This window comes from Lepus europaeus, chromosome 7 (genome assembly GCF_033115175.1).
Source record: "Lepus europaeus isolate LE1 chromosome 7, mLepTim1.pri, whole genome shotgun sequence".
In the NCBI taxonomy this organism is placed as follows: Eukaryota; Metazoa; Chordata; class Mammalia; order Lagomorpha; family Leporidae; genus Lepus; species Lepus europaeus.
In genome coordinates this window covers 106,460,662-106,529,372 of record NC_084833.1, presented here as the reverse complement: position 1 = coordinate 106,529,372, position 68,711 = coordinate 106,460,662, and the positions used below count along the sequence as shown (strand labels likewise).

Below are 68,711 nucleotides of genomic sequence, written 5' to 3'. Positions count from 1 at the left end.
AACCGGGATAGAATCCGGCGCCCCAACCAGGACTAGAACCCGGTGTGCCGGCGCTGCAAGGCGGAGGATTAGCCTGTTAAGCCACGGCGCTGGCCTGGTTTTTTATTTTTTAAGATTTATTTATTTGAAAGTCAGAGTTATGTAGAGAAGGAGAGGCAGAGAGAGACAGAGAATCTGGTATCTGCTGGTTCACTTCCCAAATGGCTGCAACGGGGAGCTGAGCCTATCTGAATCCAGGAGCCAGGAGCTTCTTCTGGGTCTCCCACGCGGGTGCAGGGGCCCAAGAACTTGGGCCATCCTCTACTGCTTCCCCAGGCCATAGCAGAGAGCTGGATTGGAAGTGGAGCAGCTGGGACTCGAAGGGGCGCCCTTATGGGTTGCCGGCACTATAGGCGGCGGCCTTACCCATTACACCACAGCGCCGGCCCCCTAGTATTTTCTTAGTAGGACATATGGGCAGAAACATCTAAGTACACAAATGCTTTAGTTGAGCCACCCTAAAAGCTAAATTATTTGTTTTCCTTGCTTCACAGCATGCTTGCTTCATCTTTAAAAAAAAAAAAAAAAAAGCAAAGCAAACATTTTGCCTCAGATGTTGAGAAAGGCAGATTTTATGGATACTGAAACAGGCCAGCTGGCCTTACGTCCTCTGAGCCCCTGGCCAAGGTCTGCAGAGCCACTAGAAATATTTTAGCAAAGTGTGTAGAGCTGGGGCAGGAGAGGCACTTGCAGAATTTCGGGGTGTCACACATTTTCGGGACAATGAGGATGTTTCTGCAGAAAATCTTGGGGAAGAGGCAGTGGCGCTGAGCACTTTGCTTCTTCCTGACCAACTGCAAGCTGAGCTCGGGTTTGATCAAAGTCCCGCTCTGGTGGCCCGGGGACAGACACGCCTCTTCTGTAGAGTTTTCTTCGTTCTAGGAGTTCCAATCTCAGCCTCTTTCTTCACCCAGCAGGGGAGCAGGGCGAGGAGGAGCCCCTCCTGCTAACTGGAAGGAATCAGGGCGTTGCTGGGCACTGAGCCAGGGACCTGAACTCTGCGGAGCAGTGGATCCGAGCCGGGCTGGCTGCCAGCTCTCAGGGTGTCTGGCTACCTTTGGAGAGGTTCTCCTGCGGCCACAACGGGAGGTTTGTTCCCCTTCTGCTGCCCCGATTCCTCGCCTGCTGTCTGCATTGTGCTCCTTGGCTCCCTGTAACTCTACCTCTCACCACATTCTGCACTTGGCTGTGGGCTCCAAAACCCCAGGCTCTCCCTCTTCGTCCTCTGCAGCTGCATGAAGTTGAAAGCCAACCCAGAAGACCAAGTTTACCTTTTTTTTTTGCTCAGGCTTCTGGGGCTGAACTTCAGTGTCCTATGTACAAGAAAGGCTGTCTCCCCTCCTCATCACCATTTTAAAGGTCCCCAGTGTTCTGTGCAGGTTGTTTGGTGTCATCTTTGACAAAGGCGGCAGCCACTCTGTTTTCAGATGGGCCCATCACAAGGCATTCTTGCTAGTGTGCTGGCTCGCAACTGAACTCCATCTGGGGTGGCCCCTGGGGTTCTCAGTTCTAACAATGAATTTTTGTTCTTGGCCACCTGCTTTTGCTCCAAGCCCAAGTCATCTTTCCCCTGTGCTCCTCTCCCCATCCTGCCCCTTCGCTTCTGTAACTTTCATTCTCTTTTGGTGCCATTTTCTTCTTTATGTTTTATTTTCCTACCCCGCCTGCTCCCTGCTTCCCCTCCGGGCAGCCCTCTGGGTCCCAGGGCTCAGCGGGAGAGTACATGAATCACTGCAGAGTGTTTAAAGGCTAATCCAGGGAGCAGGGCAATGCCTTCTCAGTTCAGTCACATTGCTGGCCAAGCCACCCTCTTAACAACGGGTGTAGTCTCCACCTGGCTCCCTTAGTCTGCAACAAGGACCCACCCTCTTTCCCAGCTAGGAGGCTGCTTGTCTCCTTGAATTCCCCAGACAGAGGGCCCCCCTGACCATGGCAGGGGAAATCTGATGCAGGAAAAGCTACTATGCAAATCTTTTCCTTGGGCATGCTCTCCCTAGGCGTCATTGTGTGGGAAGAGCCAGGAGAGCTCCAGTTTCGCCACCTATCTGCTGCGCCCCTCTGGGGGCCGATCACTTGCCCTTGCTGGGCTCAGATCAAATGGGAACACTTCTCTGGGGGTGCTGGGGAAGTGAAGTCCTCAGCCAAAAATCCTGTTGGAACTTGCACTGAGCCGGCAGGTGAATGAGCAGGAAGGGGTGGGGTGGGGTGGGGTGGGGTGGGGGTGGGTGGGAGGGGTGACGTCCTGGTTCTTTAATCCTGCAGAGATCAGGATCCTTAAACAATGAGGTTTGAGTTGGTCAGTTTATTTTCAGCTGAGTCTCAGGGAAAGCTACCGGTCAGACAGGTGCAGAAATCCCAGAGCTTACGTTGTTGGGCTAAAATGGAGGGGAGCAGTGGAAGGAGCTTGGGACCACGGAGGCTCCTAAGGAATTCTGACCCCAGAGTCGTGCGGCTCCAACCCCGGGCTAAAGTGGCCCCCGGGGCAATGCTCTGGGAAGTGCAGGTGGTTTCAACATTCACTTCCCAGGCAAGCCTAAAGCCTCCTTTAAAAAAGGGTGTGTGTGTGGGCCAGACCCGAAGCAGCCTGGGACATTTCAGTCTGGCACCACCTCCTCCGCTGTTTCCGAGGCCATTCAGAGGCCACAGCCCAGTCAGACGAGCTGAGAAGCTGGGAGAGAGAGGAGCTGCCGGGTTTGGGTGCTCGCGGTGCGGAGGGTGAGAGGGGGGAAGGGAGGAGGGCGCCGGGAGCTCAGGCCCCACCTTTCATTCCAGCCCCGAGCACCGGGCCAGCGGGATGACTCACGGGCGCTCAGATTCCCATAGGTGAGGAGCTCTCCGGCCGAAAACACTGCCTGCTCCTCCCCGAGCGGCCGCGAGAGTGTTGGCGCCCTTGGTCTGCCCAGGTCTGGTCTCCGGGGCCAGGCCTGGGTTTCCCTCATGTATGGCACGAGCCCCACGCGCGTGTTTCTGCTGCTCCTTGGCTTACAGCTCGCAGGTAAGAGCCGCCGGCTTCGCTCAGCGTTTCTTCCCTCCGCCCTAGCCCATTAAGTGAACTCATTGCCCGAGAAGTCGCGAGAGTTTTGTTTGGGAGTTTGGGCCACAGGTGCAGTTCGTCTTAGCTGGGACTTTACTGAAGCCGAAGGCGGTGGGCTGTTTTGGGGGAGCTGCTTTGGGACAAACAGGTTTAGGTGTGTTCCTGCACAGAAGACGGCTTTCTGATCTCAGGTTACATACCTTTTTTTTTTTTTTTTTTTTTTTTTTTTTTTTTTTGTGGCCACTCTCAGCTTCTCCCTGCTGGCAGGACTCAGCACGATTTTGGCACTTGGATTTCTAGGGGTGGGTCTTGTCTGGGCCTCTTGGGGCACTTGGAAAGCTGATTGTTAAAGAGAGAGGAAGGGACCCGCTGTGGGTTTTGAACGCATACGTTCTAAATGTACATATCGTGGCCAGAGTACCACGTGGGACGGCAGTGCCTGGGGTACAGGCGGGCTTCAGCCGTCTGGAGCTGACTAGTGCCATTTCTGTAGCAGGAAATCCACATAACAAGGACCCTTTCCGGAAAGCGACCTGCTGCATGCTGTCTTACATACCATACAGAACGTGGCTAATCAGGGTTAACGATTTGCACTTTATTTTTTTTGGCCAGTGTTGGCAGCTTGCTGTACCAGTTTGAAGTTGGTACCATGACACTGGGGCTGGGTGGTATTTTCAGTCGTGGGGTGGAATGGGAGAGCGAAGGCGGGTACAGGCAGAAGGATGCAGACTGAAAAGTTGGCGGGAGTTGTTGGCAGTGCCTCTGGGTGAAGTAAGAATGAGATGTCCTTCCTGGAAGTTTCTTTTCCAAGTGTGGGCTCCATCCCCTGTTAACCCTTCCTTTCCCTTCACTGCAGCTCACGGGCCCACAGCAGCTGTGGAAATTTACACCTCCCGGGTGCTGGAGGCTGTTAACGGGACAGATGCTCGTTTAAAATGCACTTTCTCCAGCTTTGCTCCCGTGGGCGATGCCCTCACGGTGACCTGGAATTTTCGTCCTCAAGATGGAGGGCCGGAGCAGTTTGTGAGTAGATTGTTGTCATTTTCCTGGGACCCTTGGTAAAGAAAGTGACAAGCCAGTTGGCTTCGCCTGCCTTTCCTGTGCTTTCCGAAGCAACAGGCACAGGGTTAAGCAGGGAAACAATTGCTGGCGCAGAGGCCTAGAGAGGGAGGCCGGGAAGGGGTAGCAGGAGATGGCTGGGAGGCGCTGCTGGCAGGGCAGTGCCTGCGCTGTTGTGTTCCTTCCGTTCCCACCATCTCAGCCTCCTTGCCGCAGTGCTGGAGACGCAAGACCCTATGCCATCTCTCTCCGCTAGGTATTCTACTACCATATGGATCCCTTCAAACCCATGAGTGGGCGGTTCAAGGACCGGGTGGCCTGGGACGGGAACCTTGAGCGGTACGATGTCTCCATCATGCTCTGGAAGCTGCAGTTCGACGACAACGGGACGTACACCTGCCAGGTGAAGAACCCACCCGATGTTGACGGGCTGATAGGGGAGATCCGGCTCAGCGTGGTGCACACTGGTAGGTTACGCAGGGACAGAGGTTCTGGGAAGTGTGAGAGCTGCTAGGGCGGAGAGGGGCAGTGTGCTGTGACGGCTGAAACGGTAGAGAGAGGGCCCAGTGCTTTGGAGCTTGGGACTTCCCAGGGTGACTGAACAGCCTCAGGCTGAAAAGAGAAAGGCTTTGTCCAGTTGCTGTGGAAAGAAACAGAAAGGAAGAAGGATTCCCGGGGCTCTTTTACAAAATTGCCATTGAAATCGGGGAAGGCAGAGGAAGCAGTGCCCTGATAAAGGACTCACAATGGGTCTGTTCGTTCACTCACTTATTCAAGATACTTACGGAGTACTCGGGACAAGTGTGATCTCATTTAATGCTTGCATCACCCTAGGAGGCGGGTCCCAGCAGTGGTAGCCAGTGGTTCACTGGGTACTTCCCACAGTTTAACCTTCACGCACCTCATCAGTTTATTATGCATTCAGTGCCTCCCATTACCCGCCCTCCCCCAGCCCCCCACCCCCGCCCCGTGAGGGAAATGAGGCTCCCAGAGGTCGAGTCGCTCGCCCAAAGTCATGTCAGCTGGCCAGTGGCAATGTAAAGGCTTCCCGAAGTGTGAATTGTACTAAGAATTGTCATAACTCCCACACATTGTTTATTATGGGCAGGTACAGCATGGAACAACTTACCTGAATTATTTTTGTAAGAACCCAAGGAATAGATATTGTTATCTCTATTTTATGCCTGAGAAAGCTGAGGCTCAAAGAAGTTAGTTACTCCAAATCCTGCATCTAGTAAATGGTACAGCTGGTATCCTCACCTAGCTCTAAGTGTATGCGCTTAACCAACATACAGTGTTTTCAAAGAAGATTTATTTATGAGGCAGAGTTACAGAGAGGCAGAGAGAGAGAGAGAGAGAGAGAGAGAGAGGTCTTCCATCTGCTGGTTCACTTCCCAGATGGCTGCAATGACCAGAGCTGTGCCAATCCGAAGCCAGGAGCCAGGAGCTTCCTCCGGGTTTCCCACGTGGGTACAGGGGCCCAAGGACTTGGGCCATCCTCTTTTGCTTTCCCAGGCCATAGCAGAGAGCTGGATTGGAAGTGGAGCAGCTGGGACTCAAACCAGGCCCACATGGGATGCCAGCACTGCAGGCAGCGGCCTTACCCGCTATGCCACAGCGTCCACCCCACCAACGTATAGTATTACTACCTTCAATGTATAAGCCTGCAAAGTGCTGAGCGTTCTCCTTTCATTCCTATCAACAGTTTATGGTTTTATTTATTTTTAAATTACTTTCCTTTTGAGAATTAGACCGAGGGAGAGAGACAGCAATGTTCCACCCACTGGTTCACTCCTCAAAAGCCTGAAAGAGCCAGGGCTGGAACTGGGAGTCAGGAGCACAGTCTGTGTCCCCCACATGGGTGGTGGAGACCCAGTCACTTGAGCTGTCACTGCTGCCACCCAGTGTCTGCATTAGCAGGAAGCTGGAGTCAGGCGTGGAGCTGCATAGTGAACCCCGGTGCTCCACTGTGGAATGTGGGCATCTTAACCGCTTGGCCCAGTGCCCACCCCTGTGGAGTTTACAATCATCCCTCAAGGCCCTCCCAGCAGAGAGCTGGTGACCTTGGAGCATTGCCAGAAGTATTCTCAGTTTCTTCATCCGCAAAATGAACGAGCTGAGCAAGAAAGCAAGGGTTTGCCGCTATATCAGGGTCGCTGCTCTCTGATAATCTAATGAAAGCTATGGGCCAGTTCCCACAGAGATGGAGACACACACACGAAATTTGGATTTTGTGGGCTTGTGGGCCTCTCCTCTCCCGCACCCTTCATCAGCTCCAGGCTGGAAACTCCTGGGGCTAGGCATTCTTTAAGGTCTTTTTTGGCTCTGGGCACTTTATTGAGATTTTAGTGAGAAATCAAGATAAAGGACAGGATAACTGGGCCTCAGAGACTCATTACCTCTTTCATCATTTACCCACTGAACTCTGGTTACTGACCCACCACAGTGCCTGGAACACAGTAGGCCCTTAATACATCTAAATAAATAAATGGCTGACTGACCGAGGCGAGCAGATGAGCAGACGGAGTCGGGGAGAAGTGGGTTGGGCACTAGGTCAGCAAGAACCTTACCCCACCTGGTAGTTGAACCCCTAGTTCTCAGAACTCCCGGCTTCTGCAGTTCCCTGGAGGACACATCAAAACACATCACTGGGGCCCCACCCGTAGCATTTCTCCTTCTTTAAGTCTGGGGTGGGGCCTGGGAATGTGCATTTCTAAGTTTTTAGGCGATACTGTGGCTGCCACTCCTAGGACCACACTTGGGGAAGTAGACTTTTCCGGTGCCCCTGGGCTTCCGAGGTGATCAGGTGATCCGTGGTGTTTTATACATAAAGGTAGGGGAAGGAAGGCCCTGCTTCAGGAAGAATGGCTACTACACACAGTCATCTTAGGAGCCTAACTTGGTCACTGCATGTGTTTCTCTTCAAAGTGCGCTTCTCTGAGATCTACTTCCTGGCGCTCGCCATCGGCTCTGCCTGTGCGCTGATGGTCATCATAGTCATTGGGGTGGTCCTCTTCCAGCATTTCCGGAAAAAGCGATGGGCCGAAGAAGCTCATAAAGTGGTGGAGATACAATCGTAAGCCTGGGGAGTTTTGGGAGAATCTTCTGACATTCTCTTCCCGTGACTCTTGGTGTTTTGCAAGTGGGCGAAAGAATTGTTAAACAGATGTTTTCTCCTTGGGTAAACCCTGTATGAGATAATTCAAGTTCAGAGGAAGGATAAATTAGGGTGTGAGCAGTGACTTTATAAAAGGTTTCTTAATTTTACAGAAGATTTCATCATAGGATTTCTTTACCATGTGAGACTTGATGTTATAAAAATCTGCTTACGTAAAGCTTTTCTAAAATAATCCCTTGCTTTTACAGTGAATCACACATTGGTAAGAACTGCTGGACTAGACAGGTAGCAGGCTTGCTATGAATCAAGGCTTAGGAAAGTGCTGTGTTGACAGTAGGTGCCCAACAATATATTTTAAAATTGAGATAAATTTACATACCATAAAATATACCCTTTTAGTATTCTCAAACTTGTGCAATAATCATCTGTTTCAGGACCTTTCCAACCCTCCCCCTACAAGAAATTCTATATCCTTTAGTCCCTACGTCCTATTCTTCCCTCTCACCAGCCCCTGTCTAAATGGATTGAACTATTGAACTATTGTAGACATTTAGGAACCATAAAATAGGTGGGCCCCCTCTTTTTTTTTTTACATGAAAGATTCATTCATTTATTTATTTGAAAGGTAGAGTGACAGAGAGAGAGAGAGACAGATCTTCCATCAGCTGGTTCACTCCCCAAATGCTTGCAACAGCCAGGTCTGAGCCAGGAACTCCATTTGGGTCTCCCATGTGAATGGCTGAGAAGTGTCTAAGTTCAAATACCCAGGGTCGAGAACACCTTCCCTGCAGCTTCCATAGGATTTGCCACCCTTGCTGCTGCTTCTTCTTCTTTTTTTTTTTTTTTAGTAAGGGAAAGGGTTTATTGGAGAGAGAGGAGGAGAGCAGAGAGAAGAGGAGATACCCTTGCTTCTTTCTTGTTCACCTGAAAATTGGTTTCTGATTCTTTGTTACAGAAAAGAAGAGGAAAAACTGAACCAAGAAAAAAAGGTCTCTGTTTATTTGGAAGATATAGATTAACATTCCTAGATGGTAAGGTTCACAGACCTCATCCTTCTGTCTGCTACATCTCTAATGTGAATATCCCACTTTACCTTTTATGGCTGTTAGGTGTTTCCTCTATGAAACTAGAGGAGTTCAGTTGGGAGATAAAAGTCTTCTATTAAAGTCTTGTGGGTGGCTCCCCTTCAAGCATATTTTGTGCAAAAGATTAAGAAGCGGCTGGCGCTGCGGCTCAATAGGCTAATCCTCCGCCTTGTGGTGCCAGCACACCGGGTTCTAGTCCCCGTCGGGGTGCCGGATTCTGTCCCGGTTGCCCCTCTTCCAGGCCAGCTCTCTGCTGTGGCCAGGGAGTGCAGTGGAGGATGGCCCAAGTCCTTGAGCCCTGCACCCACATGGGAGACCAGGAGAAGTACCTGGCGGCCATTGGAGGGTGAACCAACGGCAAAGGAAGACCTTTCTCTCTGTCTCTCTCTCACTGTCCATTCTGCCTGTCCAAAAAAAAAAAAAAAAAAAAAAAAATTAAGAAGCTAGACTTGACTGCCATTAAAACAGAGAGAATTCTGCAGTTATTTGAGGGCTTGGGATTATATTTACCATCATTGTCAATAGCAATAAACTTTGAACATGGATAAAGAAATCTCATTTTTTAAAGTGAAAAGATTAGTACTTGCTTGTTTGGGTTTTTAAAATTATAAGCCAATTTCTGTACTATTTGGAAATGATTTCAATGCCTCTCATTTAGTTATTGGGACTATGAATATAGTTCTAGCTATACACAATGTTGTTTTTTTTTTTTAAGTTTCCAGATTTATCAGGCTTAAAAAGTAGCATAATCTACTTTTCATATGCTCAGAATTTCTTCCATTCTCTAACGTAGGTCCACACATTTAGTTCCTAGATGTAAATCAAGGTGTGCAGGCTTGAATCTTGTACTCATAATAAAATTCTTGACATTTGTAACATCAGTCTGTAAAGATTCTTCTGGCTCTCCTACATGGGTGGAGACTTTTATAGACTATTATTAGTTGCAAAGAGAATCAACATTTTAATAGCAAAGCTCCAGTGAAAGACCTCAAGAACTTATAAATAGAATACAGAGAAAATGATTGTCTTGTAAAACCAGGAAACTCAAATTTGGTGGGGGGAAGTTTTTGCCAAATGCTGTTGTCTTTTTAAAATCAAGTGGATTCTCTATCAAGCCAAGGTCATAGGAAATACCCAGGAGGTTCATTTTAGATTAAATGGAAGAGATGAACACAATCAAGTATAACATGAAATCCTTGACTAGAAAATGCTAGTTTGAACAAACTGGTTGAAAAAGTAGTTGGAGGGGTAATTGGGAAAGTCTTAAATATGAACATTATGACTGTAGATAACATTAGGGAATTAGTATTGGTTTTTAATAGGTGTAATAATGATAATGTAGTTACTTAGAAAAAAAGTCCCTATTTTAAAAATTTATGCTAGGATATTTAGGGAAAAATGTCAATAATTTGCTTTAAACTTCAGCAGTTAAAAAAAAAAAGTAAGATTAACAAATGCTTTAAAATTAGGTAAATTCCATACTCTGTCTTCTCAACTTTTCTGTACCTTTGATTTTGTTTGCAGTGGGGTTGGGGATGATGTAGAATGCATGAGTGTGGGCCAGCATCCAAGCATCCATGCAGGGCACTTAGAAGCTAAGAATTAAGGACGCTGATTCTGAGAACTATTAATAAGGAACAAGAAACTTTAAAAAAAAAAATTAAACTGGGGAGTGGTTGCTGCTGTGACTCAGGTGACACTCACATCCCATAGCCAAGTGCAGGTCGAAGTCTCAGCTATTTTGCTTCCAATCCAAGTTGATCCAACCTCCTGCTGTGGCACCTAGGAAGGCAGCAGGTGATGGCCCAAGTACCTGGGTCCTTGCTATCCACGCAGGCGACTCAGGTGGGATTCTGGCTCCTGATCTCTGCTTGGCCCCATCCTGGCTGTTGCAGGTATCTAGGGAGTAAACCAGCAAATGGAAGACTGATTTCTCTGTGTCACTCTGCCCTTCAAATAAATCTTAAAAAAGAGAAAACACACTAGGGAGAGAAAAATATTAAAAATATTTTCCTTCAGAATGGAGAAGACATTTAATAATGTATATGTAATGCACAATGCTAGCGACTCATTGCACTCTTCCTAAATAAATTATCTGCTTAAATTTTGTTTTAGGTTTTAGGAAGCTGAAGATTTCCAAGAACAAGAACCCTGATAGCCCTTGAAGTTAATGGAAACTTGACTTTGGCTTTTCCCTTGTGACCTGAATTCCAACCAATTCTTCAGCAAAGACCCACCTAGATAAGCAACATCCGTCTGGAGCCTGCTTGGGCTCTTCTTGAGCAAACACTGCTAGATTCAGACAGTCTCACTGTGAAGGTTTGACTTGCCTTCAGAGTACACATACTGCTCATATCTCATTAGCTCTTGTAAACTGAGAAGCCCCATTTTTGCTCCTAAAACCCCCCTTAAGGATTATGACTTATGTACACAATGATTAACAGTAAACCCAAAACACAAACTGTCAAACAACATTTGGATTTTTATGGCTCACGGGATACAACCTCTTTATGGAATTTCAGTATCTCAGGTGACAGGTGTTTTGTTTTGTTTTGTTTTTGTCAATGCAAGGCTTACAGTATCACAAAGTCTAATTACACGGTAACTATGAAGCATTACATAATTGATAACAGACTGGCAAAAGCCACCTCAGGATGAATCACTTGTCACCTTTTAGCTGCATTGTAAAGGATAATCAACAGCATAGGTCTTTCATGCACAGTGACTGTTTGCCTTACTAGGTTTCCCGCCCCAATTTAATGATCTTTAATAGCAGATCAAAGTCTGTGATCACTGGCAAACTGGAATCATTAGGGAGTTTAATAGGATTCTGAAATATTATATTACAACTTTAAAAACAGGGCTGGAGAAAACAAAAACTACTCTAAATGATGATCTTGTATTTTACATAGCTCTGAGAACTGGAAAAGTTTATTTATTCTCTTTATAACAAAACTACTTTAACTGAAGGAAACTGATTTTCTTCTTTGTCCCCTTCGATTGGTAGATAAACCGGTCTTTGTAAGTGGACTGTTGAAAGGAGAGTGCCATTTAGAAAGTGTCTAGTTTCCCAGTGTCTTTCCAAACCTGAGCTACAGAAGCATTCATTCAAAGGATAGAAAACATCTAGAAGTGTAGGTGCATGAGCCACGTGACAGGTTGGTATTTTCAGTTTTCATTGGCTGGGCTGCCAATGTTATTTCTTTTAACAAAAGAAAAAATTTTAAATAGGATATCTGTATTTCAAGATGCTGGGCCTTGATATGTCTTCTAATAATGTTTTTAAAAAATCGATATAATTTATATTTTCTGAAACTTGTTACAGACATGTCTCTGCTTTTTATACTATCCAAAAAATTAAAGTTTCAATGCCCTGTTTTGGAACTAAAAATTAGATTTGAAGTCTGTACTAATTTCTATTCATATTTTGTTTTTCTTCATAATTCAACCTTTGAAAACATAACTGGATATTTCTTCAAGCAGATGGCCTGGATGATGTTCTGTAAGCACAAAGAAGCAAAAACTCATGGAGAGTCTTTCCAGCAAGAGGTGTAGCTCATGTCTTATTTAAACAACTCAATGGGTAGTGTGGCCCTGTTGTTTACTGTCTTCCTAAAGAGTACTTTTGTATTGTAATTTATTTTTTATTATACCTTAAACACTGTGTAAATAAACCTTTAGTAATAAAGAATTATCAATTACATAATTTGCTTATATACAAATCTTTAAAAATGTCTATAGCAGATAACAGAAAACAGAGGGGTATACATTTTAGCTTCATTAGAAGTATTCTTAGTAGAGACAACCTGGAAGTTAACAAGGGATAGAATTTGTTTCTAACATAACTTAATTCGGGGAGTCTTTTGAAGCAACATTCTATTTATTCTTGCATTACTCTATAGAGAAAACTACCAGTTTTTAAGTCTAGTGAAGGCGTGGGAGTTGGAAGTGACTAGTTATTAAATCTCCCCAAAGGCTGAGGCAGACTTTTGTTCTCCACCTGCATTGATTGAACGGGAAATTCCAGGGAATAAGATGACTCATGGCTGAGCCAGAGGGCTGTGCCACCTCCACCTCATGTCACCCCAACCCCTGTGTAACTTGGTGGCTTTTCCAACCAAGAGCTGCACTAGTCCCAGTTCCCAGTTTTCTCTAACATATGCCATAATGATTCGATCACAATTGTCACTGAATGGAAATTTAATAAACATCCAGTTCTAGATGCTGTAATAGAGACAAAAAAAGGACAGGGACCAGCGAGACTGGAGGCACACGTTGGTGACATGTTTGCTTTTGGCTGATCTGGTATGATCTCCTGGGTTTGTCTGAACTTAAATTGAAGGGAATCTAGTATGAGTTTCACTTAATCTCTAGAGGCAAAAAAATCACAACTGGAACACAAAAATCAAGATTTAGTTCTGCGGGATTCCATAAATATTAAATTGTAGTTTTCCCAGTCTTAAGCCGCTTCGTTTTTACTCAGAGAGGACTTAGCTCTCACTAGAGAGGTGAAGACCCGCCAGTCGGCGAAACCAGGTGTGCTTCTACAAAGAAGCTAAGTTCCTACGGCAACTCTTGACGCCATCTTCTCTTGCCGGCTGCCTCCCGCCCTGACGTCACTTCCGGTGTCACCTGGCTCGTTCCCGGGAGCCGTAAACAAGGTGTGCAAGCCGCTGGAGCGCTGTCGGGATGCAGCAGAGCGGAGCGCCCGGAGGCCGCGGCTGCGCGCTCTCCCCACTGCTGTGCGTTCTGTTCTTCCAGGGTGAGTGCCTGGGCCTGCCGCGCTCCACTTCCGGCCGGGGGGGTTAGGGTCGCTTTTCCGGTTCCGGGTGGGGGGTTCTCAGGAAACCCCCGCAGAGAGGAAGGAGGGGGAGGAGGGGAGGAGGGGAGGAGGGGAGGAGGGAGAGGAGGGGGAGGAGGGGGAGGAGGGGGAGGAGGGGGAGGAGGGGAGGATGGTCAGGATGGTCTCTGCCTGGTTCCACCGCCCTGCGGCGGGCTGCGCCGGAGCCCTCTCCGGAGGCTGCGGGAGCCCGACCACCTTGCGGGGTTCGGCGTCGTGTGGCCGTGACGCGGAGCTCTGGCTTTGGGGCGCTCGGGTTATCTTGTCATGAAGTCGGTGGCTGACTGCTGTGGTCTTGTGCGCTGTCTTGGTCAGAAAAAGGCAACTCCTGTAGCCAGTGGTTTGACCCAGTAATGTGTAGGAGAGGAAACATGAACGTTGGTGATTTTATTTTTTGGGGGGATAATCGGGGCTATGAAATAAAATGTTTATTGAAGGATTGTGATGTGATTTCATTGTAATAAAGAAACATATTGTTAAGGAAAACAACCAATTTAGCATTTTAATAAAGGACCTGTCAACTGTGTTAAATTTTATTTATTTATTTATTTTATTTTTATTTTTTTTTTAGGAAACATCTTTGCAGTCCAGAGGTCTTTCATTTATTTATTTTACATTAACTTATTATGCTATGAATTCATAAGGAATGGGTTCCAGCAGCTCAGTCTCCTTTGTGTTAAATTTTTAAATTTTAAACTAGTATCAGAAGTATAGTGTTTCCGTGGTGTCCTAATCTTAAAATTTGAATAAATTTTGCCTTAATGCAGTTTTCCAATTGTATCCATTTCAGTCCAACCTAATTACCTTCATTTTAGGATGTAATTTTTCCTGGGTCTTGCATGAGTATGTATCTTCTTGAGAAGTCAAGTATTAAAATAGCTAGCATTAAAGGGGGTTGTGAACTTCATACAGTTTCCCTGTGGTTAGTGGGGATTTCTGAAAGGGACTTAAATATTACATAAATGTAGACTTCAGATGTCCTAAATCTTCGCAGGTAAGACTGGGAAGTTTTTATTTATTTGGTGACTAATATTCTTGCTGCCAGCACCCTCCTTGATACCTACCAGCTACTTGTGTCGTAAGCGTCCAGTTTTTCTGCTAGGTTCTTTTTGCAATATAGTATTTAGGCTGGCTTATGTGTCACTCCAAATAAGAGTTCTCTCTCACACATACTTGGGAAATGTTAAAATCTTACCCTATAGGGAAAAAAAAAATCTAGAAATGGTGTTTTCTTCATTTCTCATTGACGACCACGTGTCAAATCTGCCAGAGCAAGTTATTCCATCAAACATTAAAAGTTGATTTTATGATCTCTGTGTGCTTGTTGAATAGATTTATCTTTCACCATTTAAGAAAGAATAGCTTTATTGAAATATAACTCACATGCTATACAAGTTACCCATTGTAAACCACTGTGTACGTTTCACTGGACATTAGTATTCACAGAGCTATGAAGTCATTACCACAATCAATTCTAAAACTTTCCTTTCATTGTATCTAAGAGAAATCCTGCACCCATTCCTACCTTCCCCCAGTAATTGCCAACTGGCATCCTCTTCCCATCTCTCTGGATGTGGCTGTTCTGTACATTTTATATAAATGGAATCATAGAACATGTACTTCTTTTTGCCTGACTGCTTTTACTTAATGTTCTCTCAAGGTTCATCCTTTTTTTTTTTTTGGTCTTTGTAAAAAGTATTATTTGAAAGGCAGAGAGAGAAAGATTTTCCATTCCCCAAATGTCCACAACAGCCAGGGCTCCAAAATCAGAGCCCGGAACCCAATCTGGGTCTCCTGTGTGGGTGGCAGAGACCCAAGTACTGAGCCGTCATCAGCACCCTCCCAGGGTGCATATTAGCGGGAAGCTAGTTGGGAAACAGAGTGGCAGGGGCTGGAAGCACGTGCTGTGATATGGGATCGGAGCATCCCAAGCAGCATCTTAGCCACCATGCTAAATGCTTGCCCCTGGTATTACTTCTGAATTTGTTAGGTAATCGACTTTGGTTTCATACTAGTATTTATGTGCCCTTCCTCTTCTTAAATTATTAGCTTGTCCGAATTCTCTGTAAGTTATAAGTCTGGACCTGCTGTATCAGATGCCTAATTGTGTAGAAATGATAGACTAGACTAGGAGTCTTGGATTCGTGCACTTTTTCATTTTTCATTTAAGTATATAATTACATGAGTCAAAGATTGGCAGTTTTTTTTTTTAAATGAGATCTTTCTTTTTTAAAGGATTTATTTGAAAGAGAGAGAGGGGGAGAGAGAAAAATGAGAGAGATTTTCATTCACTGATTAACTCTTCAAATGCCTGCAGCAGCTAAGACTGGGCCAGGCTACAGCCAGGAGCCAGGAGCTCCTGGTAGGTCTCCTGCAGGGGTGGCAGGAACTGTACTTGGACCATCATCTGCTGCCCTCTTAGGCACATTAGCAGGAAGCTGGATCAGAAGCAAAGAAGCCAGGACTCCAGTGTGGGGTGCAGGCATCCCACATGGCAGCTTAACCTGTACCACAACTCCTGCCCCCGGGCAGATTTATATTTTGGAAAATGGAGTATACAAAATTTGAATCTTTGTTTTGACACATTTAATTTCTTCCACGTGTTAACAGTTTCTTAGGTTAAACTGTTGTTTTAGATTAAAAAATTGTTAATTATGAATATTTCAATAGTCGGCTATTTTTGCTCAGCAGGTTTTTTTTTTTTTTTTCCCCCTCAGGTGGAAAGATATCTGTAAGGACCTTAGGCTAGGATGGAAGTTTCTGAATGAATTTAACATTATTTTGGTAATTTTTCCCCCATTCTATTTTTATGAGTAGAAGAGACAAACCAGCTATATCCATTGATCTTAAGAGACTTTTAATTTCAATATAGTCTGTATATGGGAAAATACACATATAACAAGTATATAGCCCAGTGAAATTCAGAAACTGGACATAGCTGAATAACCAGCACTCAACTCAGGATATAGAATGTTCTTGGCTCCCAGAAGCCTTCGCTGTGCTTCTCTCCAGCATCATCCCTGCTCCTTCAAAAGGAGCCAACCTCCAGATGTCTGACAGTATAAACTAGTTGGGTTCACCCATGGATCGTACTTGTCTGTAACTATGCATTTTTTTTTTAAATTAAAAAGCTTCTTAGAAAATTATTTTCAGGGCCAATGCTGTGGCTTATAAGGTTAAGCTTCTGCCTGCAGTGCCAGCATTGGATGCTGGTTCAAGTCTCGGTTGCTCCACTTCTGACCCAGCTGTCTGCTACTGTACCTGGGAAAGCAGTGGAAGATGGCCCAAGTGCTTGGCCCCTGCACTCGCATGGGAGACCCAGAAGAAGCTCCTGTGGCCACCTGGGGAGTAAACCAGTGGATGGAAGACCTCTCTCTTTCTGTGTCTCTCCCTCTCTCTGTAACTTTGCCTTTCAAATAAATAAATTAAAAAAATTTATTCGAGAGGTAGAGAGATAGAAATAGAGATTGTGACAGAGAAAGAGAGACAGAGAAAAGGAAAGAGAGGGAAGGGGACCAGTGCTGTGGTACAGCAGGTTAAAGGCCCAGCCTGCAGCACTGGCATCCCATGTGGGCGCTGGTTCGAGTCCTGACTGCTCCACTTCTGATTCAGCTCTCTGCTATGGCCTGGGAAAGCAGTAGAAGATGGCCCAAGTCCTTAGGTCCCTGCACTCACGTGGGAGACCCAGAAGAAGCTCCTGGCTCCTGGCTCCTGGCTTCAGATCAGCTCATCTCTGGCCATTATGATCATTTGGGGAGTGGACCAGTGGAATGGAAGACTTCTCTCTCTCTCTCTTTCTTTCTGGCTCTACCTCTCTCTGTAACTCTTTCAAATAAATAAAATAAATCTTTTTAAAAAAATCAAGAAAGAAAGAGAGAGAGGGAGAGCTCCTTTCTGGTGGTTCACTCTCCAAATGCCTGTGACAGCTGGAACCAGGACTGGGAAGTCAATCTAGGTCTCCCACACAGGTGGCAGGAACCCAATTACTTGAGCCCTCACCTCTGCCATTCAGGGTCTGCATTAGCAGGAAGCTGGAGTAGGAGCCAGAGTTGGGTATGGAACACAGGTACTCCTATTCGTGATGTGGACATCTTAAGTGGTGTCTAAACCTCTAGGCTAAATTCCTACCTCTGTAACTATACATTTTTCTTAGATTTGTTTTACTTGAAAGGCATAGTGACACCAGGAGGGAGGGAGTGAAAGAGCAGAGGGGAGGGAGAGAGACAAAGAGATCATCCAACAGCTGGTTCACTCCCCAGATGACTGCAACAGCCATGGAAGTGCCTGGGAAAGTGGCAGAAGATGGCTCAAGTGGTTGGACCCCTGCACTGACATGGGAGACTTGCAAGAAGCTCCTGACTCTTGGCTGCTGGCTTTGGACCAGCCCAGCTCTGGCCATTGTGGCCATCTGGGGAGTGAACCAGCAGATGGAAGATCTCTCTCTACCTGTGTCTCTGCCTCTCTCTCTCTCTCTCTCTCTCTAACTCTGTCTTTCAAATAAATAAATGAATCAGTCTTTAAGAAAGGGAGAAGTACATTAGAAACCAGAAACGTGCAGGGGGAGGTGTCCCTGACCTGCTGTGATGACAAAGGGAAGACTTCCTGAAGGCATCACCAAAGTTAATCTTGAAAGAGGACTAAGAGGAAGGGGGTGAGGAACATTCCAGACACAGAGAAGAACATAAATAAGGCATGGAGTCATTACATACGTTGCCAAGCATGCTTTCTGAAACCAGGTCATGTGTTGACCCCAAACCTACCAGGAGGATGGTGTGTGTGCAAGAGTGAGTTCCATGCATTGCTTCCTAATTCAGCGTGCAGGTACTTTCCTTTTGTAGCTTGAAATTAGCCATGGTTGGAGTATTTGCACCACAGAGATGGTAGAACCCTACGTGTCTGGGCTGTTTTGAGGAGTGGTGGGTGTGTGTGTAGGTTTTTTTTTTTTTTTTCTCTTATCTCTATCAGGAGAACACTGGCTGCAGTGATTGTTTTAGGTTACCCTGGGTCACCTGCAGAGCTGAGAGTAGGGGGAACTTGTCTTAGTTTACTCTTCTCCTACCATGTGGCCCCTGGGTCATGGTTTGCTGACCTCTGCCCTAAACCGTTTGCTTCCTGCCATTATCCCTTTGGTATCCCAAAGACACTTTAACTTCATCTAGAATCAAACTCATGTTCCCCTGCCAGGCCTGGTACATTCCCAGTCTTGTCTTAGTGAATGGCAAGAAACTTGGGAGTCATCCTTGACACCTCCTGTTCCCTAACATCGATTTCTTAATGGTGGCTGTCTGTGTAGTTGTGGGGTTTTTCTTCTTCAGAGGACACCAGTCCAGTCTAGGAGTGAAGCTCTCCCTGAATGGCTGCTGTAGAGAGGAACACAGGAAAGGGTGTTGAAAAAACTATTAAAAAAAAAAAAAAAGATAGTATTAGAAGAGAGTGGCTGACTAATGAACACGCTGTGTTCCTATACTAGAGTTTTTGGTGACCCGTCTCTCTTTCTCTGTCTTCCCTTGCTGCCTTCCCCTGAATGGAGGAAACAGTCTTATAAATGAGGTGCATTCAATGGCACATGTACTTGAACAGCTCTACTCTGCGTTACGAGGACATTGAAGACAGAGCAATGTCTGCATCGGGAATATAACCCAGGAGGCTGAGAATTTGAGCTGGGTTTTGAAGGTGTTGGGATGTGGTGTGGTGGGTGACAACACAGGCAGGATTGGTAGAGATGGGGAGAACCTTCCCCCGACATAGTCATGCACAGGGCATGAAGGGACACAGGGTACTTGCGAAATGCCAGGACATTGTGGATACGGTGAAGGGGATGGGATGGGCAGGTGATAGGGTGACAGAAGTTTGCAGCTAGATCATTATGTTGGAATTTTATTCCATAGTCCAGTAAGGAATTATGGAAGGTTTTTGAATATGTATGGTACTCATTTTGATAATAATAGTAACATTTCTGGAAAGTTTTATTCCAGGTGATGTGCTAAGCATTTCACATATTATCTTTTTTATTGTATTGGATCTTCATGGCGATCCAGGGAAGTAGGTCTTTATTAGTATTCCCATTTACCAAGTGAGGAAATTGAAGCTTGAGCAGGACAGGTAACTTTGACCCAAGATCTCACAGCTAGGAAGTAGCTGAGCTAGGACTCAAGTCTAGGTCTGGCTAAGTCTCAGCTCATAGTTTGAATCTCCATACTGTACCAATGTTATAAGATAGAAGAATGGGATGTGGGAAGATTATAGACTACCCCTCTGTTTGACCTTGCAGTTTTTAGGGCCAGGTCTTGGGTGATGACTTTTTATTTTAACCTTTGTGGATCAGCAGAGTGAGGACTGATGGATGGGGCTTTCCAGGCAGAGGAGCGGCATTGCAGAGGCGTGGGAGGAGTGGCAGGTTGAGCATGGCAAGCGCAGAAAGGATCCTGTGGACACACCAGGAGACCTCACTCTTTGGGCTGGGTCAGATTCCTAGTCCAGTGCTTGTTAATGAGCCCTGTCTTGGTCTCCTCCTTTTAAGAGGAATGTGAGCAGACTGGACGGTCTAGAAAGGAGCAAGAAAAATGGTTCAAAGCAGGCAGAAGGCCACGGAATCCATGACTCATAGCTGTCTGTGACGGGAAGGTGGAGAGTGTAGGCAGGGCTGGAGCGGTGACACTGGCCTGGTGACACCAGCTAATACACACCGCGTGCTGACTCCGGGCTGAGTGGCTTCTCAGAGTTGATTGTGTATGTGTCCTAACCCACGCAGTCTCACAGGGACCTGCTCAGGGAAACTCTGTTAGACATCGAGTGTCCAGAAAGGCTTCAGGTTTGGGATTTGTTTTCATTTTGAAAAATTTACATATACATACATAATTTGTATACTTAAAAGGCAGAGTGATGCACACACACACACAGATCTTCCATCTGTGGTTTACTCTCCCGCCTGCAGCAGCTGGGGCTGGGCCACGCCCAAGCCAGGAGCCAGGAACTCCATCTGAGTGTCCCACCTGGGTGGCAGGGGTCCAGGTACTTGGACCAATCACCTGCTGCCTCCCAGGTGCATTAGCAGGAAGCTGTATCCACAGCTTGGCATCTGGAACAGGCACGCCGATGTGGAGCAGGCACTCCAATATGAGGTACAGGCACGCCAGCATGAGGTACAAGTGTGGCTGCATTTTGACTGTAACTTGTCACATGAGGTCAGTGAATCGTTTTCCACTGGTGGTGTCATATCAGTTGCAAAGATTTTCAGGTTAGAGTTGCTCAGCCTGCATTGTCACTCCCAGGGGCAATGAAGACATAAAGATGTTTGCTAAGGCTACAGAGCCAGCAGGTGTTAGGGCTGGGGTTTAGGAATCTGTGTGCTCTGTCACTGCACCACCTTGCCTGGAACCAGAGGAGCTACTGGTTTTCAAGACTGGACTTGCTCTTTCCTGAAGTGCTGCTGCTCTGTTTGCCTTTGGCCACCAGAAGAATCATGGTCTATTGTGGTGGATAAGGAAGCCAGGGAAACAAAATGCTGGTGAATTAATTTCCTAAAACATGGCTCCCTAGTGAAGGGTGGATTTGTACTTACTGCTTTCTTTTACTTTTTTTTTTTTTAATTAAAAAAAATTTTTTTTTTATTTTTGACAGGCAGAGTGGACAGTCAGAGAGAGACAGAGAGAAAGGTCTTCCTTTGCCGTTGGTTCACCCTCCAATGGCTGCCGCAGCCGGTGCGCTGCGGCCGGCGCACCGCACTGATCCGATGGCAGGAGCCAGGTGCTTCTCCTGGTCTCCCATGCGGGTGCAGGGCCCAAGCACTTGGGCCATCCTCCACTGCACTCCCTGGCCACAGCAGAGAGCTGGACTGGAAGAGGGGCAACCAGGACAGAATCTGGAGCCCCGACTGGGACTAGAACCCGGTGTGCTGGCGCCCCAAGGCGGAGGATTAGCCTATTGAGCCACGGCACCGGCTTTACTGCTTTCTGAGAGCAGAGAGTACTGGTGAGAAAAAAGTGCCAACTCTGTGGGAGGAGATGAAGTATCAGAGTTGGATATATGAGTGGTTTTGGACAGAGAAAGTCTGCAGATTTAAGAATGATCCCCAGGGAAGGTATTTGGCCTGGCAGTTACAACCCCACTTGGGATGTGCCCTGCATCTCATATCCAAGTGTGTAGGTTTGAGTCCTGGCTCTGCTGTGGTCCCTGGCTTTCTGCTAATGGGCAGCCTGGGAGGCAGTGGTAAAAGCTCAAGTAGTTAGGTCCTTGCCACCCATAGGAGACCTGAATAGAGTTTCTGACTCCTGGATTCTTTCTGCTTGGCCCAGCCCCAGCTGTGGACATTAGGGAAGTGAATCAGCAGATGGGAGCTCTGTTGCTGCTTTTCAAATTAAAAAAAAAAAAAAAAAAAAAAGACTTGGCATTGCAGAATCCCTTCATTGTTCTGTTTTCCTTCCTATGATTTACTTTGAAAAAGCATATTTAAAATTTATTTATTTGAAAGCAGAGAGACAGAGAAAATGAGGAGAGAAAGAGAAAGAGAAAGAGAAAGAGAGAGAGAGAGAGAGATCTTCATTCTGCTGGTTCACTCCCCAAATGCCTGTAACAGGCAGGGCTGGGCCATGCCAAAGTCAAGTGCCTGGAACTCCATCTGGGTCTTCCACATGGGTGGCAGGGGCCCAAGTGCTTGAACCATCATCCGCAGCTTCCCAGGGTGCATTGGCCAGAAGCTGGATTGGAAGTAGAGCAGCTGGGGCCCAAACTGGGACAGATAAGGATGCCTGCATCTCAAGTGTCAACCGCTGTGCCGAACGCCCCATGATTTACTTTTTTAAAATGGGTGTGTGATTCATTAGCCAACTTCAAGAAAGGGGTGGAGGAGCTGGGTAAAACTCTGGTGCAGTTTTTGTTTTTTTAATATTTATTCATTTATTTAAAAATCAGAATTACACAGAGAGAGGAAAGGTTAAGAGAGAGAGAGAGAAAGAGAGAGTTCTTCCATCCGCTGGTTCACTCCCCAGTTGGCTGCAGTGGCCTGAGCTGTGCTGATCCGAAGCCAGGAGCCAGGAGCTTCTTCTGGATCTTCCATGTTGCAGGGGCCAAGGGACTTGGGCCATCTTCTACTGCTTTCCCAGGCCATAGCAGAGAGCTGAAATGGAAGTGGAGCAGCGAGGTCTCGAACCAGTACCCATATGGGATGCCGGCACTGCAGGCGGTGGTTTACCCACCATGCCACAGCGCTGGCCCCCTGATGCAGTTTTAAAACATTCTTTGAAAAAAGAAATCTTCTGTTCTTAGATCTCATTTTGCTGATGATTGAGGCAGTGGTAGTATATGTTGTAAGCATACTATACCTGGGGTGAGTCCCTTAGACCACAAAAGCTGCCATGTTCCTGGTGTGTGTGTGTGTGTGTGTGTGTCTGGGGGTTGTGGAAAGGAGCGGGAGATGTCGTGTTTTAGGGACAGCCCCACCTCTTTGTACTTCACTTAACCACAAGCCTGGATTTGGAAAAACGCTGATGTGATCAGGTTTAAACTTTTCACCTAAGCATCTCATCTATGACTTAAGATCACAAAATGATTAAAATGCTGTCTTTGATTAGTGCAGATGTCAGGGCCTTGTCCCTTGTGGGCTTGCCGGAGAAGATATTTTACGGCTCTGGCTCTTTGACAAGAGCTCTAAAAATGATCCATAGCGTATCTTTATTGCCGACGCCCCTCTGTGTATTCCACCCGAATGAATGCATTTTAAGCATTTGGGCTTGCTTTGATTAGGTGTTTATATCGTCCTTTCCTTGGAGATTAACGCAGATGCTCATGTCCGAGGTTATGTTGGAGAAAAGGTCAAGTTGAGATGCGCCTTCAAGTCAACTTCAGATGTCACCGACAAACTGACCATCGACTGGACGTACCGCCCTCCCGGCAGCAGCCGCACAGAATCAGTAAGTGTGCGTCTGCCCAGGAGCTTCCTGTGTGTGATGCTTTCCAAATCCTTTTATTGCAAGTCGCAGGCCTACATGAGGGTTTCTCTCCTTAGAGTAGCAGATGAGCCTCTATCCTGGATGACATTTGTTTGGTCACGGAGGGCTTTTTATTCTTCCACGGAAGAGTCTTGCAAATAAGCCATGGGGAAAAAATTGTCAGCAGCTCAGGGGGAATGTGGTTTGATTTTTGTTTCCTCTTTGTTGTTTCTTCCTGTCTGGTGGTATGGCCTCATTTTCAGATGTGATACGTTAGAAAGGGTACCTCCGGGACTGTTGGAGAGAAGCGATTCTGCAGGTCTCAAGCCCAGGCAGCCTTCCTCTGAAAGCTGCTGTTTCCTGCCTCGTGGGAGTTGACCCAGCGGGCGTGTCTGTGCATATCTGCAGGTTTATCTTGGCACTTCCTCCTGATGTGCAAACATCTGCACTGATTTATGCAGGCGCCTTTGAAGGACCCGGTGGCACTGCGTGTTAGTGACAGATGGTCTGACAGATGGCCTTGTAGTGTTAGGAGCAATATACTTTACTCACACATATAAAACATATTTATGGTTCAAATCCCATTGTGCATGTCTAATTGAAGGTTGCAATGCTATTTAAAAAAAAAAAAAAACCCTTCTAATAGGATCCTTAGCTCAGGATAGGTGGTATTCAGGAATATAAATATCATGGCTGTATATAAGAGTATATTTTTGAAAATGTCCTTAACTTATTTGTACTGTCTCCATCATTAAAAAATGTTCTGTTTGATTTTCTTTTTCTTTTCTTTTCTTTTTTTTTTGACGGGTAGAGTTAGTGAGAGAGAGAGAGACAGAGAGAAAGGTCTTCCTTTTTCTGTTGGTTCACCCCTCAAGTGGCCGCCACAGCCGGTGTGTTGCGGCTGAGGCACTGCGCCAATCCGAATCCGAAGCCAGGAACCAGGTGCTTCCTCCTGTTCTCCCATGCAGGTGCACAGGGCCCAAGCACTTGGGCCATCCTCCACGGCACTCCCAGGCCACAGCAGAGAGCTGGACTGGAAGAGGAGTAACCAGGACAGGATCTGGCGCCCCAACCGGGACTAGAACCCAGTGTGCCAGCGCCGCAGGTTGAGGATTAGCCTAGTGAGCCACGGCGCCGGCCATGTTTGATTTTCATATGTAATCTTTGAATTCTGTTTTAGGAGCTAGTATTTCAGGCCACATAGCTTGGAGCTGGGTAGGTGACTGTAGTGGAGGAAGCCAAGCTGTATTCGTGGCCCTTTGTTCTTTAGACTTAAATAGTTCACTTTGTTCTGAGTGATCAGGAAACTTTGGCTGGCCTTATTTGGCTCTGCCTTCTTGGCCAGAATAGATCAAAACCGGTGGTGGGGAGCTGCTTGTGTTAGAAACCTGACATGTACATGGTTTGCACAGTGCTGCTCTCTGCGAGGCTGGTCAGAAAACCAGCAAATGCACCATTAAAGTCCATGGTTACAGGGTCAGGATTCCCTTAGGTTAATCAGTTAGCAAGGAACTCATGGGTTAGATTGACTTTGATGATGCTTTTGACAGTGAATTTCAAACTCCTTGATACTGACTGATGCCTGTGGTCAAAGGGGAGGTGTCCTTCACCTGGCTCTTTCCCACTAGAGTGTAAGTTATATGACAGCAGGGGCTATGCCTAGATGCTTCCCACCGTCTCCTTTTGCTTAACATGGTGCCTAGCACATGAGAGCTGTGTGCTAAAGATTTGTTCAGGGGCCAGTGTTGTGGCTTAGCGAGTTAAAGCCCTGGCTTGAGGCGCTGGCATCCCATATGGGTGCCGGTTCTAGTCCTGGCTGCTCCTCTTCTGATCCAGCTCTCTCCTATGGCCTGGGAAAGCAGTGGAAGATGGCCCAAGTCCTTGGGCCCCTGCACCTGCGTAGGAGACCGGGAAGAAGCTCCTGGCTCCTGGCTTTGGATTGGCGCAGCTCAGGCCTTTGTAGCCATCTGGGGTGTGAACCAGCAGATAGAAGACCTCTCTCTCTGTCTCTACCTCTCCCTGTAACTCTGTCCTGTCTTTCAAATAAATAAAAATAAATCTTAAGAAAAAAAAGATTTGCTCAATGAATTCGTGAACAAAGGAAGCAATAAGTGATTCAGCCAATTCTTTAGGAAGTTGCGCTTCAAAATTGGGCAATTCAGTGGTTGCAAACACCTGCGTTCCTAAGTGGGAAGTGCCAAGTAAACAAAGAAAGAGGAAAGGCTTGTATCTTCTTTTTTTTGGAAGGGAGGGGCCTGACTTGCTCTTTTTTCTTTCTTTCTTTTTCTTATCTTGTCTTTTCTTTTTTTAAATATTTATTTGTTTGAAAGACAGAGTCAGACAAAGAGAGTGAGATCTTCCATCCAGTGGTTCACTTCCCCAATGATTACAAAGGCTGGAGCTGAACCCATCTGAAGCCAGGAGGAGCCAGGAGCGTCTTCTGGGTCTCCCACGTGGGCACAGGAACTCAAGTACTTGGGCCATCCTTTGCTGCTTTCCATGGCACATTAGCAATGAGCTGGGTCAGAAATGGAGTAGTTGGGTCTCAAACCAGCATCCGTATGGTGTGCAGGAGGCAGTTTTACCTGCTATGCCACAGTGCCGCCCCCAAGGCTTCTATCTTGCATAAGAGAGAAAAGCCATGTGGTACTGTAGTATCTGCCCAACCTACCTCCCTATCTCACTTGATGCTTTTGGAGATGAAGGTCTGATCACCAAGTCCAAAGCAGCCTAGTTTTAATTCAAAATACATTCATCAAGTACTTATTATGCATTTGAATGGGGTTTGTATTAACTGCCAACATAGGTGACTTGAGAGGGACCAGATTATGGTGCACCCTCCTGGCCATTTTGAGAGTAAACACATTCTCCCTTGTGTCGAGTGCTAGTTGTGTACCTTTGAGTAACTCCCTTCATTTTATGTTTGGTCTTGTTTCCCTTTCTATACATTGGGAATGATTATGCTTGTATCACATGGTTCAGTGTTGTTATGAGGCCCAGGTGAGTGTGTGAAAGTCATTTGCAGGCTATAAAGTGCTGTTCAAATATTAGATGTCACTTTAGAGCAGAGTGTCTCAACTTTGGCACTGTTGACATCTTGAGCGATGTGGTTCTTTGTTGTGACCAACTGTCCTATGCACTGTAGCATATTCAACAACATCCCTGGCCTCTACCCACTAGATCGCAGTAGCTCATCTCCCTCCTGTGACAGCCAAAAGGTTCTTAGTAGCAAGTAAACCAATAACCCAGTGGGAAAAGGGCAAAGGATTTGAATAGGTATTTCTCCAAAGAAGGGATGCAAGTGGCCAACAGCTGTATGAAAGAAATGCTGAACATCACTAATCAGGGAAATGCAGAAGAAAAGTACAGTGAGACTACCTCACACTGGAAGATTGGCTACTATCAAACAGATGAACGATGAGTGATGAGGAGGACGAGGAAAAAGTGGTATACACTGTTAGTTGGGATATACGCTAGTACAGACATTTTGGAAGATAGGATGGAGATTCCTCAAAAAAAAAAAAAAACACATCTAAAAATAGAATTACAATGTGATCCAGCCATCCCAAAATATTGGGTTCGTAATGGAAAGAATTGAAATTGGTATGTTAAGGAGGCAGCAGTACGCACAGGCTCACCTTAGCACGATGTACAGCAGCCAAGAAATGGAAGCAACCTACGTGTCCATCAACTGAACAGTGGGTAAAGAGGATATTTGTACAGACAATGCAATCCCATCCAGCCTTTTAAAGGAGCGGAGTTCTGTCATTTGTGACAACATGGATGGAACAGGAGAAAGACAAATACTGTGTGATCTCACTTATATGTGAATCTGAAAAAGTCTGTCTTACAGAAATAGAGAGTAGAGAGGTGACTAGCAGAGGTGGGGATGGGTGGGGTGGGGAGAGGAGAGATATTGATCAAAGGTGCAAAGTCCCAGTGAGAAGGAAGCAGTCGTGATGTATGGCACTGTGTGGTGACCACAGTTAATAATAATGTACTGTTTATTTCTAAGTTGCTAAAAGAGGGTTTTAAAATGTTCTCGCTACAAAATTGTAAGTTGGCAAGGTGGCGGATATGTTAATTAGCCTGATTGTGTCTTCCTGCAATGTATACATAGATCAAAATATTACATTGCACCCCATAAGTAAATATATGCAATGATTTTGCAATTAAAAACAAATAAATAAAAAGAACTACTTTCAGATGGCTCCAAGAGAATGAAGTCTGGTTGAGAATGACTGCTTTAGGACCTCAGGGGCAGCTGGCAGAGCCAAGGGTCAGGACCCCAGGATCCTCTCATCAGTCGTCATTTTTCTTAACCCGTTATATTAAAAGCACTCCCCCCAGAATGACCCAACTGAAAAAAACTGTTATATGAGTACAGTTTCCTTGGGATATACTCAGCTTACACTTCCATTGCATTTTCCAAATGAACTCTTTCTCCCCTGGTCTTGCTTTCTTAGATTTTTCATTATCAGTCTTTCCAGTACCCAACCACAGCAGGCACGTTTCGGGATCGGATTTCCTGGGTTGGGAATGTGTACAAAGGGGATGCATCCATAAGCATAAGCAGCCCCACCCTGAAGGACAACGGGACATTCAGCTGTGCTGTGAAGAATCCCCCAGACGTGCACCATAACATCCCCCTGACGGAGCTCACGGTCACAGAAAGGGGTAAGCGCATCCCCCCCCCCCCACCCCCGGAAGCTGCTCCGTGAGCGAAGCTGTCCTCCTAAGGCGGTTGTCGTTGCATTAACGTGATTTTCCTGCCATCCTCAGTGTGCCTGTTAGGATGAATTTTTAATCTTTATTATTATTTTAAAAATATTTATTTATTTATTTGAGAAGCAGAGTTACAGGGAGAGAGAGGGAGAAAGAGAGAGGGAGAGGTATCCCGTCAGCTTGTTCACTCCCCAGATGGCCACAACGGCCAGAGCTGCGCCGATCTGAAGCCAGGAGCCAGGAGCTTCTTCCGGGTCTCCCATGTGGGTGCAGGGGCCCAAGGACTTGGGCCATTTTCCTCTGCTTTCCCAGGCCACAGCTGAGAGCTGGATTTGAAGTGGAGCAGCCGAGACTTGAAATACGGGATATGGGATGGCGGCACTACAGGCAGAGGCTTAGCCCACTACGCCACAGCACTGGCCCCTTATCTTTATTTTGAAAAGTAGATTTTCTCTTCAAGTATGGCATATTTTCCCCCACTACGCCTTTTTTACTTTAACTTGGGGTGACCACAGGCTTGTGGAAAGTGTGGCAACCCCCCGCGTAGGTGGCATGGCTGTCCTTTCACTTTCCCTGTCGTGTCGGCTCCCGGCTGAGCCAGGTTCTCGCCCTGCCTTTAGAAGGTGCCTAGTAATGAAGGAGACTGCATTTATGCTGCCAAGGGCAGCCGTTCCCTTTGAGAGTGAAACAGGAGGAGAGGAGGTTAAGGACTGACCTTTTCCCTCTATTCTTCCCTGTCAAGTGGTCAGTCTAGTCCTTACTTGGGTTTGAACCGAAGCCTTGGAGATACGTTATGGTCCATTACAGAGGCCGGCCTGCCCTGCCGTCTCCCCACCCCCTCTTCTTCTGCCTGCTTCTCTCACAAAGCGTAGTAACTTGGAAGTTTCAAAGTCGTGGGCACGTTTATACTACCAGCAGGAGTTGTTCTGGAAGATAGTTTAGTAGTATGAGTTAGAGTCCTTAAGATTGTATGTATTTTGATTCAGTAATTCCAATTTTTAACTTTATCTTAAGAAGCAGAGCAATGAGGTGAGTGTTTGGTGTGGCAGGTAAGCTGCCGCTTGAGATGCCTGCGTCCCATATCAGAGTGCCTGGGTTCAAGTCCCAGCTCCGCTCCTGATTCCTGATTCTTGCCGATGTGTACCCTGGGAGGCAGCAGATGATGGCTGAAGTACTTGGGACCTGGCATTTGGGGAGTGAACTCTAAGCTGGGAGATCTTGCTCTCTCTGCTTTTCTAATAAAAAGAAAGTAAATAAATCCACCTCTTTTTTTAAAAAAAGAAATAGAGCTAAACATGAGGGTTTATGTATAAGGATGGTCATCCCAAGATAACTCGGAGATTCGGAGACTTAATGTCCAGCTCCAGAGAGCTGATTCAATGTAGTAGAATACTATACAGCCATTAGGCATCAAATGTGAAAATGGCATGCAGAATATTTGTCATAATGAGTAAAGACGGAAGCTTGAAAATAGCATGTTAAATATGTTACTGCCCCGTGTGCACGTCTGTACCCAACAGGCCTTGAAAGGACATGTCATGGTAGATGTCAATATGTTCTTTCTAGGTAGTAGGATAATGGGTACTTTTTTAAAAAAAAATCTATTTATTTATTTGAAAGGCAGAGTGACAGGGGCGGGGTGGGGAGGGAGCCCCTCCTCCACCCACAGGTTCACTTTCCAAAGCAAGGAGCCCGGAATCCCATCCAGGTCCTCCTGTGCAGGTGACACAGACCCAGATGTTCTGCTGCTTTCCCAGGAGCATTAGCAGGCATCTGGATTGGAAGTGGAGTACTTGGGACTGGAACCGGTACTCTAATATGGGGTACAGGTATGGCAAGTGGTGGTGTAATCCACTAAGCAACAAGGCTCGCCCCGAATTTTTAGCCTCCATTGTCCTTGTGTATATATTCTTCCTTTTCCACCATGAATTGATTCCTTTTGTAATCATAAGAAAGGCAAGCGCCGAAGCAGAACGTGACTCCTGTCGAAGAAGCCGCTCACCCTCTCTCCTCCTCCCCCCTAGGTTTTGGCACCCTGCTCTCCTCGGTGGCCCTTCTCTCTGTTCTCGTCTTCATCCCCTCCGCCGTCGTGGTGGTCCTGCTGCTGGTGCGGATGGGGCGCCAGGCTGCGGGGCTGACCAAGAGGAGCAAGGCTGGCTATAAGAAGTCATCTATTGAGGTTTCCGACGAGTAAGTCCTGGCCTGCTCTGCAGGTGCTGCCCGGACCCGTGCGTCCACGCCCCTGCTTCTCTTGCACGCTGAGTTTAGGTCTGATGGTGCAGTTCCCTTTGGAAGAGAGTGGCTGTGCTGTGGAGCTCTGGGAGGGAGGCTGCAGGTGGAGCTTGTGGATATAACGTGGAGAGAGACGGAGGAGCTGACAGGCCGGCCCGGTCTTCTGGGGAAATCAGAGTGTACGGGGCCGTAGTTCTGAATATAAACTTGGATGTGGCTATCTCATTTCTTCAAAATTCAGAGGAGATTCCCAATCAGTTGCCCCCCTCCCCCCCCCCTTTTTTTTTGCCACTGAACTGATGTCTCCTGGCTGAAAATGCATGCGTGATGATAGAGGCTTTAAGAATAGCGGTGGAGGACAAACGCGTCTAAATCAGGGATCTGTTCTTGGTCAGCAGACACTCCGCATGAGCTGAGTGGACTGTGGCTGTCAAAGCCACTCTGATCAGTGTTTGCCCACAAGGCAAACCTGCTAAAAAAAGAAAAAAGAGTAACAAAATTCTACCTAAAAACCCCATTGGTTCTCCATTGTCTTTGTCAGGGTTCTTAACCCGATGGTCTTAGCCTGAGAGGGCCCAGTTTTCAGTGTGTGTGTGTGTGTGTGTGAGAGTGTGTTCATGTACTCCCCCCCTCCACCATGCTTTTAATTAATGGATCAAGGGTGCCCTGTACAAGGAATCTATGGCCCCAAAGAGGTAATGAATGCTTGATCGCAACGTCTATTTCTTTTTAATTTTTAAAAAATATTTATTTATTTATTTAGAAAGACAGAATTAGAGAGAGAAAGAGAGAGAATCTTTCACCCACTCATTCACTCCCCAAATGGCCGCAATGGCTGGAGCTGGGCCAGACAGAAGCCAGGAGCCAGGAGCTTCCTCGAGGTCTCCCACGCGGGAGACCAGGGCTCAAGCACTTGGACCGTCTTCTACTGCTTTCCCGGGCCATAGCAGATAGATGGATAGGAAGAGTTACAGCTGGGACTTGAACTGGTGCCCATACGGGATGCTGGCGCTGCAGGCAGTGGCTTTAACCCGCTGCACCATAGCGCTGGCCCCTAAAATGTATATTTCTAAGGTTAGTATACAAAACTCTTTGTTATCTGACCCCGTCACATTGTTTCCTGCCATTTCTTTTCATTGACCCCGCATTCCAGCCGCTGTGAGCTGTCCTCGAGCAAATCATTTACCCTCTGTGTTTTTCTGTGGCCTGGATTGCCTTCCTCTCCTCTCTTGCTTGTGCGGAAGCTCCAAATCTTCAACCTTCCGTCTCTTGAGTATCCCTAGCTCCTCCAGGGTGCAACTCTTCCACACCCTGCCCTTTGCTGCCACAGCAGTTTGACATTAACTCTATTAAAATGCTTATCATATATTGTATTATAACATACTTAAGGGGCCAGCACTGTGGCGTGGCTGGTAAAGCTGCTGCCTGCAGTGCAGGCATCCCATATGGGTGCCGGTTTGAGACCCAGCAGTTCCACTTCTGATCCAGCTCTCTGCTATGGCCTGAGAAAGCAGTGGAAGATGGCCCAAGTCCTTGGGTCCCTGCACCTGCGTGGGAGACCTGGAGGAAGCTCCTGGCTCCTAGCTTTAGATCAGCGCAGCTCCAGCCATTGCAGCCATTTGAGGAGTGAACCAGCGGATGGAAGACCTCTCTCTCTCTCTGCTTCTCTTTCTCTTTCTGTGTAACTCTTTCAAATAAATAAATAAATCTTTTATAAAAAATAGCATACTTAAGTTTAATGCTTGAAGATTTATTTGAAAGGCAGAGGGGGTGAGAAGGTGGAGAGTGAGCTAGAGAGAGAGCAAGTGAGAGAGAGAGAGATCTTCAGTACATAATTCACTAATTCATTCCCCAGATGCCTGCAGCAGCTGGAGATATGCCAGCCCCAAGCCAGGAGCCAGAAACCCCATCTGGGTCTTCCGCCTGGGTGGCAGGAACCTGTTACTTGGACCATCAGCCTCTGGCTCCCAGGCACATTGTAGAAAGCTGGATTGGAAGCAGAGAGCAGCAGAGTAGACAGGACTTGCACCAGGCACTCCTATGGGATATGGGTGTGCCGAGTGGTGGCTTAATGCTCTGCACCACAAAATTGCCCTGCCTGTTAGGTTTTACCAGGTCTCTCACCTCCACGAGATTGTAAGCTCTTCAAGGGACCATGTTTTGTTTATGTTTTTAATCCCTAGCCTAGCACAATACCCAGACATTGTTGGTGCTTGGTACCATTCTGAATGAAAACTTATGACTCATTTCTATTTATTGAGCACATACTATGTGCTGGGCACCATATTTAATTTTATTTCCTCCTATTCTTGAAGGGCAGGCAGGAAGTCTGTATTTTATAGATGAGAAACGGGCTCCTAGAGCCTAATAATTTGCCCAGGCACCTGGTGGTGAGTGGCAGAACCAGGATCGAAGCCAGGCCTGTGGGTTTCAATGCCTATGCTCTTGCACGTCCTCTGCTGAGCATGGTGATTGTCTGGGTTTGCTCTGTCCCCTTCTGCAGCACCGACCAGGAGGAGAACGACGCGTGCATGACAAGGCTTTGCGTCCGCTGTGCCGAGTGCCTGGTAAGTCCCCGCCAGTTCCTCCGCTGCCTGTCTGTCTCACTTTCCCGCTGACTCAGGGAGGTCCTTGGCCCTCCGCGGCAGCAGGGGATACGCAGGTAAGACTGCACGAGGGCTGAACCAGAGTCTTTGCCCAAAGCCTTCCAGTCACAGGGGAGCCCCGCCAGTTGTGAGCACGATTTTGTTGTCTGCCTCGTGAGCGTGGGCTGGTATTTGTAGGTTGGGGAGAGGGCTGGCCCGAGCAGCCTGTGCTGGTGACAGGAAGTCCTGAAAGAGGGGTGGCCTGCGCGCTGGATTCATCCGAGGACACTCCGACTGGCTGGGCCCAGAGCCCCGGGTGTGATTTTTCTGCTGAGCCTCAGTGTTTGCCAGGGAGGTAGAGCAATAGCACTTTCAGGTAACTGGATGTCTTTTCTCGACGAACATTACCGCATGGAAGGCTGAGGTTTGGATTTCAATGGAAAAAGGCTGTTATGGCCGCCCCTTGAGTATTTGCTGTTTCTAGGAATGAGTATTTGCTGTTTCTAGGAAGCCTGTGTGCAGTATACTAGGTACTTAGGAAACAGCAGTGAACAAAACTGACTTCACCTGGAAAACATTCTCTCATTCTGCAAGGTCCAGCTGAGATGCCACCTCCCGTTAAGCTGGGGTACAAATGCTAACTGCAATTTTTTTAAAAGACAGAGTTACAGAGAGGGAGTGGGAGAGAGAGAGAGAGAGCATCTATCTGCTGGTTTGCTCCCCAAATGGCTGCAATGGCTAGACTGGGCCAGGCTGGAGCCAGGAGCCAGGAGCCAGGAGCTTCTTCTGGGTCTCCCACGTGGGTGCAGGGGCCCAAGCACTTGGGCCATCTTCTGCTCCTTTCCCAGGTGCAGTAGCAGAGAGCTGGATTGCAAGTGGGGCAGGAACCAGCGCCCATGTGGGTTTTGGTATTGCAGGTGGTGTCACAACACTGACCCCCATGATGAGTGTTTGCTAATCTTGAATGATTGCTTACAAAGTGCCAGGCCCCATGCAAAGCAATTTGCATATATTGTCTCATTCGGTTCTCATAGTAGTAGGTGTTTTTGTTGTCCTCATTTTATAGATGAGGAAACCAGCTTTTAGAGAAGTGAACTCGTTTTTTTTTTTAAGATTTATTTATTTATTTGAAAGTCAGAGTTACACAGAGAGAGGAGAGACAGAGAGAGAGTTCTTCCATCTGATGGTTCACTCCCCAATGGGTCACAACGACCGGAGCTGTGCCGATATAAAGCCAGGAGCCAGATGTGTCTTCCGGGTCTCCCACGTGGGTGCAGGGGCCCAAGGACTTGGGCCATCTTCCACTGCTTTCCCCAGCCATATCAGAGAGCTGGATCAAAAGTGGAGCAGCTGGGTCTCGAACTGGCGCCCATATGGGATGCTGGCACTTCAGGCCAGGACATTAACCTACTGCGCCACAGTGCCGGCCCCAGTGAACTAGTTGGAAGCAGTGTGACCCCTCGCCTCACCTCCCAAACACAATCCTGCGTGCTCTGCTGTAGCCAGGAACCCTTCCTTGTATTCCGAGGTCTTAAAAAATATTCACCGAGGGCAAGGAAACCATCAAGGCTTCCAAGCAGCAGTGAGCCCACTAGACATAGATCATACCGAGGCGCCGTGATGCTTCAGAGGGCTGTAGGCGTGGCAGGTCCGGGGCATCGCGCTCCTACTGCACGCTCTGGTTCCTTTGGAGGTGCTTCCCGTGCACACCACGCCCTCCGTTCTTTCCCTCCAGGACTCAGACTACGAGGAGACATACTGATGAAAGCCTGCGTGAGATAAGAGCCTCCTAACAGCAGAAAAGACCCCACTCCTCGGCAGCTACAACCTCTCAGAGGGCAGCGCTGGCCTGGACGGCCGGGACAGAGCATCTGGGGGTCCTCCGTGAAGACACTAGAAGCCATTTATTTATTGAAGAAGCGTTGTTGTTGTGTTTCTAAACCTCAGAAGCTGTCAGAAGAGACTCATGACTTCCCTTTTGACAAGTTGCTCTAGTCGGATGAAGAAAGTCTTTTCCTGAGCAGATACTTTTTGGTTCCGTGTTCTCTTCTGGTTTAGAAGGAGAATCCTAAGTGTTTGCCACATTGCTGATGCCAAAATAATTATTGCAGCGAAGTGGATCGTGTAGTTTCCTACAACAAAATGTTGTCTGGGACAGGCGTCCTTTGCTTTTTGCACCAGGGACATTTCCAGCTGTGAATTAGTATACAGCATAGAGTCCTGGTTTAGTGGTCGCGTTGACTGTGAGCGACTTGGAGTGCACAACCCTAATCTCCTAGGAGCTGGGAGGATCAGGAGTCGTTGGATTGCCTTTACTGGGGTTTTAAAGTAGTAAATAAAGTGTCGTCCGTTTACAATTAAGGCAAGGAGTGGTGAGCTAGAGGAGTCCTGGTTTGGTTTGGTTTGGGTCTCCTTGGCCCAAGGAGTGTTTGTTTTCTTACAGCTGACTAATTGTGGTTTCCTTCTCAATTTTTCAGATTAGAGGCAAGGAAAATTCTGAAAAGAATATAGTGGGGACGTCCAGACTATTTTAGCATTTCTCTGCACTTGAACCTTTTCACTTGTGTTGTTCTCTAAAATGTTGTTGACTTCTAAAATGCACCAGCTGTGAGTGCACTGCGATGAGCAAGCTGTCTTCCATCCCCCCACAGCAGCGCACTTCGAATGTTAACCTACATGGGGTTTCCTGCAGGCCATCAGCACGTATGTGTAACATCGCGAGGTTCGTGTCTCCCTCATGAGAACCGAAAATTATCCCCCTCCCCTTCATCTTTGTGTTTTCTTTTTCTTTTTTTGACAGAGTTAGACAGTGAGAGAGAGAGAGACAGAGAGAAAGGTCTTCCTTTTTCCGTTGGTTCACCCCCAATGGCTACTGTGGCCGGCACGCTACGGCTGGCACACTGCGCTGATCTGAAGCCAGGAGCCAGGTGCTTCTCCTGGTCTCCCCTGTGGGTGCAGGGCCCAAGGACTTGGGCCATCCTCCACTGCACTCCTGGGCCACAGCAGAGAGCTGGCCTGGAAGAGGAGCAACCAGGACAGAATCCAGCGCCCCCACCGGGTCTAGAACCCAGGGTGCCAGAACCACAGGCAGAGGATTAGCCTATTGAGCTGTGGTGTTTTCAATAGGAAGTCCTGCTCCATGGTTCCTCCCTCTGTGGTTCAGGGGGTTCCCACATGGTAGCATCTTGCACTATGAATGTTATAAAGCCACTTGTATCTTTTTGGCCAAGATCTCATTTTAAAAATTTGGGTCATTAGCTCTGCTCGTAGAATTGGCCTGGCCTCCTGTGTCAGTCTGGAGCGGAGAATCTGGTTAGTTGACGGTCTCCTGTGATTCACCTGCAGTCATGGAAGGAATCAGAAGAGGCGGATGGGATGGCAGTTGACATTTTCAGTGGTTAAGCGCTGCAGTCCTTCAGGCCACTTTATTAAGGATGTGGTTGTCTGTGGCCAATAGAATGAGACCATTTTTGACACCCAACAGAGAAAAGACAATAATTTGAACAACAAAAGTAAATTCTTGGCACTCTTGGGGTTTGAAGATAGAGATCTAATTGTAAGGGGGAGTTTTTGTGAGTCTCATTTCTCTCCCACTGAGATGTTTCCGGAACCCATTCAAAGCCACATCCCATGAAATGGGGAACCGGTTTGGGGTGAGGCTTCTCAGAATCCCCTCGCAGGTCCGTTGTGAGGATGTGTCCAGTGTGGATGTTTGTCCTTCCAGGCGAAGGGTGCCCCGTGAGTACTCGGACGTGGTACTTTGTAGCCTGGATCGTGACTTGCAATGGTCCCTTCCTTTTGAGGTGGCCGAGCGGTTGAGCGCTTTGTGGTGAAGGAGTGAATTGGCGATACATTCTACTGCACGGGTTTGTGGTCCCATCCTGGCTGGAGACGATCACACTGTGGGGGAGGGGAGGTTGCAGCTTTTGTCTTCAAAGTTGCTGAGCACGCCTGCCTGCCTGCAGGGTGAAAGGCAGAGGGAGTCGGTGTCTCACCTGCTGTTTGCATCTCCCAAGGTGCCGTTCTCTTCATTTTTGCCCCTCCATGGACTCTTCTCCGCACTTGGAGACCGGCCTGTGTAGAAAGGGTCAAAGGGTTTCAGCATCTTTCTCTGGTGGGCGAAGCCTCGACTGGTGGTTTCATTCCTTTATGAGTTTTGTGCATTAGACTCTGATTCTATCACAAAGTGTGAGCTTAGGAAGTACGTTGTGTCTCCTATGCTCCTGGTACTTTGGGCTACTTGGAGAACCTTTTAGTTCCCGGCAGCTCCTGAAATGGGCACCAGTGCTTCAAGAGGGAAGACTGGCATCTCTTTGTTTAAAAAAACAAAACAAAACAGCCATGGAAGAGAAATCCCGAGTGTGAGTGTTCTGTTGTGGCCCACAGCTGTGTTGCTAGCCGGAGCTGTGAGGCGATCCACGGGACAACTCTAACTGCACAGCGCAGAACCTTGCTGCTCCAAGAGGCAGCTCTGTTCCTTTGCCTCCAGTGTTGGACTGTTAACTGCTGCATCTCATCACCTTTTTTTGTTTTTGTTTTTGTTTTTGTTTTTGTAAGAGGGTATGCACCGTTGGGCCATGTGCACTGACATTGTAACTCTTGGTATCTTTACCACAGCATAATTAATAAACTTCTCTATGTCTTCCACCTGCCTTTTGGTGTACATCTGTTGGAGGGTTGTCATGTGAAAGAGGGGGGTTTGTGGTTTTCAGCATGAAGCAACCGGTTGTGTCTGAGCTGTACCCCAGCAAGAAGCCACATAGATTTCGATTTGGTGGTCTGCTGGAGCCAGCTCCCACGACAGGAACCGATGATGACATTTTTTAGGGACTTTGCCAATTGGATATTAAACTGTTGGTTGCTCGTGGTGATAGTATTTGTGCTGTGGGCCCTGCACCATGCAGCGTAGGCATCCGACAGCTTTGCAAGGGATCCAGGACAAGTCTGTCTAATGAGCATGCTGTGGGTAGGCCTGGCCAAGGCTGAAAGTGTGTGTCCATCAGGATCAGTCATTTGGAAGTGGTGAGTTTTAAGGCTGTGCGTGCTCAGGATGTGCAAGGCGCACGAGGGGTTCTCTAGGAGAGCAACTTGCAGGCTCTCAGCACTGCTCTCCCGTGATCAGAGGAGATCTGCATGTCTGGCTGGGGAGCTGCAGGACTGAGTGTGCGAATCTTTGGACCCAGAGATTGGGTGATGGCCTGGCTCTATTGCACCTGTGTGCTGAAAGAAGAACTGAGAGTCTGCCGTATCCCAAACCCAGAGCCAAATGTTTCGTGTTCCTCTTGAATCCTTGTCTTCTGTGCGCACGAAGCTGACTGCCCCTCAGCAAAGGTGTGCCGAATGCCATCAGGCCCCTCTTCAGAGAGCTCGTCGTGCGGAAGTGGGTGACACCTGCACAAGGCCGGGCTGTGGGGCTCGCCCACGTGAGCCGAGCTTATTAGCCCTTTGGAGGATGGAAGCATAATCTGAAAAGTGGGTAGCGGGCCAGCTGACTGAAAGGAGAAGCTTGTCTTGGAGGTTCCGGTTTGTGCGCCGGCAGCAGGCTCAGCACGCACACACTTGGCTTGCACTGAGCCTGACCTGCGGCACTGGCAGAAGTCTCTTCGGTGCGGTGTGGAAAGTGCTGTTGCCCAAGAGCTCAGTGCACGGCCCCTCCTGGGCCCCTGCATCTCAGGTAAGCTCTTGCTGTGTGCCTGTCCACCCACTGTCTGAACGTCTCGCCGGGGAGAAGGCTGGCTGATCTGGCAAGCCTTTAAGATCGAGAGGCCACAGTCCCACAACTCTCTGTCTTTGTAGGGCCACTGTCATACGGTGGTCTGGTGTGTGCAGTTTTAGTTTCCATAGTGTAGAGCGACTTAGGTTAAGAGCCTCAGAAAAAAGAAGAGGAGGGTGGGCTCGTGGTAGAAGAGTAAATGGCAATGACGATAATTAACTTTCAGCTTTAAGTTGCCTGTGGTTGTAGGTAGAGCCGTGACTGGTTCTCTTTGAGCTCATGGCAAAACCCTTCCTTCATTGTTCTCTCCATTGTAGATGTGAAAACCTCTAGCCTTTAGGAGCCAGGAATGCAAACCTCCCAAGAGAGCGAGGTTCTCATCCTCACTTGTCATGTCCCTGGGGTAACCCTGACCTTGGGAAAGACTATGTAAGGTGGTTTAGGTGTAATTGGGTCCGCAGGAAGCAGTTGGAGTCCCTGATGGCTTCCAAGGTGCCATTCCAGTGGAGGCTTGGAGGATGTAACCTGCGCTGTGTCACAGGAGCCGTGCTGTCACCAGTCTGTACCAAGTAACCTCAGAACAAAAAACAAGAGCACAATTTAAGAGGTTTATGCCTCAGAGTCATTACATGGACTTGTACAGGGATACTTCAAAAAGTTCATGGAACTCAGAAATAAGAGATAAATAGGTTTATTTTGGTACAAAATTGTTTGAAATCCATGGGGAGTTTTTTTCAGAATACCCATTTTCCACAGACTTTTTGAAGCCCTCTCCATATGCAGGGATTTCAATTTGTTTTTGTTTCAAAAATAATCCTATCTTTTAATTCCATTTTCCATGAACTTTTTTTTTTTTGATTTATTTATTTGAAAGGCAGAGTTACAGAGAGGCAGAGAGAGAGAGAGAGAGAGAGAGAGAGAGAGAGAGGAGAGGTCTTCCATTCACTGGTTCACTCGCTAGATGGCCACAGCAGCCGGAACTGGGCTGATCTGGAGCCAGGAGCCAGAAGCTTCTTCCAAGTCTTCCACATGGCTGCAGGGGCCCAAGGACAGGCCCAAGGACTTGCACAATCTCCTACTGCTTTCCCAGGCCACAGCAGAGAGCTGGATCGGAAGTAGACCAGCTGGGTCTTGAACCCACACCCATATGAGATGCCAGCACTGCAGATGGCGGCTTTACCCACTATGCCACAGCACTGGCCCCTCCATGAACTTCTTGATGCATGCTTTTATACCTAAAAACATCCGAGAGCCTGGAGATACATGGCACTATGAAGGGAGATGAGGGGGACTTGGCATTGCAGCTGGGTGGGTGGCGTGAGAGAGGGGACGCTGGGCAGGTGTCTGTTGGCTTGGTGGTGGGCTATCCCCACTGGGGACAAACTCCTGACTGAGCCAGCACTGCTGTTCTAGGCTACCTCACATTATTGTGATATGTGGGGGTAGTTTTCCTATTCTGCGTGGTAGGGTCGTTGTTGTGAGCTTGCCTTCTGAAGTTTGCTCTTAGTTGTGCCAAGGGTAACAACTGTTCTACACTCATTAGAATAGGGAAGGGGATCTGATGGTTGTAACCCTCCAGGAGCAATAGAAGACCCCTTCCAGAAGCCACGTCACCAAAGAGTGTGAGCTCAGATCAGGATTGAGATGATGAACTCTGCAGAAGTATCTCAAAAATACCTTCTGAGGAGGTCACTGTGTATCTGGAATGAGAAGGAAGCAGGTAGAAGTTAAGAATTTAAATGATACCTATTATCATCAAGGTGCTTCTGAATGTTTAAAACAGATTTATTATATACATATATATTTATTATAGACATATTTTATATGCATATAACAAATATATAATATTTATATATTTATTATATAAATATATATGTTTAAAAACTGAGATTTATTATATACATATATATGAAATTCAGAATTTTGTAACCATATACTCATATATCTATAATTCAGAATTGTGTGTGTGTGTGTGTGTGTGGAGTCATGCAGTGCATGATGGTAGTTTTGTCACCAGTGGGTTGTATATACAGTGGTGGCCCCAAAAGGTTGCATCACCTCCCGACATTGCAGTTTGTGTCTGTACACTCGATCATGGTCACACAGTAAGAAAAGTACCGAACGATGGATGCCCTTCTCAGAATTTTTTGCGTCCCCGGTTGGTAAGTGATGACGGGATCAATAACAAAAGGAACCTCTGAGTCGTCACCAACTGACTGGGGAACTGAAGCTTGACTAGAGTGTTGGTGGTGGATGTCCAGTGTCCTGAGCTCATCTGACGAGTAGTAGCTCGGTGCTCCTGTGGGCCTCCATCTGGGCCGGTGCTGGAGGTGCCACGGATGTGGGCCCAGTAGAGCTTCTGGTCTTAGTGGGGGTGAGGGGATGGAGAGCAAGGCTTTACTCAAATGAGCACACAAAACATAGAGAATTAGAACTTGGGACAGATGCCCTAAGGGAAAGATAAATGGTGTAGTGAGACATTTGGCTAGGGGATCTGACCCAAAAGAGATGGCTGTGGAGGTGTGTCCTGAGGAAGTGACATTCTAACTTGTCAGCTGAAAGATGAGGAGGGGCTAACAGGGGAGTGCGCAAGCTGTGGGAGTTGGGGGAGCAGTCAGTCGGGGGTAGCAGAATATTGTCTCACAGAGAAGCTGTGCCGCGTGCCGCGGCCCTGACACAGGCTTATATGAGCCCTGGATCAGGCGCTGCTGCTGCTCTGTGTTTTTCAGACAACTCACTTTACGATCCGTGCCTCAGTTTCCTCGTCTCCAAGGCCTTGACTCAGGATTGTGGTGAGGATTAGTGAGTTAATGCGGAAGGCACTCCGACAGTGCCTGGTGCAGGGCCTTCTCTGGGTGGTTGCATTCTTGCACTCCCGCTTTCTGGTGTAATGCTCTATTAAGTAGGAAGACGAGAGTGGGGTCTGAGGACGACGCTCAGGGAGGTCGAATGCTTTTCCCAGGGGTCAAAGAGTCAGCGAATGGAAGATCTGAGCCCAGAAGAGAAATTGTTTTTAAATCCAATTCTGTGCTTTTTCCGTTGAAATCACTGCTGCTCTTTGCTCACGCTGGGTTCGGAGGATGTGCTGGAATGGTTAGGGCTGAAAATGGGTCTCTTTGGTAATCAGATGGCGTGCACGTTTCTTTTTTTTTTTTTTTTAATTTTTGACAGGCAGAGTGGACAGTGAGAGAGAGACAGAGAGAAAGGTCTTCCTTTTGCCGTTGGTTCACCCTCCAATGGCCGCCGCGGTAGTGCGCTGCGGCCGGCTCACCGCGCTGATCCGATGGCAGGAGCCAGGTGCTTCTCCTGGTCTCCCATGGGGTGCAGGGCCCAAGCACTTGGGCCATCCTCCACTGCACTCCCTAGCCACAGCAGAGAGCTGGCCTGGAAGAGGGGCAACCGGGACAGGATTGGTGCCCCGACCGGGACTAGAACCCGGTGTGCCGGCGCCGCAAGGCGGAGGATTAGCCTGTTGAGCCACGGCGCCGGCCTACGTTTCTTAGAATTTGTTTGAGAGTGGTTTTGGGTGTGTCTCTTAGTGACTCAGGTATGGCGACTAGATTCAGAATCTTTGTAGGGTCACTGGTTTGGATGGCTACATGGGCAGCTGTGGGCATTTGTGCAGCACGTGCCAGGCACGCTACAGGTGCTGTAGCTCGGGATGGGACACGAGTCTCAGCAAGACGCAGAGTCGGGCTCTTGAGAGTGTACAGACTTGAGTAGGGGTTGGTGACAGACAGAGCGGTGACACGGCTCCGTGCAGATGGTGGGGTGGGCACCAGAGCTGTGTGCTGTCTGCTGGGCAGAGGAGGGAACACCACCCACAGCCCGGGGAAGGACTCAGCCAGCAGGCAGCGGGGGTCTCAGATGGCCTGGATATGCTGACCAAAAGCTAGGGCGTGCTGGAGAGGAGGCCGTGATGGCTCTCGGTCACGCGTGAGTGTGCGTGGGGTGAGGCGCGTGGTCTGAAACATGAGGAACACTGTGGCCGTCTCTGGAGAGAGCTGTGTTTTCTTTAGCTGTGCTTCTATTTGGGGAAACTTAATGTGCCTCTTGGTCCGTCTGCATCCGTATGATGCCCGTCTACATTGTCCCGTAGAATTCAGAGTGGAGACAGGTAGTTCTCGTGTGTTCGGATCCGTCATTTGCTGTTCTTACAGGGGTGGAAGCTCAGAGTCTGAAAGTCCCCTGAACTGGAGACTTTGCTACCTGACTCCTAGGTCCTCAGAAACAGGGTGTTCTAGGGGAACGCTCGCTGGGCTTTGAAACACTGTCACTTGCGTTATCCTGTGTGATTTTTGCGTTGTTATTCCACGTTAGAGGCAAGGAACTGAGGTTCAGGGAACCGTGCTGACTTCTGCATAGAGGGGACCTCAGGAAGGAACCGCCTTGGACGGTTCGGCCTTGTTTTTGGAGTGGAGGACTGCGTTGATTAAAACACAAGTAAGGACTCTCTCGGGTAATCATCTTCACCAAGTAAAACGACCACGCCACGTGCCAGACGTCCCTAGCAGAGGCGGCTGGGTGCCTTGCCGTCGATGAGGTGACGAGACCTCTGCTCCTGGCAGGTTCGCAGGTGGAATCTTCCAGTAGCAGGACAGCGAGAGGGTGCAGGGGTCACACCTGACACCCGGCACAACAGTGGGAAGCCATGACCAGCTGAACTGGGACTCCCTGGAGTCTAGGGTCTTTTGTCTGACTAAGAGAGTTTGGGATCGTTGTGTGGAATAGGGAATGCCACAGAGATAATGTAGACATTGAAGAAATACTTTTGCCCATGCAAAGTGCAATTCTCATTCCACTATAGGCTATTCTACCTTAAAAAAGTAAAAAAAAAAAAACACATACACACACACCCCCACCCCCACCCCTCCCTGTGGGCCTTTCATATGGCTTCTTTGTGTCCCACCCTTTGGTTAATTCCTCAACTGGGTTTACATTTCTCCCCCTTACTCCTACATCTCCTTTCCCACATGGCCTGCACATTCCTCATTGAAAGTAGGAATTCTAACTGATTGGGGACATGGATGACAAGTCCGGGCCGGTGTCCGTCATTTTTGTTTTGTGTGAAACGCTCAGGTTGTGGAATGCCTCGGGTTCTCATCTCAAGGACTTTGCTGTAATCATTTGCTCCCCCCACTCCTTGAAAAGCAACTTTCATCTTCTCTCCCCTTAGGGCCAATCTGATGCAGCCCCCAAGCGGCTGTCCCAACACCGCTGGGTTTTGTCTCTTCAGAGCGCTGTCAGCCTCTTGTATTCTTTCTCCCTTCATTTGCTGCTTTTCTCCCCAACTTCTCCCATCTGAGAACTGCAGCTGGGCCAGGACCCTGTCTTTCTTGTTCAATATTGCACCCCTCATGGGGTGGTTCAATCAGCGGACTCCTCTGGATAGTGATGTTCTGACTTTGTTCTCTTTTGTCTTAAGATCGCAGAGTTGACAGCAGCATGTTTTGCCCGGTGATGCTCATCCTGCTCTTGGTGTTACTGAGTAAGTAGAAGCCAAGGCCTGAGGAGTATTTGATTTCTCATAAGTCTCATGCGATTCAAAAAGCCGGTTTTGTGTATCCTCACCCCCTGGGGTTGTTGAAAACAGATACCTTAACCTGAAGCTTCGGAGTTTTGCCAAAACAGCTGATGGGGAAGCCCGGTCGCAAGCTCTTCCTTGGAAAATGGAGTCTTCCCCTGTTTCTGTTAGACACAGAAGGCCTTTGAGTTCCCACTGAGCGGGCGTCCCGGGGCCCTTTTGCATGACACAAAGCAAGTTTCTCTCCAGCATGCTTGTACTGTAAGTTGCCATCTTCTTTTTTTTTTTTTTTATTTTATTTTTTTTTATTTTTTTTTATTTTTGACAGGCAGAGTGGACAGTGAGAGAGACAGACAGAGAGAAAGGTCTTCCTTTTGCCGTTGGTTCACCCTCCAATGGCCGCCGCGGTAGCGCGCTGCGGCCGGCGCACCGCGCTGTTCCGATGGCAGGAGCCAGGTGCTTCTCCTGGTCTCCCATGGGGTGCAGAGCCCAAGGACTTGGGCCATCCTCCACTGCACTCCCTGGCCACAGCAGAGAGCTGGCCTGGAAGAGGGGCAACCGGGACAGGACCGGTGCCCCGACCGGGACTAGAACCCGGTGTGCCGGCGCCGCAAGGCGGAGGATTAGCCTGTTGAGCCACGGCGCCGGCCAGTTGCCATCTTCTAAAACCACAGCAGCTCCGGATCTGGAACTGAAATTGCCGAGAGCAGCCCAGATCCCTTTCCTTGTTTTGGGCTGCGACTGCACGCGCCCGCCTCCGCACGCTTCCTCACGTGCACACAGCTCTTTCCCAATTTCCTGTGGTTCCTTTGTCTGGAACCCTCCCTCCCCGCTGCCAGTGTTGCCCAAGGCTTCCTTAGGCTTCGGTTTCCATCCACAGCACCCCCTTCCCTGGGGCTTGCCTCTGCCTTCTCCTTAGCCAGCTTGGGTCTCCAGGGTGTGCCTCTGCGGCGTGCTCAGCGCTGCCTCTCGTTGCCCACAGCCCCTCCTTTCTCCTTGGCCTCTTTATCCCAGGGATGGTGCTTGGTAGGGAGAAGAAAGGAATCAGGTGCTATTATTTTTCCAACTGTGGAGGGCAGCTTGACTTAGCAAAGTACATACTTCACTCCAGTTCCAGGCACAGAAAGTGCACACACACAATGCACACACAAGCACACACATGCACAATGAACAGACATGCACATAAAAGTACACACATGTACATATGTGCAATACACAGATGCACACATAGCATGTCTGTGTGCACATGTACACATATGTACACACACGCACATGCGTGTAAACTGCAGTAGACTGTTTTTCATGGAAGCAGGGTGATAACTGTGCTGGAGGGTGTTTGATCATTTCCCAGAGGCCTGTGGAGAAGTCTACAGTGTTTGCCCTCCTCTCCAGAGTCGCCCATCCAAGCCCTGTGGGCAGTGGCCTGGTGGCCCCAAGGTGTTCTGCAGGTCTTTCTGGAGCATGTGGCCTCCTCTGTGGAAAGCCTCGTTTTATTTGGTTGTCTCTCTACTAAGATCACCCTTCAGACAGGAGCTCCTCTTTGCTTTGGCTGCTGCTGTTGCTTTTGAAAAATCAATGATTGTACATACAGAGCTCTTAGTATTCACTGAAATGCACTCCTTATACCTTTAGCCACACGGAGACTTGCTCAGTTCTTCCTAAGGAAAATTCCATCTAGTTGTCCGAGCTAATTTTGATTTCTTTCAAAATAACTCCCTGCAAAGGGTTTGGAGTTCATGTTTTCTTTTCCAGCCTCCCTACTGTGGGCTCGCTGCTGGGCAGGAAGTTAGCTCTCTTCTCTCAGGGAAACAGCTTGGATGAAGCGACTGGCACGTCGTCTGGCCCTTCCCATATGCCTGTCCCTTCCCATATGCGTTTGCTTGGCTCCTCTTTGTATGAGCCAGGCGGCTTCTAAATTTGTCTTTCTCTATTTTGTTTTATCTCTGCATAGATCATAACTGATGAGAGAAGAAATACTGATGCTAGGGTATTTGCTTTTCATGACCTCTTGCAATTCCTTGAGCAACATGGAGATATAGAAAGGGAGTGGTCCATGGGTGCCAGCACCCAGAGGCTGAAGAGCCAGGGCTGGTGGCACCGCGGGAGGGAGTGGGGCTGGGAGAGGGCAAAGCCAACGGGAGCTCAAGAGGAGAGCTGTACTCTGTGTTGGTCCAATTACAACGACCTGCACTGCAGCAAATGCAGGGGCAGGCTTTTGTCAAAGAATTAAAGCAAGAGAGAGAGAAAGGAAGCCAAATCTATCCCTGAATTGACTTTTCAGATAGGGGGTCATGGGAAACTTAAGAGCAAGACGCATCCATTTTCCTGTTTGTGGTAAGTGGATGTGAGTGTCTAGATGGACGAGCAGCAAGGAGGCAGTTCCGGGTGTCCCCTGGAAGGAAGAGTTCTGGAAGGAAAGGGGGAAGGGACCAGCTGGGAGGAGGGAGCCGCATAGCATCCATGGCACTGGATGACCTGAACCCTCGAGGTACCAGAGGATGTGTCTCCTAGCCTTGGGGCCGCCGTGCTGGTTTGAGGTGCCGTTGGGTACGTGGGTGGTCCGCGTTGCATCCCTTGGATGGGGGCTGGTGGTGGTCCAGTACTGCGTGGTTGATAGTGATTTTTGGTGTTGAGGATATTTGTCTAAGTCATGTGTCTCTTGCTTTTGACTCATAGATTATTCCTGGGGTCTGAGTGATCCGATTGTCTCTGCCCATGAGCTAACAGTGCATGTGGGTGATTCGGCTCTGATGGGCTGTGTTTTCCAGAGCACGGAAGACAAACTCGTGACCAAGGTGGACTGGACGTTCTCCTCCGGAGAGCGCGCCAAGGTAACGAGGAGGAAGGTCGGGGGCAGCAGAGGCCCTGGCGGGGGGTGGCAGGACCGAGAGGGTGAGGGGGTGCCACGAGGCGGTGCTGTGCTGGGGCGGGGTGGGTGTTTGGGGGTCATCCCTGCACCTCCTCCTCACCCAGCGCTTCGCTGGGCAGCTCCAGCTGGCTGAGTTTCTCAGGCTCGCTGAGCTTCAGCTTGCAGATCTGTGAGGAGGAGGGTGAGTGTATAACGGTAGTGCTCACCAGTCAGGTGGCTGAGGTCTGATGGGACATCCACGAGGCGTCTCCTGCTGTTTGTGGACTGGCATGGGTGGGTGAGGGAGCGGTTCCCGTGGTCTAAGCGGAGGAACTCCGGCCTGGGCATAACACAGATGTCACCGTGATCTCTCTTGGGGTGAGAGGGGGCAGAGTCATTCAGCATCCCACTTCCTCTGTGTTGTGGGGAATCGCCTTTCTCTTCTCCGTGGCTGTTTGAAATGTGGAGACTGGCCAATGCAGCGTGGCTGGGCAAAGGTTCCTATTTGAGAGCAGGAACCAGGAGGCAGGAAGGATCTCATGAGAGCTTGTGTGGCGATCCGGGTATGTCAGGGTCCTTTGTGATTTCTTACTAGCAGCAACATGCCAGCATTTGCAAATGAAATATTGCCTTTGGGGCATTCCCCGTGACCACTGTCATCCCACTGGCACTCAAATCAGTATTTATCAGTACGGGAAAGATTTAGCCCTGGTCTGAGTAGAAGTAACACCTCCCCAGGGCTTGCCCCCTAGCCGGCTGTTACTTCCTGTCCCTGACTCCTTGTGATGTGCCGCCTGGAGGGCGGCAGAAGCCAGAGCAGCGGCAGCCGGGAGCGCCAGCCCACAGGCCCCGTGGAATTCAGCTATGAATTCCATCGCCACAGCATAGGGGCCGTGACGGCAGGCAGGGTGAACCTGAAAGATGGGTTCTCAGAAACTGTCAGCTGGCATGCCCAGGGCCAGCATCAGAGGAAGTGTTACATCTTAGGTTGCAAGAAACAAAAAGGGGAGCCAAATTTCTCACTTGTCCTTGCAGCGGGTGAGTCACTGAGCACGTCACCTGGCACCTTGTAATTATTCCCCGGGGATTTGCTCATAATTAGGCTGCCTCCACAGAGCAGGATCTCTTATTTGTTTGTTTACTTATTTACCTGAGAGGCAGACACACGTGCAGAGAAGGAGATAGAATGAACCTGCTGCTTTGGTCCCTAAATACCCAGGTCTCCCTCGTGGGTGGCAGGGACCCAATCACTTGAGCCGTCACCCTCTGCCTCCCCGGGGTGTGCATTAGCAGGAAGCTGGCATCAGGAGTGGAGCCAGACCTTGAACGCAGCTGCTCTGGTACAGAATGCAGGTGTCCCAACCACCAGCCCCCACACTACCCTGACAAGGCCTTTGGAATCCAGTCTCCCAGGTCTGACAGCTCTTTTGCTTCCCTCCCACGTGTGTGGCTCTCAGGATGAATACGTGCTCTACTATTATGCCAACCTCAGCGTGCCCGTGGGGCGCTTCCAGAACCGTGCGCGCCTGGCGGGGGACATCTTGCGCAAGAGTGGCTCCCTGCTGCTCCAAGAGGTGCAAGAGGCCGACCAGGGAACCTACACCTGTGAAATGCGCCTGGAAAAGGAGAGCGCTGTGTTCAAGAAGGCAGTGGTGCTGCACGTGCTGCCCGAGGAGCCCAGAGGTATGCGGGCGCGTCCTTCGGCAGGTGCAGGCGCCCGCAGTACAAGAGGCCAGGAGCTGTTCCTGGAGAGGTTAAGGAACTTGCCCAAGGACGCATCTGTTAAATGGCATAAAGAGCACTTGCACTCTGGCATCTGTGGCAGTGGGGTCCGCAGCCTTCTCCCTGTGCCCTCATAGCTGCCGGTGGTTACACACACTGGTGCTCATCTGCCTTGTGTGCTGGGGGTTCCGGGGGTTACAAGAGAAACCGGCACATCTTGCTTGTTTGCACCTCATTTCCCATCAGTAAACGGTGGCAGTGGCTTTAGTCCATCCAGAGCCTTAAATTGTGCCCTGCAGACGCCCCCAGCCCCAGCCCTGCTCACCTGGGAACCCCGGTGGCACAAAGGGTGAGGACAGAGCGGGGCTGGTATAAGGCCTGCGGGCCAGGACCCCAGACTTCCCCCTCCCTTGCCTTTCCTCTTGTCCTGTTGGATTCGCTGGGCTGCCATGTAAGAGACTTTGCAGGAGAGGGTTCTGCGGCTTTAAAGCAGTTTGAAAGTGAGCGCAGGAGCCGGGCAGCCGTTTGGCGTGCTGCTTTTCTTCCTGGCGTGTTGGCTGCAAGGTGTGCACCCGGCACTGTAGGGAAGGAGGGAACGTTCCAGCCTGCAACTGTGAGCGGCCAGGCTGGGCTGGGAGACACCGTCCATGGGTCACGGAGAGCTGGACGAGAAGCTTGTCGCCTAGAATACAGATGTGCCAAAGCAGCTGTCGATGACAAGTGCCGCGTCCGTTCTTTTGAAAAAATATTTTCTTACCATACAAATAAAAACTGTACTTATCTACAGGCTAGCAGGTGCTGTTTCGATACCTGTTTATGTTGTGTAAAGTGTAATCGGCATGAACATATCCTTCTCCTCAAATGTTTCATATTTCTCTATCCACACCGCTCTCCTCTAGTTTAATAGCAGCACGGTAACAGTCCCTGTAGCCACCCGAACTTCTCACTGATGTCCAGCATGGCTTAGTGCCTGTCAATCCGTCCTCTCTACCCCTCGCTCCCCTGTCCCTCCCCAGCCTCTGTAACCACCATTCGACTTTTTTTTTTTTTTAAAAGGTTTATTTTATTTATCTAAGAGGCAGAGTTACAGACAGAGGAGAGACAGAGAGACTGATCTTCCATTCACTGGTTTACTCTTCAAATGCACACAACAGCTGAAGCTGGGTAGATCCAGAGCCAGGAGCCAGGAGCTTCTTCCCAGTCTCTCACATGGGTGCAGGGGCCCAAGGACTTGGGCCATCTTCTACTGCTTTCCTAGGCCATAGCAGAGAGCTGGATCGGAAGAGGAGCAGCCAGGACTGGAACTGGTGCCCCAGTGGGATGCCGGCGCTGTAGGTGGAGGCTTAACCTACTACACCACAGCGCTGGCCCCCACTGTTATGCACGTAACTTGTATGAGATGAGAGCACCCTTTTATAAAAGGCTGCACATACGAGTGAGGTCACATGACACTTTCTGTGCTTGCTGGCTAATTTCACTTAAGATGACGACCTCTAGTTCCAATCCTATTGTCACAGGTGAAAAGATTTCATTGTATTTTTAATGACTGATAGTATTTCTTATTTAAGATGGTGACATTCTTGGGAAGCATGTAGACTAAAATAAATCACTATTGAAATGGCCTTGCACAAAGCTACCTATGCCACTGAAGTTCTGAAATCTTTCATCGTGTAAACAATTTTTCTTATTTATTTATTTGAAAGGCAGATTGACAGAGATGGAGAGAGAGAGAGAAAGAGATCTTTTATCTGCTGGTTCACTTCCCAAAATGGGCGCAATGGCTGGGGCCAGCCTGAATCCAGGAGCCTGGAACTCCATCCAGGTCTCCCATGTGACAGGGGCCCAAGCACTTGGGCTGTTTGCTGCTGCCTTCCCAGTCATGTTAGCAGGGAGTTGGGTTGGAAGCAGAGCAACCGGGACTCAAACTGGCGCTCTGAGAGGGGCTGCCGCTGTCACAGGTGGTGGCTCTGCCTGCTGCACAAGCCCACCAACCCATGCATCCCTCTTCTATAATAAACTGTTGAGATCCAAACCAACTGACACCCAGTGTCTCTAAAATCCAGTCTCTCTCTATCGATATAATCATTCCTAAGTCAAAATATTTCAACGAATAGAAGTTTGAAAGCCACAGACCTGGGTGCCTTCTTTACAAGTGTGGGATGGAGGAGTTTGGGGTTCAGGCAGGGAGCCAGGATCTACCAGCTGGGCCCTCTGGTGCTCGGCTCCGTGATGGTCCCCAGAGCAGCTGGCCTTCTCTTGGGGGCACTCCCCACACCTGCTCAGTCGCTTCTGCCCTGCTCTTCTCCGTGTCCTTGGTCTCCGATGAGCCCTAGCCCGAGCTCTGGCACAGAGTGAGCAATCAATAAGCATTTGTCAAATGAGGGCGATTCTGGAACTGAATTGCTATCCCTCACCCTAATCTTATTTCTGAGAAGCGGAGCTGCAGACGCTGGCTTCTGGCTGGTCTCTTAATTTTCCTACTTTAATTTTATTGCCATTTTCCTTTTAATTTCAGTGCTCTGGTTCTCCAGGAGGAGGAAGCAGATCAGATCCCCCTGTGCCCCAGGATCTCTTCTGTTTCTCTGTGTGCCTTTGCCTTTGGCGCTGTACTTGAACACGTGTGTAGACAAGCATAGCCTGTGCCTTTGCCTGCCCGGAGGAACAAAAGGGAGGCCATTCCAAGAGCTGAAGAAGCCGTGGGGACAGGGGGCAGTCAGATGATCCCGGGGAACCGCTGGGGCAACCTGCGTTTATTTCTGCACCCAGCCAAAATGTGGCTAGACCCAGCCTGCGACGTGGGCCTTGTAGCTCAGGGAAAGTCATTTTGTGGAGCTTGCCGCCTCCCATGTGGAAACCCCACTTTTTTTCTTTTTTGACAAGCAGAGTGGACAGTGAGAGAGAGAGACAGAGAGAAAGGTCTTCCTTTTCCGTTGGTTCAGGCTTTGTGTGTAGATGGGCTGCGGTTCAGCCCTGGCTCTGCTGTATGCTGGCCAGGAGGCTCTGGGCTGTCCGCCTCTCCCCTCCGCAGAACGGGCGAGTGACAGTACCTGCCTCACCTCCCACAGGTGAGGGGTCTGGCACCTGCCTTGTGCACGGTAGGCCTCAGAGTGTGCAGTTGTTGGCAGTGCATTTAATTTAATTTAATTAATTTTTTTGACAAGCAGAGTGGACAGTGAGAGAGAGAGAGAAAGGTCTTCCTTTGCCGTTGGTTCACCCTCCAATGGCCGCTGCGGCCGGCGCATCGTGCTGATCCGAAGCCAGGAGCCAGGTGTTTCTCCTGGTCTCCCATGGGGTGCAGGGCCCAAGCACTTGGGCCATCCTCCACTGCACTCCCTGGCCACAGCAGAGAGCTGGCCTGGAAGAGGGGCAACCGGGACAGAATCCGGTGCCCCGACCGGGACTAGAACTCAGTGTGCCGGCGCTGCAAGGCGGAGGATTAGCCTAGTGAGCCACGGCGCCGGCCTGGCAGTGCATTTTAAAAACAGCGTTCAGTCCCTAACGTGTGGATAGAGCATGCTATACCCCCCCCACCAAGTATTCTTTGGAGTGAATTTTTTTAATTTTCAAAATAGTTCCCTGCATTGAATTTCGAGTTCATAATATTTTCTTTCCCTTTCCTCCCATTGTGCTTCTGTCCTGCTGGGCAGGAAGTGAACTCGTGAGGGCCGCGGTTTGGAGGAGAGGGCAGCGCCTTCCTCCTGGGCTTTGCTGAGTGCACACTCACGCTCCTTTGCAGGATCTCTGCTCAGCGAAGACCTAGGCTTGCGTCATGCGCTGTCCCCTCCTGCTTTTCATTTCCGTGTGGCCTTCGTGGTTGATTTGTGCAGAGTGCTACAGAGACATGAGAGGCGTCTGTGTCCGTGTCCTCTTGTTGAGGATCTCTGGGAACAGCCTCTGCAGTGAATCTGGGGGTGGCGGGTGGCAGCTGCCCCTGCTGGCAGGCAGAGGGAGGAGCCGAGGCACTGGGGCATGGGCACAGGCACGGTGGGTAGGAGGAGGGAGGAGAGAAGTGTCCAGAGGAAGCTGTCTTCCTGCCTGGCCTGACACCAGAACTGAGTCCTAAGACAACTTGTAAAAAGAATTTAAAAAGCTAAAGAAAATGACCCATGATTTATTTTTGTGGGTTATAAATGAGTTCTAGAACTTTCCACTTCCTCCTTATGCTAAGCAGATGTGGGTATCTAAGGTGACAGACAGGAAGCCAGGGCTTCTAGATTTTCTGTGTTTTCTTTCTTGCAAACTTGGTGGAGAGTTGGGGTGCACAGGGGGAGTTCTGAGAAGGGGAACGGGAAGAGAATGAAAGGCGGCATGAGGTATTTGTGTGGTCCACGGTAGCGGGTGTGCAGTCAGAGGGCGCCCCCTTCCCCTTGGTGGGGCGCCCTGTGGCTTGAGTGAGGGGCCTCTGAGTACTGCGCCCACACGTGGTCGTCTGGGTCATCTGTGGGAAGGACACAGGCTGTGTTTGGTGGCCTCAGCGATTTGTTGCTAAGTCTTTGGTCTGAATTCTTTGTCTTCTAGAAGACCTTCGGCTCCTATGGGGTATGCCGTGGATCTGACTTGATTTACTGTTTTGTCCCAGAGCTCACGGCGCACGTGGCTGATTCGATTGTGATGAGGTGTGTTTTCCAGAGCACGGAAGACAATCTTGTGACCAAGGTGGACTGGACGTTCTCCTCTGGAGAGCGCGCCAAGGTAACGAGGAGGAAGCGTCGGGGGCAGCAGAGGCCCTGGCGGGGGGTGGCAGGACCGAGAGGGCAGAGGGGGTGCCACGAGGCGGTGCTGCGAGGGCTTGGGCTTTGGAGGGGTCGTCCCGGGGGCCTTCTCAGCAGCTCGGCTGAGCATCTTCCAGAAGCAGCTCAACTTCCAGGGTTGGCAAGCTGCCGGCTCGGTGAACGTGAACGTGGGACGCACTTGGTACCTGACTTGGCTGCTGTGTCTGGTGTCTCCTGCCCCTCTGCTCCTCTTTGTGCAGGGGAGACCTGCTGGAGTCTGGGAAAGCGAGGGCCAGTGTAGGGATGGTCGCATTCTTACTCCTATTTGAGTTATTTTTCTGATTTTCTGTCTGCGCTCCTTTGTCCCATATATGTGACGGGGGAACTTCTTTCGTCTTGGTGGGAGCGTCAGGCGGGTTGGGATTGGTGCATCCCCAGGGGCCAGGGCGAGGGCTGGCTCATGGGCACTCCATGGGGCAAGCTATGTTGTGAGGGACATTCTAGGTACGTTGTTGTTAGTAGTGAGCATTAGGATGCAAAGCTTTAGAAAAGGTGTCACTTTTGTAAATTAAAACAGAGTTCAGGTCATCCCTCTGACAAGGTGGTTTGCACTCGCTCATCGCTGCATGCCACTGGAGGGGGCAGGCGGGGTGGGGCAGTGAACTGAGGAAGAAACTGACATGTACGGCGTCAGGCAGCCGTGAGAACAGGGAGGGCAAGGCAGGGTTTGCCAGCATTTTGTACTGGGGGTTAGCAAGGCCCCAGCGAGGAGGTGACATTTTGGCAGAGAGTAGAAGGGAGTGAGGGAGTAAGTGTGTATTTCTGGGGGCTATGGGGGCAGGGGAATGTTCCTGTTACATGGAGTTAGCAAGTGCAAGGGCCCTGAGGCCAGTACTCAAGGGGCAGCGAGGAGGTCAGTGTGGTGAGGGTGAGGTGACCTGAGGCCTTGTATTTTTAAGAGAAAGGGGGTGGGGGTATCAGAAGGTTTTACACAGAGGAGTGGCATGATTGGCATTTTTGGAGGTTCCTGGGCTGAGAAGGGATGGTGGTGGAGAGCAAGCAGGAAGACAACTAAGGGATCCAGGCGAGGGAGAGGTGGGTTGGGCCAGAATTCTAGCAGTGGGGGGTGGGCGGGGAGGTGTTTTGGTGGTAGGGGCGGCAGGACTGGCTGAGGGGGTTACATGTGGGTTGTCCATGAAGGAGAGGAGTTACAGATGCGTCCACAAGCACTGGAAGGCAGCATTGTCCTTTCTCGAAAGGGACAGACTAGCAGGAGCCGGTTCTAGGAGACGTTAGGAGCTGTGCTGTCAACGTGTTCCAGGGGCTCTTTGGAAACCCACCTGGAAGTGCCATGCAAAGTAACGGGAGAATGCAAACAGCGGAAGTCACTCTGTGCTCCCGCCCTTGTCATGCCTCTATTCAGATGGAACTACCAGCAGTGTGTGAGCGTGCACATGTGTGTGAGCATGCACCCATGTGTGGGCGTGCATGACGTGTCCTCTGCTACTTCCGGCACTGCCTGGTTGCCGTCACTAGTGACTCCCGGCATCTTTGTGCCCTGCCCTGTCCTCACAACCTCGTGCTTTTTGCCTTTTCCTTCTTAGGTGGAGGCCGTGCTCCGCTACCACCCCAAGCTCACCACGCCAGGGGGGTACTCCCAGAGCTGGGGCCGCTTCCAGAACCGTGTGAACCTGGCGGGGGACATCTCTCGCCACGATGGCTCCATCGTGCTCCGGGAAGTGAAGGTGTCCGACGGAGGAAGCTACACCTGCAGTGTCCACCTGGGGGACCTGGTGTTCCAGAAAACGGTGGTGCTGAGTGTGATCCAGGAAGAAACTCGAAGTATCTCACATTCTGTTGGGGTGGGGGTGCTGAGGGAAGCCAGAGCTGGCAGGCTGGGCCGGGCCATAGGGGCTCCCAGGATGCAAAATGGAAGAGGGCACCGTTGTCAGGGGCTGGTCCTGACCCGCACCGTCCTGGGAGTGATGCCGTCTTCAGTGTGGCTTCTTTGGTGCCTGGCTTGCCTCCCCACAGCACTGGCCCAGCTGCTGGGCCAAGCAAAAGGGAGCTGACATTTAGCAAACGCCAGCCCTCTGCCAGAGCCCTCTCATTGCCAGTGTGGTCTGTCCAGGTAAAGATGTGAGGGCGCAGAGATGGAGCGGAGTTCATGTCCAAAGCCATCTTTACCTGGCTTCCAGGGAGGAGCTGGGTGCTGGGCGGTGGAAGGGAGCGTGCTCCTGAGCCGGTGGGGGACAGCAGGGAGTGCAGCCTGAGCCGCAGGGGTTTTCTGATCCAAGGTTCTGTACTGTGGCAGCCACCGTGCTCCACAGCCCAGGGGAATAAACAATCGTGTTGACCGAGAGAGGTTGATAAGTGAGGGATTAAAGTTAAACCACAACCCAGCGGTAGGGATGTGACCTGTGGACTTTGCCTCTCACTGAGGCCTTCAGGAGGTCCCTGGGGTTGGCTGGGGGTCGGGGAGAGCTGGGAGGATGGAGCATACCACGACACCCAGGGCCAGAGAGCCAAGTCCAGGGAGGCACCTCCATGTTGGTAGCACAGGCTTGCGGCTGGAGCAGGCAGCAGAGCAGGTGGAATTGAGAAGCATCCTGTCTAGCTGCGCCTCTCCCTCACAAGCTGCACTGTGCTTCCCAGGGAAGATGTGTGCCGTGGTGGGGCTACTCAGCTGCCCTGCCCACCCTGCCCGCAAACATAGCTGCACCTGCTCCTGTTCTTACCGTCGGTTCTTCCTCTTGCCTGTGTCTTTATCTATCTCACTTGCATTTTTTGCTTTTTCTTAAAGCAAGGCTCCTGACTGTAATTGACATACCCTATAGTTGACTCACTTAGAGTACACAGCTCAATGGTTTGTGGTATATTCCTCATTGTAGCACCACTACTCACCACAGTCAATTCCACATTTCTCTCAGCATAGCCAAACAACTTGCTAAAGGGCTGTACTTGCTGTCTTACTGTCTCGTGTCCCAGCAGCCCCTCTGTGTGCCATGTTGACTCCTGCTTCTACCTCTGCTGTAGCCTGATGGCTCTAATCACCTGTCCCCAGCCTTCCTACCTTGCTGGTACTGGACACCACCTTCCATATGCATCCTATACTGGCTATGACTGTGTGTTTACACACACACACACACACACACAGAGTCATCCTTTGGTATCTGTAGATCGGTTCCATGATCCACCCTGCAAATACCAAAATTTGCAGATGCTGAGGTCCCTTGTATAAAATGGTACAGTGTTTGCATGGAACCTACATACATCTTCCCATATAGTTGCAATCATTGTTGGATTATTATAATACTCAGTACAACATAAATGCTGTGTATACTGTGCTATGTACCACGTTGTTCAAGGGAGAAATTGCCTGCACAGATACAGCTTTTTCCCCTGAAACATTTCTTTTTTTTTTTTTGACAGAGTGGATAGTGAGAGAGAGAGAGAGACAGAGAGAAAGGTCTTCCTTTTGCCGTTGGTTCACCCTCCAATGGCCGCTGCGGCTGGAGCATCACGCCGATCCAAAGGCAGGAGCCAGGTGCTTCTCCTGGTCTCCCATGCGGGTGCAGGGCCCAAGCACTTGGGCCATCCTCCACTGCCTTCCCGGGCCATAGCAGAGAGCTGGCCTGGAAGAGGGGCAACCAGGATAGAATCCGGCACCCCAACCGGGACTAGAACCCGGTGTGCCAGCGCCGCAAGGTGGAGGATTAGCCTGTTAAGCCCCGGTGCCGGCCCCCCTGAAACATTTCTAATACATGATTGACTGAATCTACAGATGAGGAGCCCCAGGATACAGAGCGCTGGCTGTGTGTGTGTGAGGGCATCTAAAAAGCTCATGGAAAATGGAATTAAAAGATCAGTATACGGGTGCTGCAGGTTAAGCCACCGCCTACTACACTGTATGAGTGCCTGTTCCAGTCCCAGCTCCTCCACTTTTTTTCTCCTCCTCCTTCTTTTTAAAAGATTTATTTCTTTGGGCTGGCGCTGTGGCTCAATAGGCTAATCCTCCACCCGTGGCGCCGGCACCCTGGGTTCTAGTCCCGGTCGGGACGCCGGATTCTGTCCTGGTTGCTCCTCTTCTGGTCCAGCTCTCTGCTGTGGCCAGGGAGTGCAGTGGAGGATGGCCCAAGTGCTTGGGCCCTGCACCCGCATGGGAGACCAGGAGAAGCACCTGGCTCTTGGCTTTGGATCAGTGTGGTGCGCTGGCTGCAGCGGCCACTGGGGGGTGAACCAACAGAAAAAGGAAGACCTTTCTCTCTGTCTGTCTCTCTCTCACTGTCCACTCTGCCTGTCAAAAAAAAAAAAAAGAGATTTATTTATTTGTTTATTTATTTGAAAATCAGAATTACAGAGCGGGAGAGGCAGAGGCAGAGAAATCTTCCATCCACTGGTTCACTCCTCAAATGGCCATATGACTGGAGCTGGGCTGATCCAAAGCGAGCAGCCAGGAGTTTCTTCCAGGTTTCCCACATGGGTGTGCAGGGGCCCAAGTGCTTGGGCCATCTTCAGCTGCTTTCCCAGATGCATTAGCAGGGAGCTGGGTCAGAAGTGGAGCAGCAGACTTGAACTGGTGCCCATATTGGGTGCCAATGCCACAGTTGGCAGCTCTTACCCACTACGCCACAATGCTAGTCCATGCTCCACTTCTGATCCAATTCCCTGATAAAGTGCCTGGGAAAGCAACAGAAAATGGCCCAAGTATTTGGGCCCCTGCTACCCACATAGGAGACTCGGATGAAACTCCTGGCTCCTGACTTTAGTCTGGTCCTGCCACGGCCATTGCAGATGTTTGAGGAGTGAATCAGCAGGTTGAAGATCTCTCTCTCTCTCCGTATCTCTCTCTCTGTATGTAACTCTTTCAAATAAATAATTCTTTTTGTTTTAAGAAAAGTGTATTTCAGCTGGCGCCGTGACTTAACAGGCTAATCCTCTGCCTTGCGGTGCCGGCATGCCGGGTTCTAGTCCTGGTTGGGGCGCCGGATTCTATCCCGGTTGCCCCTCTTCCAGGCCGGCTCTCTGCTATGGCCCGGGAAGGCAGTGGAGGATGGCCCAAGTCCTTGGGCCCTGCACCCGCATGGGAGACCAGGAGAAGCACCTGGCTCCTGGCTTCGGATCAGCGCAATGAGCCGGCTGCAGCGGCCATTGGAGGGTGAACCAACAGAAAAAGGAAGACCTTTCTCTCTGTCTCTCTCTCTCACTATCCACTCTGCCTGTCAAAAAAAAAAAAAAAAAGAAAAGTGTATTTGGGTACAAAATATTTTTAATTCCATGCAGACAAAGGGTCTTCAACATGTTAATTGAAAATGCATATTATGAAAAGATTATGCATGCACTTTTTGTTCTCAAGCTATCTTTTAATTCCATTTTCCACAAACTTAAAATTCTTAAAATTTATTTGAGAGGCAGAGATACAGACATAGAGAGTGCTCCCATCTACTGGTTCATGCCCTGGGTGCCTGCAGTGCCAGGGATGGGCTGGGGCAAGAGCCAGGAGCTGGGAACTCCACCAGGGGCGGCAGGAGCCCAAGCACCTGCGCCGTCACTCCTGCCCCGAGGGTCTGCATTGGCAGGAAGCTGGAGCCAGGAGCTGGGTTGGGTGTCGACCCTAGGAATTCTGATTTGGGACATGGACATCTTAACCAGTAGGCTAAGGGCTCATTCCTTCACATACTTTTTGAAGTGCCCTCATTTTGCTCAATTCCACCCCAAATTTCCACAAATTCTTCAGATGCAACATGTCCAAACCTACCCTGGCATCCCCTCCCCAGCCACCTGGCCCGCCTCAGTGGTGCAGACGGCAGCACCGCCACCTCCAGGGCCGTCCAACTGGGTGCCTGGGGGTTGGACTTGGTGCTTCCCTTGCTTGTGCCCCCTAAGCTCACCAGCAGCGAGTCACGTCATTTCGACCACTGACTCCTGGGGAGTTCTGCCTTCCCGGCCTCCGTTGCCCCCTGCCTCTGTCTTGGGCTGTCGGGGTCTGATTGATTTCCACTTTCATTCACAGCCAGCATCCTAAGCTTCCTGTAGCCGTCGGTGCGATCTGTCTAAATCGCAGACCAGAGCATTCTGCTCCGCTGCTTCGGCTCTTTCGGTGGTGTTTCCTCGCTGCCTACAGAAACAAGGCCCAGCCCTTGGCTGTGGAGATCAAGGTCCTTGGCAACTTGGCCCCGTTGTCTCTGCGGCCCAACTCCCCCCAGCACTCACAGGTGCACCCTTTGCCCCAGACCCACGGAGACATTTCTTGTTTCTAATGGCTGCATGCAGTGAGGGTGCTACACCTTGTGCCTCACACCACTTCTGTCATTCCCCATATCGGCTGCCCTACAAACTGGATATTTCCTGTAAGACTCACATTGAACTTCTGCTGGCAAATGCTCACCTGCTGCTGCCCAGAGCACTGGCCGCCCTTCCCCCTGTGCCCAGTACCCATGGCAGCCTGTGGACTTCTGCGTCCGTGTTTGTCTCCTCACTTGCAGGCAGTGGCCATGCACCGTTCAGCTCAAATCTCTGTGCCTCGTGGCGTCTGGCCAGAGGCAGAATTTGGTAGATAGATTTAGATGTTATTGAGATGAGCAGAGGCTACCATGTGGGTGGGTGGAATGGGCCTCCAGCGCCTTCCTTGGTGTCATGACTATGGGGCTGAGTCTTGTAGCATGTATTCTTTTGACAAATTTGCTTGTCCATAGAGAGAGAGAAGCAGCTTCTAAAATGCCCAAGATTTTTTTTTTTTTCTAGTTGATTTGGTAAGCCAAAATGTGAAACAGAGTTGTTGATGTTAAAGGCGGCTCCATGGTAGTTGAGATGCTAGCTGCTTCTCTCTCCCACCTGAACCTACATTTTAGGGGTAAGCAAGGGGTCAGACCATGGTTCTCAATCCAAGGAGGCAGCGTCCCTGGTGTCCCTGTCTGGGCTGGGATCTGGCCTTCTCCCTCTGCCTCCTGACCTGGCTGCTGCTCCGTGGTGTAGAACTGATGGGGCTCTTGGCTCTTCTCTGGGATACTGAGACCCTCTCTTTGCTCTTCTCCTTTGCCAAGCACTGGTGGTCCCAGCCACCGTTAGACCTGAGCTCCTGGGTGGGAATCAGCTGCTCATCTTGGTGGGCATCGTCTGTGCCACGATCCTGCTGCTCCCTGTCTTGATACTGATCGCGAAGAGGACCCACGGCAGTAAGAGGTACAGGGCTGTCCCTGTCCCTTGGGTTGGCAGGCAGGGCTGCAGGGCTGCCTCTGACCCCCAGAGGAAGGGGGCGGCAGGGCGCTTGCTGTGCCATTCCCGTGGAAGGGGGGTATTTTCGAGGGAATCGTCCTGGCTGTCACGTCAGGTGTCATCGCGTGTACCCCCGCGCCGTGCTCACTGTGCTCCTGAGGTGACAGGTGCTTGTGCATCGTCTCCGTTCACTTTGGCGTCGTCCAGAGGGCATGACTCCCTCCCGAGTGGGGTTCCAGGGAGAGCATAGTTGAGAGAATCAGTCTTCCACTTTCACTGCCTGAGAGAAATGACGCTGGGATCATCCATATGGCGTCCCGTGGACAGAGGTCTGGATCGGGAGTGTGGCCCGCGGCCTCGTTGGAAGGCGCACACCCTCCCCCCGAGAGGCTGTTCCTGCAGCAATGCCCTCAGGTCCTCCATAAACGATGTGGATGGCAGTGGTACTCCCAGGGGTGCCCGGATGCTCTGACACAGCCATCAGCCCTTCACTGGCCATGGACAGCCCGTGTCCCTGTTTACCCAACAAGTGATGGAACATATTAGAAAGCCCCCCCCCCCCTTGAAGACTAAGTAGAGCTGATTTTATTTTTAAATTGTGTACTCACTTTGCTTTTTTTTTTTTTTAAGATTTTATTTATTTATTTGATAGGTAGAATTACAGACAGTGAGAGGTAGAGAGAGACAAAGTCTTACATCCGCTGGTTCACTCCCCAAATGGCCGCAACAGCCAGAGCTGGGCTGATCCGAAGCCAGGAGCCAGGAGCTTCCTCCCGGGATGACCCTTTTTTAAAATAAAGATTTATTTGAAAGGCAGAGTTACAGAGAGAGGAGGAGGAGGAAGAGGAGGAGGAGAGACATTTTTCCAAACATTGGTTCATTCCCCATATGGCCACAATAGCCAGGGTGGGCTAGGCTGAAACCAGGAGCCAGGAGCTTCATCCAGGTCTCCCACGTGGGTGCAGGGGCCCAAGCACTTGGACAACAGGCACATTAGCAGGGAGCTGAATTGGAAGTGGAGCATCTGGGTCTTGAACCCGCGCCCATATGGAATGCTGGCATCGCAGGTGGAGGTTTAACCTACTACACCACAACACCCGCCCCAGAGCTGGCTTTTGAGTGAACTTTCCCAGTGGAGCTGGAATCTGCTGGAAGTATCTGTGTCTGCCAAGTTTGCATGTGCTGGGGCCTCTGATTTGGTTTTGAGCTTGGGTAGCCTAGTCTTTGCTGTGGTCTGTGCTGAGAACAGAGTCAAGAGCCAGCCTGTCAGCCATCAGCCCGCTTCCCTACTCTGGGCCTCAGTGTCCCTCAATGAGAAAGGCAGCATTTCCATGTCTAGTAGTTTGTTCCCCCCCCCCCCCCCCAAAAAAGAATAGACTGATATGTGATAGTTTTGCATTTGAGGAAATGCTGACCACCCTGTACATAATGACATGGAATGATACTCCCGGGATAGTAATGTCTAAAATATACTGTGTGGTCTCATTTGCGTGACAAAGGAAAAGCAGTATTCACTTCTGCAGCATATATACCCAGCAAGCTTTGTGAGCCTGTTGTGCTTAAACCAAGAGAGGCTTGGGAGGCAAGTGCTCAGATACCCAGAGTGGTGTGGTAGGAGGAGGTGCAGCCCGTGGAGGTGTGGGCTGACTGGGAACTTCAACCTCCAGCCGGCTGCATAGCCATGGATTGTTTTAAAGGAAAAATGTACATACAACTTATAACTTTTAAACGTATTTATTTACTTGAAGGGCAGATTAGAAGGAGAGAGACAGAGAGGTCGGTCTTCTATCCACTGGTTCAAACCCAAATGACTACAATGATCAAGGCTGGGCCAGGCATAAGCCAGGAGCCAGGAGCTTCTTCTGGGTCTCCCATGTGGTTACAGAGCCCAAGCACTTGGGTCATCTTCTACTGCTTTCCCAGGCCATAGCAGAGAGCTGGATCAGAAGTAGAGCAGCCAGGACTCGAACCGACAGCCATATGGGATTCTGGAATCACAGGCAGCAGCTTTACCTGCTATGCCACAACACCGGCACCAACTTATAATTTAAAATGTGATGAAGATATTTCCACTTTGAGACCTCCCCCCAAAAAAGTCTTTTCTAACTTGAATCTTTATTTTTTTTAAACTCTGCTTTAGGCCTAAATAGAACAAAAAATATTCATGGCAAATGCTCAGGAGATGAAAGGCCAAGGGCCCAGGACAGGGAGGAAGCCGAAATTCAACTTGGCTGGGGTGTTCTGGGGGTAACTCTCCTCTTTCCTGGGAGAGGCCGGGAGCTCCTGAACTGGTGTCTAGTCTGGCATCTGCTGCCCCCTGCTGGTTCAAGTACATCTTCCTACTCCTGGGAAATGCGGAGGACGGTGAAATCTAACCTCGTGGTCCCTCTCCCCGTGCATTCACTCACCGCTGTGTATCCCATCGCAGACAGAAGTTGTTAGCCAGCTGTTGGAGTAGCCCCACCTCCAGGTCTCTTCCCAGAGCTGTGGGGGTGGGGTGCCTCAGGTGGGCCCTCATGAACCAACACTGTCGCTGGTTCTGTCCACATTGCTTTTCCTGCCTTGCAGTTCCGCAGATTCTGCAGCCGTGGTAAAGAACCTGAAGAACACGAAGAAGGCTCAGCCAGAGGTGAGAGGAGCACGCCGCCCTTCCGCTGGCCTGCGTCCTGAGTGCAGGGCGGGCAGCCCCAGCCCGACACTCCTAAGTGGTCACAGGGGGTGCCATTCTCACTCCCTGGAACCCGGTCTTACTCAGCCGATGTCTCAGCTTGCAGGCCAGAGCCAGGCACAGAGCAGGCACGCAGGAAGCCTTTGTCTGTAGCATAAGCACCAGTGAGGAGTGGAGTGGGGTAGGGGCCAGTCCAGCTCCAGCAGCTGTGAGCTGGACAAAGAGCACTGGACTTGGAGTCACGGAGCTCTGCCACCTCCCTGGGCCAGGCCGAAGCCAGGAGCCAGGAGCTTCTTCTGGGTCTCCTACATGGGTGGCAGGGGCCAAGAACTTGGGCATCATCCGCTGCTTTCCCAGGCAGGGAGCTGGCTCAGAAGCAGAGCAACTGGAACTCCCAACTGGAGCTGCGATATGGGATGCTGGTGACATGAGTCCCGATACGCTTGCCATTTAAGAACCTTGTACCATGTCTTCCCCCTCTAGAAACACGTGTACTCCTCGATAGCTACACGGGAAGTGACTGAGGAAGAAGATCCGAGTGGGAAATCAGAGGCCACCTACATGACCATGGTGAGTGTGATTCAGGGCCCCAGGCAAGCCTGGCATCCAGAGGTGGCGGGGGCGGGGGCGGGGGGTTCTGCTGGGTTCATCAGGGCTGGGTGTGCGGGGCTGTGCTTGTCCCTGTTGGAGCAGCACTGAGCCCGCGGCCTGCTGGCTGAGTGCGGCAGAGAAGGGTCTGCCAGGGGTGCATGAGAGCCCCGCCCCGCACGAGCTGCACCCCGAGCTGCAGCTGCACAGGCTCCTTCTCCCTCACACCCTCCGCCCACTGGGGCCCTGTGATGCTGCAGGGCCTTGCCAGGCTCGTCCTGGCCCTTCGACACCTACCTGTGGCTCTCTGAGTCAGAAGTGAGAGGCGCGACCATTTTTACGGCTACCTTCCCCCCATGCAGCGCTAACAGCCCCTGCCTCGTCTTGAGATGGAGGCAACAGAGTGAGCGTAATGAGACACCTGGCCACAAACTCAAAGGCCTTTAGGGCTGGTTGATTATTTTAAAAAAATTGTTGATTTGAAAGTCAGAAAGAAGGGGGGGGGGGATAGAGAACCCATTTGCTGGTTTACTCCTCAGAGGCCTGAAACAGCCGGGGCTGGACCAGGGCTGGAACCTGGAGCCAGGAGCTGGGATCTCATTGCCGGTGTCCCCTGTGGGTGGCCGTCACCAGCGGAGCTGGAGCTTTGGGGCCCAGGTTGTGGTGCAGCAGGGTAAACCGCCGCCTGCAGGACCAGAGCCAGCATTGAAAGCCAGGCCCTCCGTCCGATGTGAACCGCCAGGCCAGATGCCCGGCCCCTTGCGGGGACTCTGAAACACCGCGTGCCGGGTCCAAGAAGCCTGGGGGTGAACTGCGGGCTGCAGGCCGCTCTGGCGGGGGCAGGGGAAACTCTGCTGCTTCCTGTGGCTGGATTCCTTCCCTTTACTTTAATGTACACGGCCCTTCTGTTACAGTTCCACGGGTTCACCCAGTCAAGGATGGAAAATGCTTAAAAAAACCTGTGTCTGTACCAAACACATAGACTTTCCTTACTCCCTGAACAACACAGTCTACCAGATATTTACCTGGCCTATGTACTGTATTAGGTATCACAATTAGCAGTCTAGGGAGGTGGAAAGTCTATGGGGGGAGGGGTAGAGTCTATATCATATGTCATCTTCTGCAAGGGACTTGAGCATCTGCAGAGTTTGCTGTCCTTGGGGGTCCTGGCGCCCAGCCCCTGGGGGGTCCCCAGGCGTCACTGTGGTAGGCACCTTGCCATTGCACCTTTCTAAGGCTCTTAGCACAGTGGTTAAAATCACAAGCTTTGGGGCCCATGTTGTGGTGCAGTGGGTTAAAACGCCACCTGCAGTGCCCGCATTGCATGTGGGCATGGGTTTGAGTCCCAGCTGCTCCACTTCCAATCCAGCTCTCTGCTATGGCCTGGGAAAGCAGTAGAAGCTGGCCTAAGTCCTTGGACCCCTGCACCCACACGGGAGACCCGGAAGAAGCTCCTGGATCCTGGCTTCAGTCTGGTCCAGCCATGGCCATGGGGGCCATTTTGGAAGTAAACCAGCAAATGGAAAATCTCTGTGTCTCCCTCTCTCTCTGTAGCTCTTTCAAATAAATAATAAATCTTAAAAAAAAAAAAAAAAAGATCACAAGCTTTTCTGTTAGATGTGGGGCCGAGCCCTGACCTGTGGCCTGGCAGCCAGGAGGTCTTGGCAGGTGCCGTGGCCTCTCTGGGTCTCAGTCTCCCTAACCAGAAATTGGGTGTTGAGGATTAGCTGAGGTACAGCAGGGGAAGGCCAGCACTGGCGGGGCCCGGGGAAGAGCTGTTGCCCAGCCGCCTCTCATAGCCTGTGTGGCTTCTCGCTTCTCTTCCTCTACAGCACCCGGTGTGGCCCACGCCGAGGTCAGATCCGAGTAGCCCAGTGCATAAGAAGTCAGCTGGGAGAGTGCCAGGACCGCAGCCGGCTCTGTGAGGAGAGCGTTCCCTCCTGCTCACCGTGGTGGAGGCCTGAGCCCCTGCACCTGTTGTTCCAGACCCTGCCCTGGGAGCTCCCCTCCTGCCTCTCTGCTCCTTCCTAGGGCTGACAATGGAGGGTTTCCAGCCGAGACAGCCCTGGGGGAACAGGCCCTGATGAGGGGAGGGGCTGGGGCACAGCCCCTGGCCATGGGGATCCTGGCTGAGCCCCCGCAGCAGCAGCCTCAAACACAGCCTTGGGTGGGATCCTTGGCCTGGGATCATCCTTGGGGATGAGTCCCTGGGAGGAGTCCCAGAGACAAAACCAACCCAAACGATTCCTTTGCTAAGTTGTCCCTAATAAATGTTGTCTGTGGAATCGTCCATTTTCGTGTCCTGGCTGAGCCTCCTGGAGTTCACACGAGGGCCTCAGGGCCACATGGACTTCCTGGAGGAGAGCTATGGAGACTCACACACTGGGGCTGGTCCCGGTGCTGGTCCTGGTCTGGGGACCAGGGGACTCTGGGGCTGAGTGGGCAGGAAATGGGGCAGGAGTGCTGCTTCTGGGTCTAGCCCTGGGCTCTTCATTCCTGCTGGGCTTTGGGGTGCTGTTGGCTCCTGGCTGGGCCCCCTGATTGGGGATTCTGGGTGGAGTGTAGGCGTCTGTGTTTTTCAAAAGGATTCTCATGGGCTGCCAGGTGGATGGCTGCTGACTGACTGCTTGATCTGAAACTCGAGGTGCTTGCACTTTTGGGCTGCTACCCCAGATTTGATAAGCTGGTCTCAAACAAGTCTTTGGTTGTGACTGCCAGGCTCCAGGGTCCAGCCTGGACTTCACCACATGGGTCTCTGAGTTCTGATCTAATCTCAGCTAGGGCTGCATTCCCCGAACTCCCCAAACATAGGACACTCTCAGAGCACACCTGCTGTTGCCAGCTGTCCTGGTTTACTGTGGATAAGAGTCGTTCAAGATTTCCTTTTCAGGGCCAGCATTGTGGCATGTGGGTCAAGCCACTGCCCATGGTGCCTGCATCCCATACAGGCACCTATTCATGTCCCGGCTGCTCTACTTCCAATCCAGCTCTCTGCTAATAGGCCTGGGACAGCAGTGGAAGATGGCCCAAGTACTTCACCCATGTGGGAGACCTGGAAGAAGCTCCTGGCTCCTGGCTTCAGCTTGGTCCAGCCCTGGCTGTTGCAGCTATTTGGGGAGTGAACCAGTGGATGGAAGATTTCTCTCTCTGTCTCTCCCTCTCTTTCTTTCCGCTAGTGGGCTCTAAATAAGGCACATGTCAGTGATGTGCCACATGGGTGTTGAAGGTAGGGTTGGGCTAAGGCGCATCAGGGACCCGTGCTGACATGTAAGTAGGGGAGAGGTGGACTGTTCCATATCCCCTGTGTCCACAGAGAGGAAGTGGTTTTCTTTTGGGCTATTAAGTAATGTTCTCTCCTGGGTTAGCTTCTTCCTCAAACATCGCATGCACTGGAGGGCGGCTTCCAGGACACGGAGTTAGGTGGGTGAGTGGTAATTTGACACCTGTTGCTCAGACTCTGCACAGCCATTGGGATAAGAGCTGGGGATGGGTGGAGCAGCTTGTCCATGTGATCCTCAGAGAGCACCCTGACCAGGGAGCTGTAGTGACACCCACATCTGAGCTGGAGTCACTCCCAGTGTGACTGAGGAGGAGGAGGAGGAAGGGGAGGCCTTCCTCCCCCACAATCCATCCTCTTACACACCTGTGTGGAGCCAGGGTTCCAGGCAGAAGTCCACACTGTCAAATACTAACTTTCCTCAAGTCAACATAGCCTCACACGGGCCCTGAGAGACGCCTGCTTGGGGCGGAGATGCAGTGGTTCAGCCACTGTTTGGGACGCCTGCATCCCACGTCAGAGTGCCTGAGGAGTCCTGGCTCCTCTGCTCCTGACCCAGCTTCCTGCTAGTGCACTAGGAAGCCAGCAGATGATGACCCAGCTACCTGGGTCCCTGCCACCCATCTCGGAGACCCGGATGAAGCTCCTGGCTTCAGCCTGGCCCAGCTCCAGTTGTTGCAGACATTTTGGAAGTGAACCAGCCGATAAAAGATTTTCTCTCTCTCTGCCTTAAAAAACAAACAAACAAACAAACAAAAAAAAAACCAGACGAAGAAAAATAGCTGTTGCTTGCTGTCTCGTGACCTTGCAGTTGTCTCTTCAGCCCAGGAACGTGAAGATGGACAACACACAGAATTGGCTCCAAGGTCCAGTCGTTCTGGTCCAATCCCGGCTCCGTCTCTTAACTCTTCAACATCGCAGTTTACTCAAATTCTCCAGCCCTGTTTCTTCTATACAGATGCTTTTCGACTTGGGGTTATGTCCCAAGAAACCCATGTTAAGCTAAAAAATATTCTAAGTCAAAATGCATTTACCATCCCAACCCACCAAGCATCCTCACTCAGCCGCACAGCTCACCGTAGAGGGTGGGTGGTGTCCTCTCGTGACCGTGGGGCTGCTTGGGGTGCAGCCGCTGCTCTGCCCGGCATGTGCTGCATAGCGCTAGCCCTGGAAGAGATCCGAGCTCCAAGTGTGGTTTCTTTCACATCACTGTAGAGGAGAGAAGTCCTAAATCGAACAGCCAGAAGTTGGAGACCATCCAAACACGAAAAGGAGATTCATAGGATCTTTGTGCAATGGTTAAATGCGGTGGCGTAGGGGCAGTGCCTGGTCTGAGTGCTCCGTCCCCCTCAAAGGGACTTTCCCCCTTGGGGGTTATCGTTGAAACTCTTGTCCCTCGGGAACTGGTTCTTTTACCTCTGTCCTGCCAGCCAGTCTGGCTGTCCGGGCTTAGTAATATAAGAGGGAGAAGGAGAGAGGGAGAGAGGGAGAGATGCTGAAGATAGGCAAGGCCCTTGTGTGGCCCGGGGAGGCTGCTGGAGGCTGAGCCTGTTGGATCTCCTTGGCATAGATCCTTTGCAAACAGTTTTGTTACTTGAGTTTGCAGCATTTTAGGTCCCCAGGACACCAGATGCTCCCATCTTCAAAGGCCTTTGCCAAGAGAAAGCAGCTCCGGGGTGGAGGGGGTGCAGTCACCCCGAGAACAGTGGAGCACTCAGCAGCTTCAGAACCCAGCTCATGGCCTTGCAAACAGCTGCCTGTGCACTGGGGGGGGGGGGGGGGGTGCGAGGTGGGGGCGGAT

At 50.0% G+C, this 68,711-nt stretch overlaps 3 protein-coding genes across 6 annotated transcripts; all 3 read left to right on the top strand.

Moving 5' to 3' along the window:
* Window positions 1-941: 941 nt before the first annotated feature.
* On the top strand, window positions 942-12,041 carry MPZL2 (myelin protein zero like 2). Of its 3 annotated transcripts, none has more exons than XM_062197116.1 (7): window positions 942-1,128; window positions 2,812-3,034; window positions 3,930-4,096; window positions 4,389-4,599; window positions 7,061-7,208; window positions 8,206-8,281; window positions 10,451-12,041. In XM_062197116.1, the coding sequence occupies exons 2-6, from the start codon at window positions 2,977-2,979 to the stop codon at window positions 8,267-8,269; spliced, it is 648 nt and encodes a 215-aa protein (XP_062053100.1). In that variant the 5' UTR covers window positions 942-1,128; window positions 2,812-2,976; the 3' UTR covers window positions 8,270-8,281; window positions 10,451-12,041. The 3 variants fall into 3 exon arrangements, with proteins under 3 accessions (XP_062053100.1, XP_062053101.1, XP_062053102.1); XM_062197117.1 differs by lacking the exon at window positions 942-1,128 and adding an exon at window positions 2,123-2,216; XM_062197118.1 differs by lacking the exons at window positions 942-1,128; window positions 8,206-8,281 and having other exon boundaries at window positions 2,666-3,034.
* A 929-nt stretch (window positions 12,042-12,970) lies between these two features.
* On the top strand, window positions 12,971-37,280 carry MPZL3 (myelin protein zero like 3). 2 transcript variants are annotated; one of them, XM_062197115.1, is made up of 6 exons: window positions 12,971-13,097; window positions 22,968-23,083; window positions 27,568-27,778; window positions 29,851-30,016; window positions 32,562-32,625; window positions 34,379-37,280. In XM_062197115.1, exons 1-6 carry the CDS (start codon window positions 13,025-13,027, stop codon window positions 34,403-34,405), a joined length of 657 nt encoding a protein of 218 aa, XP_062053099.1. In that variant the 5' UTR covers window positions 12,971-13,024; the 3' UTR covers window positions 34,406-37,280. The 2 variants fall into 2 exon arrangements, with proteins under 2 accessions (XP_062053099.1, XP_062053098.1); XM_062197114.1 differs by having other exon boundaries at window positions 22,917-23,083.
* A 961-nt stretch (window positions 37,281-38,241) lies between these two features.
* On the top strand, window positions 38,242-65,812 carry JAML (junction adhesion molecule like). Its single transcript, XM_062198383.1, has 10 exons — window positions 38,242-38,317; window positions 43,782-43,844; window positions 46,557-46,711; window positions 48,186-48,411; window positions 53,030-53,142; window positions 54,767-55,004; window positions 60,206-60,344; window positions 62,946-63,006; window positions 63,529-63,615; window positions 65,466-65,812. The coding sequence occupies exons 2-10, from the start codon at window positions 43,802-43,804 to the stop codon at window positions 65,556-65,558; spliced, it is 1,155 nt and encodes a 384-aa protein (XP_062054367.1). The 5' UTR covers window positions 38,242-38,317; window positions 43,782-43,801; the 3' UTR covers window positions 65,559-65,812.
* The last annotated feature ends 2,899 nt before the right edge of the window (window positions 65,813-68,711 follow it).

Coding starts and splice junctions, on each gene's coding strand:
- MPZL2 (XM_062197116.1), top strand. CDS start 2,977: ATGTATGGCACGAGCCCCACGCGCGTGTTTCTGCTGCTCCTTGGCTTA. Junction 3,035..3,929: donor CCTTGGCTTACAGCTCGCAG/GTAAGAGCCGCC, acceptor CCTTCACTGCAG/CTCACGGGCCCACAGCAGCT. Junction 7,209..8,205: donor AAAGTGGTGGAGATACAATC/GTAAGCCTGGGG, acceptor TCTTTGTTACAG/AAAAGAAGAGGAAAAACTGA.
- MPZL3 (XM_062197114.1), top strand. CDS start 13,025: ATGCAGCAGAGCGGAGCGCCCGGAGGCCGCGGCTGCGCGCTCTCCCCA. Junction 13,098..22,916: donor GTGCGTTCTGTTCTTCCAGG/GTGAGTGCCTGG, acceptor TGCTTTGATTAG/GTGTTTATATCGTCCTTTCC. Junction 32,626..34,378: donor TCCGCTGTGCCGAGTGCCTG/GTAAGTCCCCGC, acceptor CTTTCCCTCCAG/GACTCAGACTACGAGGAGAC.
- JAML (XM_062198383.1), top strand. CDS start 43,802: ATGTTTTGCCCGGTGATGCTCATCCTGCTCTTGGTGTTACTGA. Junction 43,845..46,556: donor CCTGCTCTTGGTGTTACTGA/GTAAGTAGAAGC, acceptor TTTGACTCATAG/ATTATTCCTGGGGTCTGAGT. Junction 53,143..54,766: donor CCTCTGGAGAGCGCGCCAAG/GTAACGAGGAGG, acceptor TTTCCTTCTTAG/GTGGAGGCCGTGCTCCGCTA.